The 56,268-nt window shown below is 47.6% G+C and overlaps 2 protein-coding genes and 1 long non-coding RNA gene across 5 annotated transcripts; 2 read left to right on the forward strand and 1 right to left on the reverse strand.

Annotated features, from left to right (window-relative positions):
• The first annotated feature begins 594 nt into the window (after positions 1 to 594).
• Positions 595 to 19,404, forward strand: LOC104003034 (uncharacterized). Of its 3 annotated transcripts, XR_008540227.2 has the most exons (5): positions 595 to 804; positions 11,184 to 11,331; positions 14,113 to 14,343; positions 17,541 to 17,699; positions 18,002 to 19,404. XR_008540227.2 is itself a non-coding variant. In XM_024353800.3 (4 exons), exons 1-4 carry the CDS (start codon positions 11,136 to 11,138, stop codon positions 18,287 to 18,289), a joined length of 870 nt encoding a protein of 289 aa, XP_024209568.2. In that variant the 5' UTR covers positions 11,009 to 11,135; the 3' UTR covers positions 18,290 to 19,404. The 3 variants fall into 3 exon arrangements, 2 of the variants coding, with proteins under 2 accessions (XP_024209568.2, XP_024209576.2); XM_024353800.3 differs by lacking the exon at positions 595 to 804 and having other exon boundaries at positions 11,009 to 11,331; positions 17,545 to 17,699; XM_024353808.3 differs by lacking the exons at positions 595 to 804; positions 17,541 to 17,699 and having other exon boundaries at positions 11,009 to 11,331; positions 18,002 to 18,170.
• Positions 19,405 to 28,572: 9,168 nt separating this feature from the next.
• LOC112208018 (eukaryotic initiation factor 4A-III) lies at positions 28,573 to 40,587 on the reverse strand. The gene is made up of 13 exons (XM_063799413.1): positions 40,529 to 40,587; positions 40,203 to 40,402; positions 37,583 to 37,655; positions 35,190 to 35,256; positions 34,641 to 34,703; positions 33,327 to 33,459; positions 32,989 to 33,069; positions 32,337 to 32,478; positions 31,451 to 31,589; positions 30,704 to 30,819; positions 29,546 to 29,653; positions 29,322 to 29,449; positions 28,573 to 28,824 (listed from the first exon to the last, which is right to left on the reverse strand). The coding sequence occupies exons 2-13, from the start codon at positions 40,369 to 40,371 to the stop codon at positions 28,808 to 28,810; spliced, it is 1,236 nt and encodes a 411-aa protein (XP_063655483.1). The 5' UTR covers positions 40,372 to 40,402; positions 40,529 to 40,587; the 3' UTR covers positions 28,573 to 28,807.
• Positions 40,588 to 40,818: 231 nt separating this feature from the next.
• LOC134808910 (uncharacterized) lies at positions 40,819 to 43,267 on the forward strand. Its single transcript, XR_010153124.1, has 2 exons — positions 40,819 to 41,244; positions 41,726 to 43,267. It is a non-coding gene; the product is annotated as an uncharacterized LOC134808910 (long non-coding RNA).
• Positions 43,268 to 56,268: the final 13,001 nt, after the last annotated feature.

Genomic DNA, 56,268 nt, shown 5'->3' on the forward strand with positions numbered 1-56,268 from the left:
AACCTGGCAGGTGGAGGCTGCAGTGAGCTGAGGTCAAGCCACTGCACTCCAGCCTGGGTGACAGAGTGAGACTTGTCTCAAAAAAAAAAAAAAAGTGCCCAGAGGAGCTCTTCAGCTGGCCCAAGTCTGGCACATGTCCGTTTCTTCACTGATCACTGCCACAGGGCACAGAGCCCCTGGGTGGTGCCGTCCTGGTGCCTGCTGGCCCCTGTCCCCCAGGTCCCCCTTCTGAGTTTTTCCAGGGATACCCTAACCTAACCTGGCCGGATTACTAGAGGTGCTCCTTTATTGGCTCTGGACATGTGTATGCAGCTGCAATTCTGTGTGATACAGATGACCTGCCAGTGGGGCCCTCCTGAAGATGCCATAGTGATTAAGATATGTTTTGTTTTGTTTTGCTTGAGACAGGGTCTCCTTCTATTGCCCAGGCTGGAGTGCAGTGGTGCAACCACGGCTCACTGCAGCGTCTACCTCCTGGGCTGAAGTGATCCTCCCACCTCAGCCTCTGGAGTAGCTGGGACCACAGGCATGTTGCACCACACCCGGCTTTTTTTTTAAATTATTTTTTGTAGAGACAGGGTCTTCCTGTGTAGCCCAGGCTGGTCTCGAACTCTTGGCCTCAAGCAATCCTCCCTCCTCAGCCTCTCAATGCACTGGGGTTACAGGCGTGAGCCACTGCACCTAGCCTAAGATATGGTTTTTGACCTCAGAAAACACAGGGTCCTTCAGGGTTGTGGCTTCCTTGACTGTTTCTTTTTATTTTATTTTATTTTAGGTTCCGGGATACATGTGCAGAATGTGCAGGTTTGTTACATAAGTAGACATGTGCCATGGTGGTTTGCTACACCTGTCAACCCATCTCCTAGGTTTTAAGCCCCACGTGCATTAGCTATTTGTCCTGATGCTCCGCCTCCACTCCCCCTACCATAGGCCCCAGTGTGTGTTGTTCCCCTCCCTGTGTCCATGTGTTCTCACTGTTCAGCTCCCACTTATGAGTGAGAACATGCAGTGTTTGGGTTTCCGTTCCCATGTGAGTTTGCTGAGAATGATGGCTTCCAGCTTCATCCATGTCTCTGCAAAGGCCCTTCATTCCTTTCTATGGCTGCACCTTGACTATTTCTATGGCTATTTCTGTTCTTAGGGAGGCTCCTCCCATCTCCAGTGCATTCTTCTGCTCCCCTCTTTTACTGGGAATGGTGGCATTTCTTTGCGTTTTCTGTAACTAGAATTCTCTGTGTGGCTGGCACAGTGTGATGAGCTGGCAAGCTTTCCCACTGTGGGGGAGGGCTTATCATGAGGTCTGCTGGAGGAAACTATGAGAGCTGAGCCTTAGGGGCTTAAATGAACTGCCCGAGGGGAAGCTGACACCCAGTGGGGCTGTAACCCTGGTTGGAGAGTTCATGTCTGCACCTGGCCTCGGCCTGTGTTCTCACTTGCTCTGCCCAACTGGCTGTGCCTTCAGCCGGCTCATCACCAGGAGATTTGGGTTGGAGCTACTGCTCAGCCACCACGAGCTACATGACCTTGAAGGCCGATCTTTGACTGTCCGCAGGATAATCCTGAAGGTTCTCAGGCCATGGAGCTGTGAATTTCCCTTCTTTCAGTGTCTGCATCATTGGGAACCAAGCCCCTAACCAATGTTTATTCATTCACTCAACCAATATTTGTGGAATATCACAGCCCTAGGGGTGGGGACACAGCAGGGAACAAGAAAGACAAGAATTATTGTCCTCAGTAGGTTACTGTGGAGTGGGGAGGCTGGCAGGAAGCCACGTAACTAGAATACACATTAGGTCAAGGCAGTATTCCCACAGAGAAGATGGAACAGGGAAGGGGAGTGAAGGCCAGGATGGGAGGTCTACGGACTTAAGTAGGATGATCTGGGAAGTAGCATTTGAGTAGAGTCTGGAAGGAGGGATGGGAAAGAGTGTTCCAGGCAGTGGGAACAGCAGGTGCAAAGGCCCTGGGGCAGAAGTGTGCCTGGACTGTCAAGACTGTCGGGCTGTGTGTCTGGAGCAGGTAAAAGAGAGATAAGGTCAGCAAGGACCTGATAAGCAGAGCCTCATGGTCACGCTGAGGACTCCAGGAGCTGTACACCGAAGGGAATGACAGGAGCTGACTCATGCTCTAGCAGGACTTCTCTGCCTGCTGTGTTGAGCGCTGGTGATGGGGGCGTGGGAAGAAGTTAGGAGCCATTGCAGAGGTCCCGGTGGGCCATGATCAGGGCACCACAGTGCAGGTGGTGAGAATGGATCGGATTCTAGACATATCTCAACGTGGAGGACCAAGACTTTCATCTAAATCTAAACAATAGTTATGAAATGTTAACTTGAGATGGATCTATTGGAATTATTCAGATACTTCCAATAATGGATCGTGAGAACCAAGAAAGGCCCTAGAATTTATCCTGATCTTCGTAGGATTTTCCCAAGGGTAGAAATGATGATGAACTGGGTGACCGTTCACAAAGGAGAGAGGATTCCCAGCCCCCAACCCTGAAGCCTTCCCCTCAATCACCCTCAATCACCATCTTCTATGGGTCGACCAGATGCACGGACTGTTCTCCGCCATCCCTGTGGTTCTTACGGCAATGTCCAGCTGTGGGACTGTACTGGTGCTTCGATGGCTCATAGAAGCCCCATATAAGGCACTGCTCCTGTGGGATGTGCCTGTCAAACCTGCTTGTCCACTGCCGTTCAGTTCAGCCAGAGATTGGGCCACATTCAGTCCTCGCTTCCCTGGGAGGGGGAAGGTAAGTGCGCGCAGTCCATCCGGCGAAGAGCAGGTCAGCCTACGGAGGGCTCAGCCTACGGAGGGGCTCAGCCGACACAGGTCTGATGGGGCCCGAGAGTGGTCCCAGGGGAGTGGGAGGGGCCGGCATCTTCCTCATCAGGAGTGGAGGAGCTGCCTTGTATGTGGACTAGAGAGCAGAAAACGGCTTGTCTGTGTTGCTGGGTCAATCACTGGAACATTCTCTGAATGCTGAGTTCTGCCTTCAAACAGCACGGGTCATGCTAGATGAAAGGGATCTCTGTTTTATACTCTCATCTCTTCGCTATTGCCGCGGGATGAAAGACAGCAGAAGGAAGGTGTCTAAGTTCAGAACAAAGTGAGCAAGACCAGCTGCCTGCTGTTGGTAGCAGGGGCACAGCCAGCCTGTCATGGCACTGGGGGGCCGGGGTGAGCTGTGCCCCCTCCTCCTGGGCTTGTGACCCTCTGCCCCCCCATGGGGTATGTACGTGTGTGTGTGTGCGTGTGCGTGTGTGTATGTGTACATGCCTTCTACCCTACTTCACTGGCAAGGGAAGAGACTGACACTTGGGTTAGGAGAAGGATGTTGACCTGGGAGGGGTCAAATAAGGAGAACCCACATCTTAGATGCTCAGGATTTTATGATCTTAGGCTCTTCTAGAATTGCTGTACAGTTAGATTCAGAGTTTGGAATTAGGGATCTCTGGGCCCTCACCTCCCCTCCCCTCCCCTCCCCTCCTCTCCCCTCCTCTCCCCTCCTCTCCCCTCTCCTCCTCTCTCCTCCTCTCCACTCCCCTCCTCTCCCCTCTCCTCCCCTCCCCTCTTCTCTCCTTTTTCAGAAGTCTCCCTCTGTCGCCCAGGCTAGAGTTGCAGTGGCACAATCTCGGCTCACTGCAACTTCTGCCTCCTGGGTTCAGGTGATTCTCCTGCCTCAGTCTCCCAAGTAGCTGGGACTATAGGTGCACGCCACCACACCTGGTTAATTTTTTTATTTTTAGTAGAGACAGGGTTTTGTCACGTTGGCTAGGCTGGTCTCAAACTCCTGACTTCAGGTAATCCGCCCATCTTGGTCTCCCAAAGTGCTGGGATTACGGGCGTGAGCCACGGCTCCTGGCACCTTCCCATTCACCTTCCCCTTCCCCTCCCCTCCCTCCCTCCCTCCCTCCCTTCCTTCCTTCCTTCTCTCTCTCCTTCCCTTCCTTCCTCTCTCTTTCTTTCTTTTCTTCTTTTCCTTCTTTCTCTCTCTCTCTCTCTCTTTCTTTCTTTTTCTTTCTTTTCCTTTTTTTGAGCCAGGGTCTTGCTCTGTCACCCAGGCTGGAGGGCAGTGGCACAATCATAGCTCACTGTAGCCTTGAACTCTTGAGCTCATGCAATCCTCCTGCCTTGGCCTCCAAAGTGCTGGGATTACAGGCCTGAGCCACTGTGCCCAGCCCTAAGATGTTTTGTTTTGTTTTGTTTTGCTTTGTTTTACTGTTAGGACTAACCCTTATTTACACTGGGACAAGTTACAGAGAAACTCCTGCAATTGTTAACTGCCATTGGAGTCTACTGTAAGTTGCTTCATGGCAACTGCAGAAGGGACTAGTGACTTCTATTTAGCTCCACCCGCTGATGCTTGAAGTTCAGTGAGGCTCTGGGGGCTCCAGAAGCCTGAGGGGCAGCTGGCTGGGGCAGTTGGCTGGGGTCTGGAGAGTTCTGCAGAGCCCCTGTCTTCAGCTGCTGGTGAGGCAGCTTTGGCTTGAGCTGCCCTGGCTTTCTGAGTTCAGTCTGATGGGAGGGCACAGTCAGCACCCTCAGACCCTCCTCAGGAGTCCTGTGAGGCTCGGGCAAGTCAGGGGCAGAGGGACAATCCAACTAGAGGACCCTCCCAGACCCGGTCGTTGCCACCTGGACCCAGCCCCGGGAAGGCACCCGAGAAACCTGTAGTCCTGGGCTGACCACCAGTCCTGGTCCTCAGGGTATCCGCAGAGACCTGGCTGTCCAGAACTCCCACGGTTTCAGCTGCAAGCTGGAGATGTGGCCCCTTGGCAACTCGATGTAGTAAAATACTGGAGAGCGTGCCAGAGTGTCATTTGCCAGAAACAAACATTATACTGTGGTAAGCCCTAGTTTTTCAGTCATTGGCTCTTTGGCACCAACTTAATCACAGGGCCATTGGCCCCAAAGAAAGGCCTTGTAGGCGACTGTTTAGGGACACCTGTATTTTCCATCTGCCTTGGAACCTCTAGGCTCAGGCCCAATGCCTATTGAAGTAGATGTTTCGTAAGAGATTTGGGGGCAAATACCGGGATTTTAGAAAGATGCTGCACTCTCCTTCACTAAGTAGAAAGCTGAGAAATCCTGCCCTGAGGGGAAGAAACAGTTGTCTTCCTGACTGATGCATCCTAGACCAGCCAAGACTTCCTCCCGCTTTCCTTCTTCTAGAACTTTCCCCACTTCAGCCAGTATGTCATCCCCTGGGCTCCCACCCTCTCCATGTGCCGCGTTCATGGGGGCTGAGGGGAGCAGGAGAGGAGACGTTTCTGCTGGTGTCCCCGCGTAGCTGGAGGAGCTCGACTCGGCGTACCTTCACCTCCCCTTCCCATGATGCCCCCTAAACCCAGTCTGTATTGAGAGAGAAAGGTGGCACCGTTGATCATTACTCCAGGACAAGAGTCATAAAAGGACTGTGCCAGACAACCTAGGACCCCAGTGTTCCGTGGTGAACACTTCTAGGATGAGGCCCATCTCCTTCTCTGTTTCATCAATTGGATTAATTTTATTGTTTTCTAAAATAATGACTTTATGGTTTTTATTGAACCCATACTTGCTTATTCTAAACAGATTTCTTTTTTTTTTTTTTTTTTTTTTTTTTGAGGTAGAGTTTCACTCTGGCTCCTAGGCTGGAAAGCAGTGGCACCATCTCAGCTCTCTGCAACCTCCACTTCCCAGGTTCAAGCGATTCTCCTGCCTCAGCCTCCCGAGTAGCTGGGACTACAGGCGAGCACCACCACAGCCGGCTAATTTTTCTATTTCTAGTAGAAATGGGGTTTCACCATGTTGGCAGGCTGGTCTCGAACTCTGACCTCAAGTGATCTGCCTGCCTCAGCCTCTGAAAGTGCTGGATTGCAGGCGTGAGCCACCGCACCAGGCCTAAACAGATTTCTTTACAATCTACCACCATGAACAGCAAGCATTAGCATTGGTGAGGAGTGTTCCAGAATCCCTCTGCTCTCTGCCTCTCCATTTCTCTCCCCCTCTCTTTCTCTCTCATGCACACACACTCACACACACACACACACACACACACACACGGAATGACAGGACAGACTGATCGGCAGATTGGATGAATGGATGGATGGGCACATAGATTGAGGGACTCCCAGAGATAAACTAACACCATTTTATAAAAATGGGATCGTATTCTACGTGATTGAAATGTAAACTTTTAATTTTACTTAAATTTTAGTTCAGCTCAGATGTTGCTGGCAAAAGTTTTTTTTTATTATTTTTATTTTTTATGTACTGCTCCTTGAGGAACTGGGCTAACTCATAGGCAGTGCATCCAGATTCGGCATTTTTTTTTTTTTTAGACACAGTCTCGCACTGTCACCCTGGCTGGAGTGCAATGGCACAATCTCGGCTCACTGCAACCTCTGCCTCCCAGGTTCAAGTGATTCTCCTGCCTCAGCTTCCCAAGTAGCTGGGATTACAGGCACACACCACCACACCTGGCTAATTTTTTGTATTTTAGTACAGATGGGGTTTCACTATGTTGGCCAGACTGGTCTCGAACTCCTGACCTTGTGATCTGCCCACCTCGGCCTCCCAAAGTGCTGGGATTACAGGCGTGAGCCATCGCGCCCAGCCAAAAAATATTTTTTAATTGTTAAAAATAATAATGGAATGCCAAATGTAGTAGAACAGTTTCACAATGACAAGAACTATTAGTTCTTAAAAAATCCCCAAGATTCAGATAAGAGATTACAAAAACCTTGATAAATTAGTGACATTGTGTAAAATCAACAGTGCTGGGTTTGCTGGCTCAGACCTGTAATCATTGCATTTAGGGAGGCAGAGGCGGGAGGAGTGCTTGAGCCCAGGAGTTTGAGAGCCTGGCCAACATAGCAAGACCCCATTCTCTACAAAACGGAAAATAAAATAAAATAAAATCAGCATTTTGTTTTATTTTATTTATTTATTTGAGATGGAGTCTCGGTCTGTCTCCCTGGCTGGAGTGCAGTGGCGTGATCTCAGCTCACTGCAGCCTCTGCCTCCCGGGTTCAATCAATTCTCCTGCCTCAGCCTCCCAAGTAGTTGGGATTACAGGTATGTACCACCACACCCAGCTAATATTTGCATTTTTAGTAGAGACAGGGTTTTGCCATGTTGGCCAGACTGGTCTCGAACTCCCGACCTCAGGCGACCTGCCCATCTCTGCCTCCCAAAGTGCTGGGATTACAGGCATGAGCCACGTCGCCTGGACTTCCTTTATTTTAGATAGCACAGGGTCATGGAAGATAAAGTGATGCCTTCCTTCCCCTACCCCCTACCCCGATTTCTACTGCTTGCATTATTTCTTAGGGTAAAGAATCTTCTTAGGTGGCTGGAAGACTCTATTCCCACCGTAGTTTAGTCCTGGATGTGTGATTAAAGAAATCCAGTGGTTGCCCTGCGCTGAGAAGGACAGCCGGGCCTGGGTTCTCTCCTGGCTCAGTATAGCCCCCTCCCCACTCCTGCTGAGGACTCCCAGGGAAGCTGGAGGCAGCTCTGGGGCGTTTTCTCTGTCTTCCCTAGACTTTTCTTCAGCTGCCCAAACAGTAGAGGGATGCTGAAGCCCTCTCTTCCCGCAGTCTGTCCCTAAGGGTTGCGCTGGCACCTGCGCCCCCAGTGCCCCTTGGCAGCACTCCTTTGGTTTCAGGGCTTGTCTGCCATTTTTCTTTTTTTTTCTTTCTTTTTTTTTTTAAGACAGGGTCTCAGTCTGTCATCCAGGCTGGAGTGCAGTGATGCAATCTCATTTCACTGCAACCTCTGCCTCCCGGGCTTAAGTGATCCTGCCACCTCAGCCTCCCAAGTAGCTTGGGAACCACAGGCTCACGCTACCATGCCCGGCTAATTTTTGTATTTTTTGTAGAGACAGGGTTTCGCCATGTCACCCAGGCTGGTCTCAAACTCCTGGGCTCAAGCGATCTGCCTGCCTCAGCCTCCCAAAGTTCTGGGACTGCAGGTGTGAGCCACCATGCCCGGCCTGCTATTTTTCAGTTTGTGGCAGAAAAGTTGTTTTCCTTTCCTCATTTTGTGGTTGCTGCTTTATTCACTTATTTATTTTTTTAACTTTTGAAAAAGCAACATTTGGTTCATTTCACCAGGAGCTGGGGAGGGAGGTACAGGAGGCTGCCCTGATCCTTTGTTGGGTTTGACCTGGAGACTTCGGGCTTGACGTGACAGAGCGACTGCGCCCACTGGTTGTCCTCTAAGAAGGCATGAGGGGAACCCCAGACGCCTCTGCAGGAGCCAGAGACATTCCTAGGGGGTCACAGGGTCAGCTGAGGTGAACAGGGATTCTGGAATGAGGAAGCCAAGGGGATGGAAGGGAGGAGGCTGGCAGGGAAACGCCCAGAGCACGTGCTCCTGCCCGACACCTCCTGGCAGAGAACAGGAGCTGGCAAGAGAGGAAGCCCGCTTGTGGTGGGGGCACTGAAAGGCAGGGCCTGGCTGGGATGGGGGCCCAGCCTAGGCTGAAAACGAAGAGAAAGGAAAGAGGGTGCCGGTGTCCCACGCACTGTGGACCCCGAGCACTGGCCCTGGGGTGGCAGGGGCAGAACTGGGCACTGCAGGGACCTCCTCAGCCCACCCTCCTCCTGCTTCCTGGCAGGGATGAGAGAGGGAAGCAGGAGGCAGGGTGGGATTGCCAGCTGCTCTCGGATCGTTTTTTTTTGTTTTTTTTTTTTTAGAGACGGGATCGTGCTATGTTGCTAGGCTAGTCTTGAACTCCTGGGCTCAAGTGATCCTCCTGCCTCTGCCTTCCAAATTACAGGCATGAGCCACTGCACCAAGCCTGGATCTTTTTTTTTTGTTAAACAAATTTGTTGAGATATAACTCACAGCCAGACACAGTGGCTCACACGTATAATCCTAGCACTTTCGGAGGCTGAGGTGGGAGGATCACTTGAGCCTAGGAGTTTGAGACCAGCCCAGGCAACATAGTGAGACCCCCATCTCTACAAAAAACAACAACAACAACAACAATGAGCCTGGCATGGCGGCACATATCTGTATTCCCAGATACTCCGGAGGCTAAGGTAGAGGATCACTTAAGCCCAGAAGACGGATGCTGCCGTGAGCTGAGATTGCACCATTGCACTCCAGCCTGAGCAACAGAGCAAGACCTTGTCTCAAAAAAAAAAAAAAAAGGAAGAGCTATAACCCATACGGCACACAATTCACCCGTTTAAGATGCTTCTAGTGTATTCACAGATGTGTGCAATCGCCGCCACAGTTAACTTTAGGACATTCCATCATCTGTAAAGGAAACATCCCCTACCTTTAGCTACCACCCTGATAGACAGGGGGCCTGAAGACCCCTCAGTGATGCAGGGCAGGGCTGGAGTGGGGGCCCTGGGCTGACTTTATTGCTCTGCTATTGCTGCCTTGAAATTCTGAATACGTTTTTAAAACAAACGCACCATCCTTTCATTTTGCCCTGAGCTCCACAGACGATATAGCTGGTCCTGAAGTGGGGCAGAGGATCATTCTGACTTGGAGTCAGACGCTAGCGATGCAGGCTTCTACTGGGTGGAGGCCCAGGAGCTCAGGAGCCTTCGGTGGGAGTGTGCCCATTGGCAGCGCATCCCTGGAGATGGACGGACAATTTCCACATCACCTTTGCCCCTGTGCACGCTCCCTCTGGCTGCCGTCATAAATGACCACAAACTGGGTGGCTTAAAACAACAGAAATGTATTTGCTCATGGTTCTGGAGGCCAGAAGTCCACACTCCAGGGGTCAGCAGGGCCGCACCCTCATGAAGGCTCCAGGGAGGGTCTGCTTCATGCCTTCTCTTGAGTTTCTAGTGTTGCCACCGACCCTTGGCGTGTCACTCCAGTCTCGGCCTCTGCCAACATGGGGTGATCATGGGGTGTCTAGGTCTAGGGCCCTTCTCCTCTTCTTCTTCTTCTTCTTTCTTGTTTTTTTAAGACAGGGTCTTGCTCTGTCATCCAGGCTGGAGTGGAGTGGCACTATCTCAGCTCTGCAACCTACACCTCCCAGGCTCAAGCGATCCTCCCACCTCAGCCTCCTGAGTAGCTGCGACTACAGGTGTGCACCACAACACCTGGCTAATTAAAAAAAAATTTTTTTGGGCCAGGTGCAGTTGTTCACGCCTGTAATCCCAGTGATTTGGGAGGCCGAGGCAGGCGAACCACTTGAGGTCAGGAGATCGAGACCAGCCTGGCCAACATGGTGAAACCTTGTCTCTACTAAAAATAAAGAATTAGCTGGGCATTGTGGCATGCACCTGTGATCCCAGATACTCAGAAGGCTGAGGCAGGAGAATTGCTTGAACCCGGGAGACAAAGGTTGCAGTGAGCCAAGATTGTGCCATTGCACTGCAGCCTGGGAGACAAGAGCAAGACTCTGTCTCAAAAAAAAAAATTTTTTTTTAGCAGATTTTAGCAGAGACAAGGTCTCACTGTGTTGCCCAGGCTGGTCTCAAACTCCTGAGCTCAAGCAATCTGCCCGCCTTGGCCTTTCAAAGTGTGGGATTACAGGCCTGAGCCACTGCACCCAGCCCTTCTCCTCTTGTTATAAGGGCACCCATCCCTGGACTAGGGCCCACCCTAATGACCTCAACTTGATTACGCTGGCAGAGACTTATTCCCAAATGAGGTCCTATTTACAGGTACTGGGGGTCAAGGCTTCAGCATTCTTTAGCGGGGGGCCACAATCAGTGACACCCTGACTCGCAAGCCTCAATCACCTGTTCCAGTGAGAAACAGGACTGAGATCAGAAGGAATGAGGCAGAGCTCCCCTCGGCTGGTTCTCCTCTCCTCCTCACCTGCCCACCCGGGCCTCTGCGCCCGTCACTGTCCTCTCCAGCTGTTCTTCCTTCGGGGCAAGGAGACTCAGCAGAAGGGTACGAGTGGCCTGGCCCTGTGGGGAGCCGCAGACAGGCCTGTGGGTGCTTTGGATAACTACTGCGCCTGTCAACTCTCCTTGGTAGTCTAGGGTTCAAAGCCCAGGTCCATTCTAGAAGTCTGCTTCCAAGCGCTAAGGAAGCTTCAATAGTTACTGGGAAAACCACAGGGGTCAAAGGTCCGTCGAGTTATTTCCCGGATCCGAGTCTGACGTCTTTTCCCCGCCGCTTGCGGTGGTTGTGACCGAACTTTGAGTTTTGGAACAGGTCACATGGCTTTGAAATCACGGTCCATTCACCTGGTGCTGCTTTGGCTTCAGGCTCTTCCTTCTGCCCAGCTCCATCCTACCCAGCAGCCCGCAGAGAAAGGAGGCAGCTGGCACCACACTGGGCTTTGGAGACACTGCGGGGACTGTGGACCCCACCCTGCTGCACGGAGCTCCTGCAAAAGCAAACCTGAGAACCTTGGTGAGTACTTCCGGAGACCCGGCTCCTGGGACGGCTTGTGGCGCTGCTCCTGCACACACGACTCTCCAACGATCATTTTCCATGTTTTATTTTTATCTTTTAGTTTTTGAGATGGAGTCTCACTCTGTCACCCAGGCTGGAGTGCAATGATGCAATCTCAGCTTACTGCAACCTCCGCCTCCCAGGTTCAAGCAATTGTCCTGCCTCAGCTTCTCAAGTAGTTGGGACTACAGGCACCCGTCACCATGCCTGGTTAATTTTTGTATTTTTAGTAGAGACGGGGTTCCGCCATGTTGGTCAGGCTAGTCTCAAACTCCTGACCTCAGATGATCTGCCCGCCTTGGCCTCCCAAAGTGCTGGGATTACAGGCATGAGCCACTGCGCCCAGCCCATTTTCCATTTTTCAGATGACAGGTGTTGATTTGCTCTGATTTTCAAGTATTTTTAGCATACAGATCCCTGCAAGAGGCATCTGTCTCCAGTGGTCCAGTCTCTCATTCCAAATGAAAAGAATCAAGTCACAGGAATTCATGGGTCTGTGAGGAATCGCTCCCACCTGTGCCCAGGAGATTAACAAAGGCGGTGGCTGCAGCTCTGTGAGCAGTGGAGAAAAATTAGGCACAACCTGATATCCTCCCACAGGAGCGTAAGTCCACTGTGGTTATTCATATCATTGAATCCAGTGCACAGTTTAAAGGACCGTGCATGTATCAAGCTGCATGTATCAGTATGAGAAACCTCAGAAGCCGTACAGCCTTGCACAGAACGATAGTTTCTGTGAAGTTCCAGCTAACACCGAAGGCACTGTTGATGTAAAGCTGCTGTCTGCATGAAGTATCATGCAAAGATGCTATGTACTGTTTATACACACTTCCACTTGTAGGAAATGATTTTTAAAATATCATTTTTAGGCTGGAGTGTAATCCCAGCACTTTCAGAGGCTGAGGTAGACAGATCACCTGAGCCCAGAAGTTCGAGACCAGCCTGAGCAACATACAGAGATTCCATCTCTACAAAAATTAAAAAATAAGCCAGGCATGGTGGCGCATGCCTGCGGTCTCAGCTACTTGAGAGGCTGAGGTGGGAGGATTGCTTGGGTCTGGGAGCTCAAGGCTGCAGTGAGCCATGATCACGCTACTGCGTTCCAGCCTGGGCAACACAGTGAGACCCTACCTCAAAAAAAAAATCATTTTTAAATGATTTTAGAATGTCTGGCCAGAGAGGGAGGGAAGAGGGACTGAAGAGAACAAAAAGGTGCCATCTGCCTCGCGTTTCCTTAAAAAGAAACCTGAAGTGCAGAATGTCAAGATGGTTGAATCTGCACGGTAGATATGTGGATATTTGTTATTTACATGGTATTTGTTATTTGCAGGATTTTTTAATATGCTGTAAAGAGTGCACAGTTTTAAAACATTTTAAAATTATTTAGATGGATTAATGGGCTAATGGCCTTATGTTGATGCCAGAGAGGGGCTCAGGCAGGGGCACAGTGGGGGACACAGCTCATCTCTCACTGGGATGGGAGGCTGGGCAGGTGACGGCTGAGGACCTCCAACAGCTCTTAGAGTCTGCACTAGCCAGCATGTCCCCTGAAGAGCAGGTGTTCCAGGCTGTAACGGCGAACTGCTTTGTGTATTCTGTCCAGACAGACCTGGGCTTGGGACATCAGCCCTGGTGGCGGCCCCAGATCAGCTGCAGCTCAGCCCTTTCGGGGACCTGTCCACCCTCTGTCTGCCTCGCCATCTTTGGAAGCCCACACCCCCCGCAGCTGAGCAGTGCTGGCCGTTACTACCCTGAAGTGTCTTCTGCGAGGCACTTGTGCCCAGTGTCACTCCCCAGCACATTTCCCTCAAGTGGAGTCCTCTGCGCAGTCCTCTGTCTGCGCACTGTCCTGGGCCGCTGCAAACAAGGGACCACCTGCTGCGTAGTTGAAAACAATGGAAACTTTTTCTTTGTTTTTTTAGACAGAGTCTTGCTCTGTCGCCCAGGCTGGAGTGCAGTGGCACGATCTCGGCTCTAGAGAAGCCGACAGTCTTGCTTCTAATGAAAATTACCTTTCATAAAGAACATATAAAGCAGCATTTCCAAAGTGCAGCACCCCTACTGTTATTTGTTTGTTTGTTTGTTTGTGTGTTTGTTTACCGGGACAGGGTCTCCCTCTGTCACCCAGGCTGGAGTGCAATGGCACAATCTCAGCTCACCACAACCTCTGTATCCCAGGCTCAAGTGATCCTCCTGCCTCAGCCTCCTAAGTAGCTGGGATTGCAGGTGCATACCACCATGCCTGACTAATTTTTGTATTTTTAGTAGAGACAGGGTTTCACCATATTTGCCAGGCTGGTCTCGAACTCCTAGGCTTGAGCAATCCTTCCCCCTTCGCCTCTCAAAGTGCTGGGATTATAGGCGTGAGCCAATACGCCTAGCCTACTACCATTATTTTAGATGAATTTCTAAAAAAAAAAAAAAGTATTTCTTTACTTTAATTTTTTAGAAAAAGCTGTAACTGACACAACAAAGTGTGATTTAGTGACTTTATTGCTTAGGATTGGGGTAGAGCAGGTGGGGCCGTGGCACTCAATCTTACACAGAGGGAGAAACCAGAATGGCAAATGGCCACTGGAATGCTTCCTCTGCCGTAAACATCTCAGGACTGTGGGTTCTGACTGGCAAAGAGTGCGCCTTGCTAATTTTACGATGGAGTTGATTTTAAAACGGTGTCACCCTGGCTATCCTGGGGTCATGCTTCCCTGACAACTCCACCCCCATGGCCACCCCTCCTAGGGTCCTCCCAGCGCCCAGCCATGGGGGAACTGTGCCGCAGGGACTCCGCACTCACGGCACTGGACGAGGAGACAGTGTGGGAGATGATGGAGAGCCACCGCCACAGGATCGTACGCTGCATCTGCCCCAGCCGCCTCACCCCCCACCTGCGCCAGGCCAAGGTGCTGTGCCAGCTGGACGAGGAGGAGGTGCTGCACAGCCCCCGGCTCACCAACAGCGCCATGCGGGCCGGTGAGTGCGGCTCCCTCTTCCCCACCTCTTCCAGCTTCCCGCGGCCCACATGGCTCCACTGTCTGCCTCTGTCTTCGGGGGGTCTCTTCTCGTCCTGTCTCTTATAAAAACACTTGCTGTTGCATTTAGGGCCCACCTGGATAACCAGGATGATCTGATCTTGAAATCATTAACTTATATCTGCAAAGGCCCTTTTCCCAAAAAAGGTCATCTGGACGGGTTCCAGGTGGATGTGTCTTTGAAGGGGAACCACCATTCACACCACTACAGCTGTCTCTGGAGTCTGTTCTGATGGTCCGACTAGTGTTTATTCATTAAAAAATGGGGATGGTAATGGCTTTACTGTATACGGTTGTTAGGAGAAGCAAATGAGTTACTGTTTATAAAACAGTCACTGCAAAGCTGGGGCCATAGAAAACAGGCAGTAGGTGGTAGCTGTCAACATGATAATGTTCATACATGTTGGCGTACGAACCCCAAACACAGGAGAGATTGATGCACGCTGGTCATTCTGGCTGAGAGAGATCGGCTCTGGGCCCTGCACTCCAGCCTGGGCGACAGAGTGAGACTCCATCTCAAAAAAAAAAAAAAAAGGCCAGGCGCGGTGGCTCATGCCTGCAATTCCAGCACTTTGGTAGGCCAAGGCAGGCGGATCACGAGGCCGGGAGTCCGAGACCAGCCTGACCAACGTGGCAAAACCCCATCTCTACTAAAAATACAAAAATTAGCTGGGCGTGGTGGCACGCGCCTGTAATCCTAGCTACTCAGGAAGCTGAGGAAGGAGAATTGCTTGAATCTGGGAGGCGGAGGCTGCAGTGAGCTGAGATCACGCCACTGCAGTCCAGCCTGGGTGACAGAGTGAGACTCCATCTCAAAAAAAAAACAAAAGAAGTGGCCAACGCCAAAGTCCTCTGCAGAGCGATGGATTACTTTTGCCACCTTCCTGAAAACCAGGAGCAGAAAGTACAGTGACTTCCCCGTGGAGCAGCATGACATCCCTGGGGGGCAGTGTGTCTACCTGGGTGACCAGCACTATTGTCTTCTGGGTCAGCTTTTATAGAAGCGGACACTGCTCTTCTGCCACGTCACAGGCCAGGGCCTGAACCCCGTGTGCGACTTTTACCATCCAGATTGACATCACTAAGTCATCTCGCGCCCTAAAGTTCCTCTGTAAGGTGGACGTAGTAGTGACAATAACATATGTGACTTCCTCCCCTCATCCTAGTCCCATGTGGGGTTAAGAAGCAGGAACGTTTGTCTTGAGGCCAGCAGCGTGCCTGGTCTCGGTGCCGAGGGTGACCTGCACTAACGCTCTGCCAGGCTCACCAGGTCTGCAGTTGACACCCAAGACGGTCAGGGAGGGTTGATGGAGCGTGGTAGCCTCGGCCAGCCTGGACCGACCATCAGCGTCCTCACCTTCTGTGCCACCGCCCAGCCTGGCAGGGCCAATGTAGCCTTAGCCCCTTGTAGGATCTGACCCTTCCTTGGCTGCTGTAACAAAATACCCAAGACTGGGTAATTTATAAACAACAGAAATGGATTTCTCACAGGGCTGGAGGCTGGGAAGTCCAAGATCGAGGCAGGTTCTGTGTCTGGTGAGGGCTGCTGTCTGTATCATAAATGGCGCACTCTCCATCATCGTGGTAGAAGGCGAAGACAAGCTCCCTTGAGCGCTAAATGCCACTGATGAGGATGGAGGGCCCTCAGGACTCATCACCTCCCAACAGCCCCACCACTTTTTTTTTTTTTTTTTTTGAGACCGAGTTTCACTCTTGTCACCCAGGCTGTAGTGCAATGGTGCAATCTTGGCTTATTGCAACCTCTGCCTCCCAGGTTCAAGTGATTCTCCTGCCTCAGCCTCCCGAGTAGCTAGGATTACAGGAATCCGCCACCATGCCTGGATAATTGGATTTTTAGTGGTATTTGTATTTTAGTTTATTTATATTTTTAATTGAGATGGGATTTCACCATGTTGGCCAGGCTGGTCTTGAACTCCTGACCTCAGGTTATCTGCCTGCCTCAGCCTCTCAAAGTGCTGGGATTACAAGCATGAGGCACTATGTCCGGCCAGCCCCACCTCTTAAAACCATGTCATTGGGGATTAGGTTTCAACATAGGAATTTGGGGGAGGGGCAAACCTTCAGACCATAGGACAGAGCTATCAGGAGTCCTGAGTGAGGAGGTTGGCATGGGGTGGGACAGTGCTCCCTGTGTGGGAAGGGACAGGGTTGGAGGAGGGGAGAGGAGTTGTTTCCATCCTCTGAGAGGCCAGGGGTCTCCTCAGGGTGGTCCACACGGTACAGCCCATTACATGGGACGCTGGCCTGTGGGCACCTCAAGGCAGCTTCATCTGTTTCTCACCAGTGCCTGATACAGGCCCTGCCTCAGTGGGACCCTATTGAACTTAGGTGAATTTTAAAGCAATAGGCCAGGTGTGGTGGCTCACGCCTGTAATCCCAGTACTTTGGGAGGCCTAGGTGGGCGGATCACCTGAGGTTGGGAGTTTGAGACCAGCCTGACCAACATGGAGAAACCCTGTCTCTACTAAAAATACAAAATGAGCCAGGTGTGGTGGTGCATGCCTGTAATCCCAGCTACTCAGGAGGCTGAGACAGGAGAATCATTTGAACCCGGGAGGCGGAGGTTGTGGTGAGCCGAGATCACGCCACTGCACTCCAGCCTAGGCAAGAAGAGCGAAAGTCCATCTCAAATAAAAATAAAGCAATGTGGACCCCAGGCAGCCTTGTAGTGGAGACGTCTTAGTGCCGGGGAGCGTTCAAGCTGGCACCCTCCGCCCTGGGAGAAGGCATCCCGGGGGTCTCGTGGCTCAGCCCCCTCATATCTCTCCCAGCTCATCCTATAAAACAAGGCCTGCTGTTGGTGACAAAACGCTCTTGGCTGATGTTCTGGGCAATAAGTCACTGCGTGTGGCTGCGCCAGCTTCACAGGTGTGACCCATGCAGGCCCACAGGCCCCGAACTCAGCAGGCTGCAGCTGGGTTTAATGCTCCACGGTCACCATCTTGAAATTGTGAATAACTTTTGAACAAGGGGCCCCACAGCCTTTCATTTTGTGATGGGCCCTTGGCAAATTCTGTGGCTGGTCCTGCAAGGGGTGGTGCGTTCTTTCCCATTTACATTGGTATAGATTAATATAAACGCTTCCTTTCTTTCCTTGCCTGGTGGGGAATGGATCAGAAAGCCAGGGCTGATGATAGAAAGCAGCAGAGAATCTCCAAGTGTAAGACATTAGTCAAAGGCCCGGCGTGGAGCCCACAGGTCCTTAGCGTTTGGAAGACGATTGCCTTCCCAGCCCACTCCAAGGAAGAATCAGTGCTGCCTGGCAGCAGCCTCCAGGTGTGTCTCCACAAAGGCCCAGCTTTCCTTTTTGCAAATCGATGACATCAATAATCCGTTACATGGCCTGCAGAGAAGCCCTCTGGCGGCCACTGTGGGGCCCTGTGGGCCTTATGCCTGCTCTTCCTGATCTGGTGGAGGCTCCGAGAGGAGCTAGGACAAGGGATGGTGCCCCTATACCACCCCACCCCCACATACTTGCCTGCAGAAGGCCACATGACCAGGATTATGGTGGGTGAGGGCCAGAGGGAAGGCCCAGGTGAGAGGGTGGAATGTGAACAGGCTGGTTATTTGCATGCCAGGGACAAGAGAGAAAAAAGCTCAGCATTAGCAGAGAAGACGGACTTCTGCAGTGGCACCTACAGCTGTTCCCTTGGCCTCCCAAACAACCCAGGTGTGACGTCGGGAACCGGGAATGCAGGCAACAGAGTGATTCCAGCTGCCTCACAAGGAAGAGGGTGTGGGGGAAGAGCAGAGCATCCGGGCTGGAAGCACAGTCAGAACCCTGCGTGCAGCCGGACACTCACTGTTCTTCCCCACGTGTGCTGGGCACCCGCCCTGCGTCAGGCTCTGTTCCAGGAGTTGGGTGAAACGGTGACTGAAATAGACAGAACTCCTGTCGGTGATGCCCACGTGAGAGAATATAATCAATGGACAATGCACCGCACATATTTAAAACGTGCAAATTGATCCGTTTTGACATGTGAATGTCTGTGAACCAGCTCTACAGTTAAGATGGTGACCATCTCCATCACCCTCAAAGTTTCCTTCTCCTCTTTGGAATCCCCTCACTCCAGTCTCCAGCCACCCACTGAATGGAAACCACTGGTATGTTTTTTGTCAAAATATATTTCTTTGTATTTTATAGAATTTTGTATAAAGGGGAATTTTTTGGTCACACACTACTCAACATAATTTCTTTGAGATTTATCCATCAATAACTCATCCTTTTTAGTGGCTAAATGGTTTTCCGTTGTATGCAAATGCCACCATTTCTTTATCTGTCCTTTATGGATATCAGAATTGTTTTTGATTTTTTTGTTTGTTTGTTTAAAGACAGGGTCTTGGCTGCGCGTGGTGGCTCATGCCTGTAATCCCAGCACTTTGGGAGGCTGAGGCGGGCAGATCACCTGAGGTCAGGAGTTCACGGCTAGCCTGGCCAACATGGGGAAACCCCATCTCTACTAAAAATACAAAAATTAGCCGGGCGTGGTGGTGGGCGCCTGTAATCCCAGCTACTTGGGAGTCTGAGGCAGGAGAATTGCTTGAATCCAGGAGGCGGAGTTTGCTGTGAGCCGAGATCGTGCCATTGCACTCCAGCGTGGGCAACAGAGCGAGACTCCATCTCAAAAAACAAAACCAAACTAAAACAGGGTCTTGCTCTGTCACCCAAGCAGGAGTGCAGTGGCACCATCATAGCTCACCATAGCCTCAACCTCATGGGTTTAAGTGATCCTCCCACCTCACCCTCCTGAGCAGCTGGGACTACAGGCATGCACCAACACATGGGGCTAATTTTTTAAATATTTTGTAGAGATGGTGTCTCACTGTGTTTCCCAGGCTGGTCTGGAACTCCTGGCCTCAAGTCATCCTCCTGCCTTGGCCTCTGAAAGTGCTGGGATTACAAACGTGGGCCATCACCCTCAGCCCCTCTCTGCAATTTTTGGCTATTATGAATAAAGCTGCTATGAGCAGTCATGGACAAGTCTTTGACATTATTTTGTTTCTCTTGGGCAAATAGCAAGGATGATGTGGTCAGTTCATATGGGGGGTAAACTATTCATTGTTTAAGAGGCTGCCAAACTGTTTCCAAATCGCTGCACCATTCTGCATTCCTCCCGACTGTGCAGGGGAGTTGGCAGGGGCTGCGTATCCGGGCCAGCATTGGCGTGGTCTGTTTCCTTTTAGCCATTCTAGTGACTGTGTATCTCACTGTGGCTCTTACACTCCCCTAATGACTATTGATGTTGAACATCTTTTCCCCCACTTATCTGTCATCCATCAATCTTCTTTGGTAAAGTGTCTGTTCGCCTCTTTTGCCCATGGTTAAACTGGGTCGTTCCTTATTATAGAGTTATAACATACGTCAATTTTCTAGTGCTGCCGTAACACATGACCACAGTTTGAGGGAATTAAAATAACACAGATGTATTTCATCACAGTTCCATAGGTCAGAAATTTGATACAAGGGCTCTCCTGGCTGAAATCAGGGTGTCAGCAGGGCTGCCTTCCTTTCCAGAAGCTCCAGGGGAGAATCCGTCTCCTTGCCCACATGGGCTACTGGCAGAATTGTTTCATGCAGTTGTAGCACTGAGGTCTCTGTTTCCCTTCTGTCAGCCAGAGGTCCTTCTCAGCCTACAGAGGCTTCCCCCATATCTTGGCTCATGCCTTTTTCAACCCCAGAAATGAGGGACTTGAGTCCCTGTCATGCCTGTCCTTCCTTCCATCACATCATTCTCTGACCAACCATAGCCAAAGAATAGTCTTGACTTTTAAGGGCTCATGAGATTAGATTGTGTCCACCTAGATAATCCAGGATCCCCCATCCAAGATCCTGCACTTACTTCTGCGAAGTCCCTATTGTCATGTAATGTGACATATTCACAAGGTCCAGAGATTTGGACCTGACAATCTTTGAGGACAATTATTCTACCTACCACACAAAGCTTCCTTATTGGGCCAGTGTGGTGGCTCCTGCCTGTAATCCCAACACTGGGAGACCGGGACAGGAGTTCTTGAGCAGGAGTTAGAGACCAGCCTGGGCAACACAGCAAGACCCCATCTCTACAAAAAGCAAAAAATTAGGCCGGGCACAGTGACTCACGCCTGTAATCCCAGCACTTTGGGAGGCCGAGGCAGGTGGATCACGAGGTCAGGAGATCGAGACCATCCTGGCTAACATGGTGAAACCCCGTCTCTACTAAAAATACAAATTAGCAGGGCGTGGTGGCGGCTGCCTGTAGTCCCAGCTACTCGGGAGGCTGGGGCAGGAGGATGGTGTGAACCCGGGAGGTGGAGCTTGCAGTGAGCGGAGATCATGCCACTGCACTCCAGCCTGGGCGACAGAGCGAGACTCTGTCTCAAAATAAATAAATTTTAAAACTAAAAATAAAAAAATAAAAAATTGGATGCATGCAGCAGCACATGCCTGTGGTTCCAGTTACTAAGGAGGCTCAGGTGGGAGGATTCCTTGATCTCAGGAGGTCGAGGCTGCTGTAAGCTATAATTGTGGCCACTGCACTCCAGTGTGGGTGACAGAGCTGGACTATCTCAAAACACACACACACACACACACACACACACACAACCAAAAATCATTATGCTTTCCCCATAAAACTGCTTAAGTGCCTTTGTTGGAAATCCATTGACCATAAATGTGTAGTCTTTCTGAACTTTCTACTGTTTTCCCTGGATCTACAACAGGTCTATATTTATGACTATACCACACTGCCTTTGCTACTGTCGCTTTATAATATTTCTTGGTATCAGGAGTAGCTTGGTGCACTTTTCCAAAGTTGTTTTGGCTATGCTAGATCTTTGTATTTTCATATAACTTCTAGAACTAGCTTGTCAATGTTTAGCCCTATCCCCACTCTCCCAAAAAAGGCTCCCTGATATTTTGGTTGGAATTGTGTTGAGTCTGTACATCAACCTGGGGAGAACTGATGTCTTAACAATATCGACTCTTCCAATCTGCTCAGTGTATCTCTCATTTATTTACATCTTTAATTCTCACAGCAACGTTTTGTAGCTTTCAATTACAGAGCTTGCTCATCTTTTGTCAAATATACCCCCAAGTATTTCATGTATTTGATGGTACCGTATATGGTGGTGTTTTCCAAATTTCCCATTCCAAGTGTTCATTCCTGGCATATAGGAATACAACTGACTCTTCTATATTGACTTTGTAGAATGCTACCTTCCCAAAACTCAATTATTAGTTCCAGTAGCTTTGTGGTAGACTCCTTAGGATTTTCTACATAGAGAAACATATAATCTGTGAAGAAAGCCTTCTTCTTTTCCACCCTGGAGGCCTATTCTTTCTCTTGCCTTGTTGCACTGGCCAGAATCCACAGTGTAATATATTGAACAGAAGGGAGAGGACACCTGTGCCTTGTTCCTGAGAGGGTTACTGAAAGCCCCAATTGCCACTGTGGATTTGTCTATTTCCCCTTGCAGTTTTATCCATTTTTCCTTCCTATATTTCCTGTATTTTGAAGCTCTGTTATTAGGTGCATAGGTATTTAGTATTGTTATATCCTTTTAATGAATTACCCCTTTATCATTATCAAATGACTCTCTTTGTCCCTTGCAATATTCTTTGCTCTGAGATCTCCTTTGTCTAATATTAACAGAGCTGCTTCAGGTTTATTTTGATGTGTGCATTACCATGGTGTATTTTTCTCCATCTTTTCACTTTTGTCTTTATATTTCTCATAAGCAACAGTATATAGGTGTGTATGGCTTTATAGTCCAGCCTAACAATATCTGTCTTTTAATTTTGCAGTAGGCAATTTGCTTGTTTTCCCTTGCTCGTGCTTTTGGTTTGTAAGTGTAATTTTAGAGGGGGATGCATGAGATTCCTCATGATATTTGTGCTGAGATGTAATTCACACACCATAACATTTACCATTTTAAAGTATGCAATTCAGTTTTTAGTACACTTGTACAACCATCACGATTATCTAATTCCAGAACATTATTATCACCTTCAAAAGAAACCCTATACTCATTTTCAGCCACTCCTCGTTTCACCCATCCCCCTCCTCCCCCCTCAAGCTCCTGAAACCACTGTGAATGGTTTCCTGCTAATCTCTCTATGGATCTACCTGTTCAGGACGTTTCATGTAAATGGAATCACACCACGTGTGGCCTTTTGTGTCTGCCTTCTTCCACCTAGCATATTGCCGAGGTTCATCCAGCTTGTAGTGTGTCAGCACTTCATGCCTTTTTATTGCCAAGTAATATTGTGTGGATTCACCAGTTTTGCTTACAGCTGATGAACATCTGGCTTGTGTCCACTTTTTGGCTCTTATGAACAATGCTATGAACACATTAGCTTTATGTGTGCAGATTTTTTGTTTTAATTCTCTTGAGTATAGACCTAGGAGGAGAATTGCTAGGTCAACTCCTATGTTCAACATTTTGAGGAACTGCCAGGCTGTTTTCCATAAAGGCTGTGCCTGTTTACAATCCCACTAGCAATGTATGGGGGTTCCAGTTTCTCCACATTCTCCTAAACACTGCAGAGCAGTATATTAGTCCATTTTCATATTGCTATAAAGAACTGCCTGAGCCCGGGTGCTTTAAAAAGGAAAGAAGTTTAATTGACTCACAGTTCAGTGTGGCTGGGGAGACCTCAGGAAACTTACAATCATGGTGGAAGGCGAAGACGAAGCAGGAACCTTTTTCCCAAGGTGGCAAGAAGTGCCAAGTGAAGTGGGAAGAGCCCCTTATAAAACCATCAGACCTTGTGAGAACTCACTATCACAAGAATAGCATGGGGGGAACTGCTCCCATGATTCAATTACCTCCACCTTGTCTGTCCCTTGACATGTGGGGATTAGGGGGATTACAATTCAAGATGAGATCTGGGTGGAGACACAAAGCCTAACTAACTCTATCAGTCAGTTTGGGAAAGTTATCTTCCAATCCATGAACCTGGGACATTTATATATTTAGGTTTGCAATGCCTTTCAACAAGCTATTTGTAGTTTTCGGTGAACAAGTATAGCCCTTCTTTTGTTAAATTTATTCCTACATATTTCACTCATTTTGATGCAATTGTAAATGGAATTATTTTCTTAATTTCATTTTCAGGTTGTTCAGACTGCTAGTGTACAGAAACACTGGCTTTCCTATGTTGAACATATATTCTGCAACCTTGCTGACCTCATTTATAAGTTCTGATAGGTGATTTTTTAAATGTGTCAATTCCTTAAGATTTTCTAGGTATAAATCATGTCATCTGGGACTAGAGAGTTTTGATGCTTCCTTTCCGATCTGGATGCCTTATTTCTTTTCTTGCTTAATTGTCCTGGCTCGTAACTTCCAGTACAATGTTGGAATAGACGTGGCAAGAGCATTCTTGTTTTGTTCCCAACCTTAGCGGGTAATGCTGTGGTTTTTCATCGATGCTGTTTATCAGGTTGAAGCAGCCCCCTTCCATTCTTATTTTCTATCTTGAAAAGGTGCTGGATTTTGTCCAGTGCTTTTTCTGCATCTGTAAATCATCATGTGGACTTTGTCCTTTATTCTATTGATAGGGTGTATTACATTGACAGATTTTTGGATATTAAACCAACTTTCCATTCCTGCGATAAATCCCACTTTGTCAGTGTACAATCCTTTTTATATGTTGCTGGATTTGTTTTGCCAGTTTTTTGAGGATTTTTACATCTACATTCATATGATATTGATCTAGTTTTTTCTTGTGGTAGCTTTGTTTTGGTGTCAGGTAATGCTGGCCTCAGGGTGAGTTGGGAAATGTTCTGCCTTATATTTTTTGAAAGATTTCGTGATCCAGCACTTTGGGAATCTGACGGGGGCAGATCACAAGATCAGGAGTTTGAGATCAGCCCGGCCAACCCAGTAAAACGCCGTCTCTACTAAAAATACAAAAAATTAACCGGATGTGGTGGCAGGCACCTGTAATCCTAGCTACTGGGAGGCTGAGGCAAGGGAATCACTTGAACCCAGGAGGCGGAGGTTGCAGCAAGCCAAGATTGTGCCACTGCACACCAGCCCAGGCAACAGTGTGAGACTCTGCGTCAAAAAAAAAAAAAAAAAAAAAAAAAAAAAAAAAAATTGTGATGGTGATAATTCTGTAAAAGTTTAGCAGGATTCACAAGCCTTGGCTTTCCTTTGTTGAAAGTTTGATTACTGATTTAATCTGTTTGTCCTAGGAATTTCTCCATTTTATCAAGGTTCATCTGTTGGCAAACAATCCATGGCACTGATACTTTGTATTCTGTACAGTCAGCTGTGCCATCACCTCTTTCATTCTTGATTTTAGTTATTTGAACATATTTTTCCTTAGACTTGCTAAAGATGTGTCAATTTTGTCGATCTTTTCAAAGAATGAACCGTTGGTTTTATTGATTTTCTCTATTATTTTTCTATTCATTTATTTCTACTCTCATCTTTATTATTTCCTTTCTTCTGCTTCCTTTGGGTTTAGCTTGCTTTTCTTTTAGTTTGAGGTGAGACAGACAATCTGCAATAAATGTAATTATTGACATGGTTATTTTCAACCTACTACCGTTTTGTATTTGTCCATCTCATAAGTTCTCTGTTCCCTTTTCCTTCCTTTTCAGGATTCTTAGATTAAGTATTCCTTAGAACTCTTATTTTGTCTCCTACGTTGGCTGTTTATTTCTGTTTCACATTTTTGTATTGCTTTAAAGGTTCATACCTAAAAATTGCTTAACACTTTTATATATGTTTCGCATCTTTAATTCATCACAATCTGCCTTCAAGTAATAGTGTAAGAATCTTGACAGTAGACTTCCATGACTCCTTTCTTCGGTGCTGTGCTATTTTTGTCATACATTTTATGTCTATGTATTATTTTAAACAATCTTACTACAAAGAAACATGCCAACAGCATCAACATTACCATTCTATTTCTATACTTTAGACATACCTCAAAGGGTCAGGACACTCTAGCTCTTGGTTAGAACCCTTTTTATGTGGTTTTTCTTTTAGGAAAATTGCCTGGCTTTAAGACAAGGCATCCTATATGTATTTGTTGAATAAATTTCAACCACCCAAAAAAAAAAAAAAAAAAAAAAACCAGAAAATATACCATTAGGAGTATAAATGGGTGGAAAATCTTTCTGCAACGTTAATTTGAAACATGTACCTTGATCAAGAAAATCACTTCTAAAGATTATTCTGGGTGGGCACAGTGGCTCATGCCTAATCCCAGTACTTTGGGAGACCAAGGCAGGAGGATCACGTGAGGTCAGGAGTTTGAGACCAGCCTGGCCAACATGGTGAAACCCCAACTCTATTAGAAATATGAAAAATTAGCCAGGTGTGGTGGTGGGCGCCTGTAATCCCAGCTACTCAGGAGGCTGAGGCAGGAGAATCGCTTGAACCCAGGAGGTGGAGGTTGCAGTGAGCCGAGATCACACCATTGTACTCCAGCCTGGGCAACAAGAGCGAAACTCCATCTCAAAAAAATAAACAAATAAAAGATTATTCTAATGAATCTTCAACTGCTTCCAAAGGAGGCATGGTATAGAGGCTGGAAAAGTAGCTTTTTTTTTTTTTTTTAACATAGTGAAATATGTATGATACATTACTAAGCAAAAACCTGAGTTAATAATGGCAAAGTGGGTTACAATTTTGGCTTAAAAAGGTCTTTATGTACAGGTAGATGTACAAGATAAATTAAAATACTGGATGGACAGTCATCAAATTGTGAGTTATATCTGGGTAGGAGGATTAAGGATGACTTCTTCAAATTATGCATTTCTATGTTTTTTTTCAGTGAGATTATACTTTTGTAATGAAGTACATAACCCAGGGGTTTTTCATCTGGATTTGGTTGCTGGGGACCTTGGGAAGCCCCTCAGGATCTAGAGCCAGTTTTTCCACCTGACCAGAGGCCCAGTGATACCTCCCTAGCAAGGCTCAGCAGACCCCCTGCCTGAACTTGACTCCATCTGGACTCTGGGAGGATCCTGGCCCCAAACCACCCTCCCAAGAACCTCCATGAGTTCTCTACCTCGTGTATCCTTCTCTTCCCAGCATCACTGCAAATGTTCCACCCTGTCCCGCACCATGCCCCCATCCATGAGCACTTAGCATCCTTCCCTGGTATAGGCAGGAGCAACGCTCAACTTCCTGGAGAAGTCCACATTCCAGACAGCTGTCTACAGCAGAACCACACACCACCAAAGGGAAATAGCATTTTCATCACTGACTGCCCAAGGGCCAGGCTGCTCTCCAGAAAGTCTGGAGACTTTCCTTGTCAACCTTTAGGACTGGTGGTTTTTAAATCTTGGAGAATCACATACCATTTCTGATTTGTCAGTACAGTTTGACATTTTTATGAACACTTGTTCTGTATTTTTCCTTTTTGGATGACCTTTCCTAGACAGTGTGTGGGGTAGCTTAAGCCCCACCCCTTCTCCTGCCATCTCCTCCCCAAGGCACCAATGCTGCCTCCTCCACTGTAACATCACGTGCTTATTCATCTAGAATCATTCTTACTGGTAATGGAGGCCTTCCGTCCTCCGGAGTGACTGTGTGGAAACCTGAGCCACTCCTCACCTCTAACACAAGCCTGGCAGCAGCTCCTGATGAGACCAGGTGAGCCTCAGTGAGCTCAGGCGCCTGCAGATACGGACATTGAGGCTGGCACTAGCCAGAGCTGTGGTGGGCGTCACTCCCCACTGCTGCTGAGCAAATGCCCTGAACACACCTGTATCTGGTTCCTCCTTGCCAGGAACTCATTAAGCTGCCTGGGCCTGTAGTCTCGTGCTCCTCCCGCTCGGCCAGCAGTGCCACCTGGGAGTCTTGTTACCTGCAGGTTCTCACTCAGCAAGCCAGGACAGGGCCGGAGCACTTGCATTTCTAACCAACTCCTGATGATGCAGCTGGTCTACCAGCCACCAGCTGGCTAGCAAGGGTCCAGTCACAGTTTCAGTGAAAGGAAGTTCCATTCATAAACTATAGAATTTCAGATGCCTTCAAGTAGAATCACCTGATGAAATTTAAAAATATTTCCAAGCTCACCCTAACCCTGAAATAAGATTATCATCCCAACTAATTTCAGGAAGGGAGGGGCCAGTTTTAACATTTCCATTTCAAATATTAGAGCCCGGTGTGTAATCCCAGCACTTTGAGAGGCTGAGGCGGGAGGACTGCTTGAAGTCAGGAGTTTAAGACCAGCCTGGTCAACAGAGGGAGACCCTGTCTTTAAAAAATTAAAAATTGGGCAGCTGTGGTGCTGTGTGCCTATAAAGCTACAGGTAATTACTTTAACTATTTCAACAGATAACTTAAATACTTTAATAATTTAAATATTTAAACAGATAATTATCTGTTGTAGCTTGTCAACATTGTGGTAAGTCATGATCCTGCCACTATACTCCTGCCTGGGCGACAGGGAGATCCTGGGCTCTCAAAAAAACAAACAAAAAAATTAGAAAAATGAAGCCAGGCATGGTGGCTCACACCTGTTATCCCAGCACTTTGTAAGGCCAAGATGGGAGAATCACTTAAACCCATGAGTGACAGACCAGCCTAGGCCACAAAGTGAGACCCGGTCTCTACAAAAAATTTAAATATTAGCCAGATGTGCTGGCATGTACCTGTAGTCCCAGCTAACTCAGAAGGCTGAGGTGAGAGGATCGCTTGAGCCCAGGAGGTTGTGGCTGCAATGAGTTGTGATGGTGCCACTGCTCTTCAGCCTGGGCAGCAGAGCAAAACTCATCAACGATGAAACTCTTTCCAAAAAAAAAGATTAGATAAGTGAGTGAAATGGGCCAGGTGCAGTGGCTCACGCCTGTAATCCCAGCACTTTGGGAGGCCGAGGTGGGTGGATCACGAGGTCAGGAGATGGAGACCATCTTGGCTAACACGGTGATACCCCGTCTCTACTGAAAATACAAAAAAATTAGCCTGGCATGGTGGCGGCCGCCTGTACTCCCAGCTACGTGGGAGGCTGAGGTAGGAGAATGGCATGAACCCAGGAAGTGGAGCTTGCGGTGAGAGGAGATCGCGCCACTGCGCTCCAGCCTGGGCAACAGAGGGAGACTGTGTCTCAAAAAAAAAAAAAAAAGAAAGAAAAGTGAGTGAAATGACCCAAGACTACACAGTAAGTTACTAGAGAAGCTGCTGGCACCTTAGAAGTAGAGAGTTTATGGGAAAAGTTTTAAATGTTTAATGAAAAAGACTTAGAACAATGTATTATTTACATGTAAATAAGAAAAGGGAGCAGAATCCCCATATCCTCTTCAAAGGAAGGGAGACGGGAGGCCATTTATGAGAAGAAAGTCCATATAAACCCCATCAAGTAGAATCTGGATCCAAATACTTCCAAACAGGAGTACACAGCAGGTGAACAGTCTCCCTCATCCAACTGATCTGCTGCTTCAGATAAGATCAGCAACTGAAAGTGAAGAAACAAACAGATTAAGGAACAACACAAACAAAATGAAAATTTGTTAACGTAAATTTAACTAAAACCTCACAACAGACTTCTCAAAACAAAAAACAGGCCAGACATAGTGGCTCACGCCTGTAATCCCAGCACTTTGGGAGGCTGAGGTGGGCGGATCATTTGAGGCCAGGAGCTCGAGACCAGCCTGGCCAACATGGTGAAACCCCGTCTCTACTAAAAATACAAAACTTAGCTGGCTATGGTGCACGCGTCTGTAATTCCAGCTACTCAGGAGGCTGAGGCAGGAGAATTGCTTGAACCCAGGAGGCAGAGGTTGCAGTGAGCCGAAATCGCGCCACTGCACTCCAGCCTGGGTGACAGAGCGAAACTTCGTCTCAAAAACAAAACAAAACAAACCACAACAACAACAAAACAAACTCAAGTGCCCCAAACTAAGAATAGGGAAGTTCCCTCTACAATTACAGTAGAGCTGGACGATTTCCTACCGTTCATCGGCATCTCATCAATCTGAGTGGAATAGTACTGCTCGATATCTCTGAGGATGCGGATGTCGTCATTCTTTACAAAGTTAATGGCCACACCCTTCCGGCCATATCGACCTGATCTCCCAATTCTTCAGGAATAAAACAATATTACAGTTAGTATATATAACAATCAAGATTTAGTAAATGTGTCACAGAAGTGAAGCCAATGAGAGCTTGTACCCTACCTGTGTATGGACAATTCTCTGTTATTGGGGAGATCGTAGTTAATGATGAGGGACACCTGAGGGACATCCAACCCCCTGGCCCAGACGTCTGTAGAAATAAGCACTCGGCTGCAAAAAGAAAGAGTGTTTGAGGTGATTAAATTACTCATACAAGTGTAAGACTGGACTTGCTTCCATTGCTAATTTTAAGGAATCCTGGCTGCAGGTCCAAAATATACGAGATTCTCCTCTCTCAACAGTCTGTCTGCAAACGTGAAGCCTCAGGGACAGCACCAGAAACCCCTGTGCAGAGGGGCTGTTGGTGGATTTAGTTACTTCGGTCATGTGCTCCATCAGATTAAAAAAATAGACATCTTTTACTAGACTATCTTTAACTTGTTTAATCGGTCCTAAACCAATAATTGGGAAAAATACTTCACTTTTGCCTAGCAAAAAATTAAAAACGGTAACTTCAGCCGGCCATGGCGGCGGCTTATGCCTGTAATCCCAGCACTGCCAGAGGCTGAGGCAGATGGATCACCTGAGGTCAGGAGTTCGAGACCAGCCTGGCCAACATGGTGAAACCCCATCTCTACTAAAAATGAAAAAAAAAAAAAAAAATTAGCCATTCCAGCTACTCGGGAGGCTGAGACACAGGAGTCACTTGAAATCAGGAGGCAGAGGTTGCAGTGAGCCAAGATTGTACCACTGCACTCCGGCCTGGGTAACGAAGTGAGACTGTCTCAAAAACAAATAAACAAAAAAAAGACACACACAGCACATTTGTTAAGCTGACCACAAGGTGAGCAAAGAAGGAAGTCTGAATCAAGTTCAAATGAATGAAACCACCCAATCCACGCTTTCTGACCACTGTGGAATTAAACTAATCGAAACGATGAACAGAAAACCCCCCTACTTACTGGAAAAGAAGACACACACTTGTAACCAAGGTGACCAACCTGGCTAGTTAAGGCTAGTTATCACCTCAACCTAAGTATTACAGGAGCACAGCGGACCCCTCATTAACTGGCAGGTTTTCTGCTCACCCAGGGCCTCAGCTTTCAGAGCAGAAGCTTGTCATCCCCCCGGGTGTGGGGCCTGCACTTAGGCAGTGCATATGAAGTGCTTAGCACAGTCTAGCAAACCCTGACCTGCAGAGCCACAGCATAGCGGACCCACCTGGCGCCCGACCGGAACTCCTTCATGATGGACTCCCGCTCTTTCTGGGGCATGTCTCCATGCATTGAGGATACGGTGAAGTTGGCTTCCCTCATTTTCTCCGTCAGCCAGTCCACCTACAAATCCAATCAACAGATGCTACTGCAAGCTAGTATACCAAAGCAGAGACGTGCATTCGGGACTTTACCGCATCATTTGCAGAACCAGTATCAATATTCATAAGGTAACTGCTCTTAAAACTCAGAATCATCCTAACTGGATGTACAAACTTTTTCCCAGAAAATGTTGGGGTGCACTCACAAAACCCTCTTACTTCATTTTCTCCATATAATGACTCTATGGGGGGAGGGGGCCAGGTGTGCTCATTCTCATTTGAAATCCAATCTTGTTAGAATGTAGCCCAACTCCTCTCCTTTCTCAGGAAAGTGGCCGACAGTTCTCAGGTCTGCCTCCACATTACCATCACCTGGGGATCTAAAACTACTCAGGCCTGGGGTCCACCTTCAACCAACGAAATCTGAATCTTTAGGGGTGGCTGATATCGCTGTTCTGTAAATGAAGTTTTAATGGTCACAGCCACGTGACCGTTTGCATATTGTCTACAGCTGCTTTTACAAGAGAACACATACCCTGAAAGCTTAACATATGGACAAACTGGCCCTTTACTGAAAAATCTTGATTGACGTCATTCAGAGACTCAATCTGCAGTTTCCCTTCAGCACATGGAGGCTGTGCAGTGCCTCTCACCTTTCTTTTGGTGTTGCAGAAGATGACCGCCTGAGTGATGGTCAGTGTGTCGTAGAGGTCACACAGAGTGTCAAATTTCCACTCTTCCCTCTCCACTGCCACGAAAAATTGCTTGATGCCTTCCAGAGTCAATTCATCACTGAAGGACAAAGACAAATCCTGTTACATACTCATCCTTCCTTCTAGGACTTGAGGGTGGGCCAAGCCAGGATCCAGGGAGACCCTGGTGGAGAAGGTCACACCGTGATATCTGGTGCAGACCCAGCAGCCCCAGCCCTGTCCTCCATCCTATCACCACTTCCGTCACACAGGCCTCCATTCTGTATCCTACTTAACATTTCACAATGTGCAGCACATGGAATACGATTCTAAATGAAACACTGATAAATAAATACAGTCACCTAATTTTTAAATTTAGAATTATTGGTTCAAACCACAATGAGGATTGTAAAAGATGGGTTGTTTTGTTTTGTTTTGTTTGAGACAGGGTCTTGCTCTGTTGCCCTGGCTGAAGTGCAGTGGCACAATCAAAGCTCACTGCAGCCTCAGCCTCCTGACCTCAAGCGATCCTCCCACCACAGCCTCCTGAGTAGCTGGGACTAGAGGCATGTGCCACCCTACCTGGCTAATTTTTTATTATTGGTAGAGATAGGGTCTCTATATGTTGCCCAGCCTATTTGGTTTTTTAAAACAGGAATTTTAAAAGAATTTGCATGCTTTCAATTCCTTTACACTCAGGCAAGAGGATAGCCTGAGGTCCGGGTTTTGACACCAGCTTCAGCAACACAGCCAGACTCTGGCTATAAAAAGTTTTTGAAATTACGACATAAAATCCTTTATAAATGCGGCCCAGTGTTCTAGTAAACTTGACAAGAGGGGCTCCTACCGTTTCACCAAGATGCGGATTGGGTCGGTCATGAACTTGTTGGTCATCTCCAGAATCTCGTGTGGCAGCGTGGCACTGATGAGAACCACCTGTGTGGCTGGAGGCAGGTACCTGTATACATCGTAAATCTGCTCTTTGAAACCTGGGATAGGGAGCAAGACAGGTGAGGGATGTTTAGGGCGGCACACCCAGAAATGGAAGGTGCACGCCCAGTGTTCCCACTGGGTTAGAGGCAGAGTGGTGATAAGGTACGTTTGACAGGAAATCTCATTTTTACAGCACCAGGCCACATCCACGCGTTCTCTCCGTCCCTACTCCCCGCCCCCCGGAGTGTTATCTGGTTGAGGGAATCTGGTTTCCCTTTGGTGCTTCTTCAATCTGAAGCGATCTAGGGATCAAGAAACCCACCCCGAGAGTCCTAGATACCAAATAAAAAGCCATAGAGGCTGGCCTGAGTCACCCACGATGAATAAACAAATAAAATCAAGGTAGGAATTTTTTGTTCATAATTGCCACCAAGGCACAATTGTTTTTCCACGATGAAAACGCTATTCACATTCAGAACAGTCACTGGCTGTTTCAATTTTACACTGTGAAAATTTAAGAACTAAGAATTATGTCAGTAGAAAAGTAATTCTTTTGTTACTCATACCTTTATTCAACATTTCATCAGCTTCATCCAAAACCAACATTTTGATAGCACGTGTCCTTAGCCTTCTGCGACGAATCATATCTATAACATGAGATTTTGAAATACTTATGACAAATCACATCTATGAGATTTTGAAATAATCACACCTGAGGCTCCCAAGAAAGAGCTCATCATTCCACTGGTCTCAGGGTTCCAGAGACCTTCCCTCCACCTCCTGCAAGTGACCCAGGTGCAAAAGTCTACCGTGCGGCCTACCAAATCGAAAGCTGTCCTGTACCATTTAAGCACTTCTTACAAATACTACCGGCAGCACCATTTTTAGCGACAAAAGTGCTTACCAAAAACACGCCCTGGAGTGCCCGCGACAACATGCTGTCCATAATCCAGCTTCCTGATGTCCTCGCCAACATTGGTGCCTCCAATGCAGGCATGGCACTGGACATTCATGTAGTCACCGAGAGCAAGCAGCCTCTGAAACAAAGCACAGGTTCACGTCCAGGGTGGGAGAGAGAAACATCCACATTTTCCAAAAAGAAAGACTGTTTCTCCTCCGAGATGATCACCGATTATTATTTATGCCATTCTTATCTCCAAACCACAAAATTCTCCTGCTCTTTTCTCTGACAAAAACAAGTTAATTTTGCTTTTTTTTTTTTTTTTTTTTTGAGACGGAGTCTCACTCTGTGGCCCATGCTGGGGGGCAGCAACGCAATCTTAGCTCACTGCAAGCTCCGCCTCCCGGGTTCAGGCCATTCTCCCGCCTCAGCTTCCTGAGTAGCTGGGACTACAGGCACCCGCCACCACACCAGGCTAATTTTGTTTTTGTATGTTTAGTAGAGATGGGGTTTCACCGTGTTAGCACACTGTGCTGTGTGCATCCTATATGTGTATTCAGGGAGTCGTTATCTCCTGACCTCCTAATTGGCCTGCCTCGGCCTCTCAAAGTGCTGGGATTAGAGGCGTGAGCCACCACACCCGGCCTGCTGGTTTCTTATTACAAAAGCTATATCATTAACAGAAAAGAATATGTAAAATTCATAATCCCATCCACTGAAGAAACCAACATTAACATCTTAATATACATCTTTTTAAACATACGTCTTTATACTACGTTAAGTATAAAATGGGTACAATTTATTTTTTTTTGAGACAGAGTTTCACTCTTCTTGCCCAGACTAGAGGACAATGGCACAATCTCAGCTCACTGCAACCTCTGCCTCCCGGGTTCAAGTGATTCTCCTGCTCAGCCACCCAAGTAGCTGGGATTACAGGCGCCTGCCACCACGCCCAGCTAATTTTTTTGTATTTTTAGTAGAGACAGGGTTTCACTATGTTGACCAGGCTGGTCTCAAACTCCTGACCTCAGGTGATCCACCCACCTCGGCCTAATTTATTTTTATTAAAATTGACTTTTCGCAAAAAATCTACATTTCTAAGGCTGTAAAAAACTACCGAGAGCACACAAGCCACACCAAAAATGACTTAATACAAACCAGCAATTTATATAATGATTCATGGCAAAATGTTAATCAGGAAGAAAATTTTGAGGTATCAGAAAACAGGATTGGATTAAATAAATAAGTCGGTGTTTCACAACTAAATCACAAAAGCAGTACTTGTTAATCGGACACCGCTATCTTTAGCCATCTCACCTTCTGGATCTGCACAGCCAACTCTCTTGTGGGAGCCAAGATCAAAGCTTGAGTTTCACGAAGCTGGTGAAATAATTTATCAGAAATTAGAGAATCCGCAGTATTATCAAAGTGGATTCCAAGGTCAAAGCTCGAGTTTCACGAACCTGGTGAAAGAATTTATCAGAAATTAGAGAATCCACAGTATTATCAAAGTGGATTGTAGTCATTCACACTCAGATCAATATGAGAAATAGTATCTCATATTAATCATACTTCTCATCTCTTACAGGTTAGCAAATATTAATGTCATTTAAATTGCAAATCCAACAATAACTTAATGTGTCAGGATCCTCGTCTGCAGACAAGAGCTTCCTCTAGTTAAATAGCAAATCGTGACACAATATTAGTGCAAATATTAGTGTACAACTAAGACTCTGTGTAAAAATTTGCTGAGTCAATACATACTAGAAAATTTTAAATTATACTTTTTGAACACTGTAGTTACAGAAGAAAAAGCAAGTATTTCCTAGAATTACATAACAGTTTGTTTTAAGAATGGCAAATTACCTGAATATCCAAACACTGGAGGACTGAGATACTCAAGGTGGCTGTTTTTCCTGTGCCGGACTGAGACCTATTCAAGGAAACAAAAGCAGTGGGATTAGAGGGAGGACAGGCCACGCCACAGCTGCACTCCAAGGCCTGGGCTCCAGAGGCACTTAGGTACCTTCTTAGAGCAAGCCCCCGTACCTAATACCATCTTAACTGCGAGGAGGCAGGACTCGGGCCCAGTGTCACAGCTTGTTAAGTGTCCATGAAGAGAGTAGACATGGCTTCTGCACGGGGGCAATGGAGTCACAGACTCTCTAACTTCAAGAGGCGTTTCATAGGTGTCAGAAAAAGGAGGACTCCCCTTTATCGAAATACAACTCTTTTCCTTCTAGGATTTTGGACTAACTCTCTCCTCCAAAGAAATTTTTGTGTAAATGAGTCTTTTTTGAAATTAGGCAAATGAGGGATAAAGCTATGAAAAGAGGATTTGTGGTGCTAGGAGATACGGCTATATACAGGTTTTCATCCAGAGTTCCTGGCTCACAGCTCCCATAGCCCTTATTACAGTCTTATTAAATTGATGGGTTTGTTAGGCCTCAGGAAACAATCTCTCTGACCTTCTGCTCTCCTTTCACCTGCTCCACAGCAGGGCTCTAATCTTCCCTGCCTTTCAGATTGTGAGTCATAAAGACCCTCATGTCACGGCGTGGTGGCTCAGGCCTGTATTCCCAACACTCTGGGACGCAGAGGCAGGATTGGATGAAGCCAGGAATTCGAGACCAGCCTGGGCAATACAGCAAGAGACCCCATTTCTAAACAAAACAAAAAACTAACCAGGAACGGCGGCATATTCTGGCAGTCCCAGCTACTTGGGAGGTTGAGGCGGGACGATTCCTTAATCCTTGAAGTTAGAGGTTGCAGTGAGCTATGACTGCACCACTGCATTCCCGCCTGGGTGACGAAGTGAGGCCCCATATCTTAACAAAAAAAATGTTGAGGCCGGGCACAGTGGCTCACGCCTGTAATCCCAAGGCTTTGGGAAGCCAAGGCAGACAGATTGCCAGGAGTTTGAGAGCAGCCTGGGCAACACAACAAAACCCTGTCTCTACAGAAAATATAACAAGTAATTGGGCATGGTGATGTGTGCCTGTAGTCCCAGCTACTTGGGAGGGTGAGGTGGGAGGATCGCTTGAGGCTGCTATGAGCTGTAATCACATGACTGCACTCCAGTCTGGGAGACAGAGTAAGACCCTGTCTCGAAAAATGTAAACAATTTAAATTTCAAATTTTTTTTTTAAAAAAGCATTATGGTATTATCCCAGAAAAGCTCCTGCCCTATTCCCTTATGGGGGAAAGAATGCTGACCTCATGGAATTTTCCATAAAAACCCAAGAGGACTGGGTTCCAAGAGCTTCTAGATGGCTGAACACAGACAGTGGAACACAAGGAGGTTCCGGGAGGTGACCACCCGCCCCTTGGAGGCTGCACCCCTCCCCCCATATCTGTATCCTCTGCAGTACCCTTTATCATAAACCACTAAATATGTTTCCCTGAGTTCTCTGAGCTGCTGTTCCAGCAAATTAATCCAACCTAAAGAGGAGATCCTGGGAACCCAACTTGAAGCTGCTTGGCCAAAAGTTCTAGAGATCCGAACTTAGAACTGGTGTCTGAAAAGAGGGTAGTCATGGGGACTGAGCCCTCAACCTGCAGGATATGGCCTATCTCCAGGCAGGTGGTGTGAGAGTTGAACTGGAGGACACCCAGCTGGAAAACCCCCACACCTCTGCTCACAGAAGTCTTCTTCTGTGCTGATGATTGTCGTGGTGGTGTGAGAGCAGAGGAAAAGCACAGTCTGTTTTTCCGAAATTGTGTTATATACAATTCCACATGCCAGCAAACCACTAAGCAAAGCTGGCTAAGAAAACGAAAGCCTTGGCCGGGTGCGGTAACTCATGCCTGAAATCCCAGCGCTTTAGGAGGCCAAGGAGGGTGGATCACCTGAGGTCAGGAGTTTGAGACCAGCCTGACCAACATGGTGAAACCCCGTCTCTACTAAAAATATGAAAATTAGTCGGGCATGGTGGTGCATGCCTGTAATCCCAGCTACTTGGGAGGGTGAGGCAGGAGAATAGCTTGAAACTGAGAGGCAAAGGTTGCAGTGAGCCGAGATGGCACCACTGCACTCCAGCCTGGGCAACAGAGCGAGACTCCATCTCAAAAAGAAAATGAAAGCTTTCTACAGTAGAGAACACAAATTAAAAAAATTATTAAACCCTGTGGCTAAAGTCAGGGAAAGTGTTGGAACTGAGCGTGTACAAGCTGAGGGAAACAGTCATCCCGGAGCATCTAACTGCACTGCGCTGCCCAAATTCACATCCAGCCCTGCGCCGCACCCCAGGACAACTTACTGTGCGATGACATCTCTCCCTTTGATGATCTGCTTGATTGCTCGTTGCTGGATTGCTGATGGTTTTTCAAAACCTGCAAATAAAAACAAAAAATTAGCTCTCACCACAATGACGGCATAGAAACCCTGTACTGTAAGCTCCTCAGGGGCAGACATGGTTTGTTTTTTGAACCTGTCCTCCAGCCTAACCCAGTGTTCAACATAGCAAGCTCTCAAAACCCAGGGGCTCAATGAATTCGGCTGAGTGGATTTCTACACTAACGTGGGATATTATTTGTAAAGACCAATCTCTATTTTTTAAAAAAACCACCAAATTGTAGAATATAGACACCAGTTTTCTTTAAAAAAAAATCTGGGCGTGCAGCATCTGGAAGTATAAGTGCCAAAATGTTCCTGGCAGTTACTGCAGTAGAGGGGTGGAAAGAAACTTACTTTTTACTCTAATTACTCCCTTAGGTTTGACTGGATTACAAACAACCTATACTACTTTTTAAATTAAAAAAAAAACAAACAAAAAAACAGGAAAGGCACTCTAGCCATTGTTCTCTCCTACTAGCTAGCATTAAGTCTGTGTGTTGCTGACAGGTCTACAACTCCGTTTAACCTGCGTGGGTCACGCTGCAGGGTGTCCTGTGTTGTTCTGTCTGGATGCAGCTCACTAACTACAACACCATCTCTCTTGCAAAGCAACTACTACACCAAAGGGTGAGGCTATTTTCAAGAAGAACCACGTGTTTTTCAAGTAAATAAAATTTTATGTACAAAAACTCTATTTCAATTATTTTTTGGTAGTCTCTTAAATGTAGCTCTGCTCAGTTCTGGGGCATAGCGAAAAATAAGAAACAAAAGAAAATGTAGCACAATTTCCCATCTTAACACAAACGCAAATATAGCAGATGATTTAAACTCTTCATGAAGAGCAAGCACATAGATGGGAAACGAACAACAGTGTCTTAGGGCAGGGACCGCCTGAGTGCCAGGAAACCAGGTGGGGCTGTCAGCCTCACTGCGAGGCTGCCTGAGATGCTTTTTCACCACCCATCCTCAGCAACTTCGCTTCACTTTGTCCAAACAGTTGTGGCATCAAGAACTACAGGATACGGCCAGGTGGGGTGGCCCACACCTGTAATGCCATCACTTTGGGAGGCAGAGGCTGGTGGATCACTGAGGTCAGGAGTTCAAGACCAGCCTGGGCAACATGGCAAAATCCCCTCCCTACTAAAAATACAAAACTTAGTAGGACGTGGTGGCCCACACCTATAATCCCAGCTACTCGGGAGGCTGAGGCAAAGGAATCGCTTGAGCCCCAGAAGTGGAACTTGCAATAAGCTGAGATCATGCCACTACACTCCAGCCTTGGTGACAGAGCAGGACTGTCAGAAGGAAAAGGAAGAAAGAAAAGGAAGAGAACTACACGATAAAAAATGTCCCTGTCCCAAGCATTAAACACAGGCCATTTATCCCAGATGCTGGTCATTCCCATCTATGTGCCCAACCCAACCTCTTCTCCAGGCTCTCCCTCAACTTCCTCACATCTTTCAAACATACCAAGAGACAGCTCCTGATTCTGACTCTCTGGAGTGCTGCCTACCTAGCCAAATGTCTGCAGCATCAACCACCGCTTACTCAAAACACTCCAACTCTCCTTCTTCTGTCGCTCACGTTCAATCCATCAGCCAATGCTGTCAGCTCCCTGGTACTCCATCTCCAAGGCAGCACAATCCTCTCTTCCCTGAACTGGAGCAAAAGCTCCCAACTCTCTTGTTTCCTCTCCTGCCTTGCCTCGCCTCACCTCAAATCTACAGACACCCAGAAGAATCTTTAAAACTGTAAATGTGATCGTGTCACATAGCTACTTAAAACCTTCCAGTGGCTTCCCACTAGATTTCTAAATGAAATTCAAATTATTCGTCACCCTACACGTCTTTGCTAGATCTGCCCCGACTAGCTCTCCAAAATCCCACCACAGGGGACTTCTTTCAGTTCCTGGAATGCAGCTGGCTAAGGGCTGCAAGGCCCTGGCACCAGCTGTTCCTTCTGCCCCAACTGCTCTTCCCTCTTCTCATTAACAGTCTCCTTCATCCAGAACTCTGCTCAAATGGCACCCCCTCCTGCGAAGCCCCTTACCTCTCTGCTTTACTAATTCTCTCCTCCTTCCCGGTCCCACTCTATTCAATTACCCCGCTGCAGGTTCTTCACAGCAACCACCACTGCCCGGGCAGCCTGACAGTATGCTTTCCCCCCAAACGAAATTCAAAACCCGTAAAGGCGCAAACCCATCCGCTTTACCGCCAAAACCCCAGTACCCAGAAAAGCTAATAGGGAGAAAACAGTTATCTGCTGAATGAACGACGCTGAGGCGCCTCGAAGCGGCTGCAGCCCCCGACAGACCCAGCGCCGAGCTCTGCACGGGGGACACGCACCGAAAGCGCCGACACAGCCAGGCGTGAGGGCGAGGACGGGGGTGGGGGTGGGGGTCGGACGTCACTGGCCCCCGAGCCTCGACCCTGACCACGACCTCCGGAGCGCAGGGCCGGCCCGGGAGTCACCAGTCGGGCCCTCAGCCCCCGGCTCGCCCCCGACTCGCCCCCGGCTGGCCCCCGCGGCCCGCGCCCGCTCACCGTAAGCGTAGATGCCCCGCAGCAGGTCCTCCCGCAGGCCCATGGTGTCGAACGTGGGGGTCACATCCACCTCCTCGCTGGTCTCGAATTCCACTTTAGTCATGTCTTCCTCTTTGAGCAGCCGCTTTCGCGCCGAGCCCGAGGTCGCCATCGTGGCCGTGGTCGCCATGATTCAGAGTCCGCGGAAGAGCACAGCGGACCTCGCTGCCGCTGCCGACCTCGCTGCCGCTGCCGACCTCGCTGCCGCTGCCGACCTCGCTGCCGCTGCCGACCTCGCTGCCGCTGCCGACCTCGCTGCCGCTGCCGACCTCGCTGCCGCTGCCGACCTCGCTGCCGCTGCCGACCTCGCTGCCGCTGCCGCTGCCGACCTTAAGAGAACTGCCAAGCGGGGCGAGAACTGAGGCCTTAAGTATGCCAAAGCGAGAGACGTGCGTGCGTACGTGCTTACGTGCTTACGTGCGTACGTGCTTACGTGCGAGGCGGCCACGCCTCTGGGGGACGGGGCACTCTTCGTCACGTGAAAGGGAACTGGGCGTTTGCCGCAGGGAAAAGTAAGGTGTTTCTGCTCTCGCGCCATATGCAGTTCCCGCGGGATCTCGTTGAGGGCGGGGTACCCAGTTCCTTACAAAAGGGATGGAGGGTGTGGGACCTCTGAAGTTGGCGGTGTTTCGTAGCGGCTGCGGGATTTCGCGGACTGGGGCGCTGAGGTTCTTTGAGCGGCGTGTGGCCCTGAATTCCCTGGAAACAGGCTGGGGCCGCGAGGGGCCTCCGCTCCGGGCGGGGTCCCCAGATAGCCCCGCCTCGAATAAAAATGACGAGCACGGGTCCTCTCTCGGGCCCGCAGTGGGTGGACTGCGTCGCGGACCCGTAGTGGAGGCGCCCAGCTCGCCGGGGAGATTCGGGTGGAAACCCTCACGGCCGCCGGTGGTGGGCCCCGGCGCGGCGCTGGGCCCCGGCGGGTCTGCGCTGGGGAGGGCCAGGGCCCCTGACGCCGGCGTCCCTCTTAGGGGACGCGCCTGGGTGTGTCTTCACCGTTTGCCTGGTGAGTTGGAGACAGGGTCTGGCTCCGTCGCCCAGGCTGGAGTGCAGTGGTAGGATCAGGGTTCACTGTAGCCTCCGCCTCAGCCTCTGGAGTAGCTGGGACCTCAGGCGCGCGCCACCACGCCCGGCTAATTTTTAAATTTTTTTTGTAGAGACGGGGTTGGGGGAGGTGGGGGTTAGGGTTGTCCTGGCTGGTCCTGAACTGCGGGGCCTCAGGTGATCCGCCTGCCTTGGCCTCCCAAAGTGCTGGGATTACAGGCATGAGCCACTGTGCCCGGCAAGCAGCTGTTCTAAAGTAAAATACACGCTGAGCCTGCCATTTGCTCTTAATGAAGGCCACTTGTCAGTAGACGGTGCTGCTAATGCATGTCCTGCAGCAAAGATAACCCAGACGGGATCATTTTTTAATTGCCCAGCAGAGCTTTGACCAGTTGCGCATCTTAACCTGCTTTTGGTTTGTTCGTTTGTTTGTTTTGAGACAGTCTGGCCCTGTCGCCCAGGCTGGAGTGCCATGGCGCGATCTCGGTTCACTGCAGCCTCCACCTCCCGAGCACAGGCGATCCTCCCGCCTCAGCCTCCAGAGCACCTGGGACCACAGGTGTCGCTACTACGCACAGCCACTAACCGCTTTCTTATCTGACACTTTAAGTGCTTCTTCGTACCCGGCTCCTCTAACGCCTTTTGAAGCAGCTCCATCATCTTTGAAGGGCAGTTCATGCTGTTGAGAATCATGTTTGTAACTTTGGGAAAATTGTATTTCCACGAGCGCCAGCTCTGTCCTTTTTTTTTTGTTTGACGGAGTATTGCTGGGTTGGCCCAGGCTGGAGTGCAGTGTCGCAATCTCAGCTCACTGCAAGTTCTGTCGCCCAGGTTCACGCCATTCTCCTGCCTCAGCCTCCCAAATAGCTGGGACTACAGACACGCGCCACCACGCCCAGCTAATTTTCTGTATTTTTAGTATAGACCGGGTTTCACCATGTTGGCCAGGATGGTCTTGATCTCTTGACCTCATGATCCGCCCGCCTCGGCTTCCCAAAGTGCTAGGATTACAGGCGTGAGCCACCGCGCCCCGCTATTTTGTGTGTGTGTGTGTGTCTGTGTGTGTGTGTGTGTGTGTTTGTGTGTGACAGAGTCTCGCTCTGTTCCCCAGGCTGGAGTGCAGTGGCGCAATCTTGGCTCACTGCAACCTCTGCCTCCCGGTTCAAGCGACTCCCCTTCCTCACCCTCCTGAGTAGCTAGGATTACAGGCATGCACCACCACGCCCGGCTAATTTTTGTATTTTTAGTAGAGATGGGGTTTCCCCGTGTTGGTCAGGCTGGTCTTGAAGTCCTGACCTCATGATCTGCCCGCCTCAGCCTCCTAAAATGCTGGGATTACAGGCATGAGCCCGGTGCTGTCCTTTCTTATGGTCACAAATCTGGCTTGCATCACTGGGCACATCTTTAATCCACAGCTTCTTTCTAGGAGTGCTTGAAAAGCTCTCCTTTTATGAAGGTTAATTTTAGTTAAAACCAGAGCATCCTGGCCAGGCCTGGTGGCTCACGCCTGTAATCCCAGCACTTTGGGAGGCCGAGGCAGACGGATCATGAGTGTAGGAGTTCGAGAACAGCCTGGCCAAAATGGTGAAACCCCATCTCTAGTTAAAAAAAAAAAAAAATACAAAAATTAGCTGGCCGTGGTGACGGGTGTCTGTAGTCCCAGTTACTCTGGAGGCTGAGGCAGGAGAATCTCCTGAACCCCAGAGGTGGAGGTTGCAGTGAGCTGAGATTGCGCCACTGCACTCCAGCCTGGGCGACAGAGACTCCATCTCAAAAATAAACAGAAAACCAGAGCATCCTTTTATCAAGAAGTCGGTGGATTGCAGTATTTCAAGGGTGAACAAGTAAATACAGCCTTCTCCAAGAGTGAATCTCATTCTGGCCCCAGAATTTATCCATGACAGATAATTGACCTTCTGATAAACATTCCTTGTAAGGATGCTGGTGTTACCCAAAATATTAAATATTTATAAAGCTGAATAAAATGTAAGTTCTGATACCTTCCTCACTCTACAAAGGATCATTTAGTGCCTCACACTGTTTCCCAGGCCGTGCTGTAGCGCTTTGTCGTAAAATACACACAGATTTCAATGACTTAATGTAGGAGAAGAATGTAAAATACCTTGTTGACTAAAGAAAAACAGTTAAGCTTTTAAAGAATTAAAGTTAGTTTTATTCAGAAGCCTTACTGAGGACCCTACACCCTGGCCCCAGCCCAGGAGCTCAAGCGATCCTCCTACCTCGGCCTCTCAAAGTGCTGGAATCACAGGTGTGAGCTACCAGGCCTCACCTTGTTCAAAGTTTTAAAATCTAATCCACAAACTGCTTAGATTTGTTTTCCTTCATATTTTTATGACTAGATGATCTAACATTTTACACCATTTTCCTGGAAATGTTGTTTATGCCAGGTGTCTGAACACACATCTTAAAGGGCTCTAACTTTTCTGGGGAGCAGTAGCTTTTTAGCCCAGAGTCTATGACAATGTGACAATGATGAGAGCTGCTGAGGTTTGCTGCAGTCTCTGGGTGAACGATGCTTTCTAGGGAAACAATGGGGCATAAAAGAGACATGGGCTCTCCTGCCTTGAGATTAATCGCGTGAGATGGACCCCTCCCCAACACACAAACACTGTGGGACATGAGGTGCTGGAGACGGGGCTGCTCACCCAGAGCTTAATGGGTCTGTCCACCTTTGTGACCAAGAGGCCTCTTTTCCTAGAGGCTGAGGGGCCCTGGGATGATGAGGGTAAATCCACTTTTTAGAGTAGGAATCTCCAAACCCCAGGCCACGGACCAGTATCAGCACCTGTGTGTGGCCTGTTAGGAACCAGGCGGTGCAGCAGGAGGCAAGCAAGGGAGCTCAACTGAGCTCTGCCTGCTGTCAGCAGCAGCACTGGACTCAGAGGAGTGTGAACCCTGTTGTGAACTGCACATGCGAGGGCTCTAGGTTGTGCACTCCTCATGAGAATCTAATGCCTGATGATGGGAGGTGGAATAGTTTCATCCCGAAACCACTACCCCATCGATCTCTGGAAGAATTTTATTCCACCACCTGTGGAAAAGTTGTTGACGTGGCTAGACTTTATGTCTTCACCCACATCTCATCTTGAATTGTAATCCCATAATCCCTATAATCCCCACGTGTCGAGGGAGAAGCCAGGTGGAGTAATTGAATCACGGGGATGAGTCCCCCATGCTGTTGTCTCCATAGTTGTCTCGAGATCTGATGGTTTTATAAGGGGCTCTTCCCCTTTTGCTCGGCACTTTTCCCCTCCTGCCATCTTGTGAAGAAGGTGCCTTGCTTCCCCTTCACCTCCTGCCATGATTGTAAGTTTCCTGAGGCCTCCGCAGCCATGCTGAACTGTCAATTAAACCTCTTTCCTTTATAAATAACCCAGGCTCGGATAGTTCTTTATAGCAGTATGAAAATGGAATGGGTTTTGTCTTCCACAAAACCCGTCCCTGTTGCCAAAAAGGCTTTAGAAAACGCAGTGCGGGAAGGTGGTGAATAGATGGGAGGAGACTCATGTTTTTGTCATGTAGGAGAGCAGCAAGAGCTCCTCTCAGGAGAAGAGGTTTTTGCTGTGAAATATGGTGCGTGCTTTTCCATGGCCTATGTAGTGCTCAGCAGATGCCCTAGCGTCAATAGGATCCCAAACCCCTTGTTCTGTTTATTACTGGTAGGCAGTTAGGATCGCGTCAGCCGTGTCTTGAGAACATGCCTTGTGAGTCATGCACCAGATTTGTTAAAGTGTCGGCTCTGAGTAGCTCTGTTGTGCTATGCATAACATCTACTTAAAAAATGAGAGCTGACAGCCTCGCTTAGCTTTCTATCCACAAGTTCCCTGCTTAAAGTTCTGGATAAATGTTTCCGTTCCTATGGGAAACCTCCATTATCTCCATAAGTACAGAATGCAGATAGGTATCTTTTTTCTTTTACTGATGGAGACACTAAGGCCCAGTGTGATAAGTTCAAGCGCCCTACAGGGAAAGGCACAAGCAGGCCAGGCTCTGAGTTCCCTAAACAGTAGCTATAGTGCCTGCCCTTTGTCCCTGGCCCCCATGGCGTCTAGGAAAAGAGGCTCCCGGTCACTGAGGTAGACAGACCCCTATGCCTGGTCTCAGCATCTTCGCTGTCACTGGCATCTCACTTCCCACATGGTTTCCACGTTGGGGAGGGAGACTACTCACCCCATTAAATGTGGCTGCTAGGGTCATGTCTGTTTCGCCCCCACTGTTTCCCTAATGCTCAGTAGGTGTTCAATAAATAGTTGTTGGCTTACTCAATGTGTGGACCTCTGGGGCAAGAGAGAGGGAGGGACACAACGCAGTCCCAGCTGGCCAGGAGCGCTGTGAGCTCAGGAGGTTGCTGTAGGGGAGATGGTGAGGTAGGAATTTGGCAGGACTTGTTTCACAAGATAGAGGTCACAAAGACCCGCTGATAAAACAGGGTGTGGTAAAGAAGCCTCCGAACTCCACCAAAAGCAGGATGGTGATGAAAGCAGCCTCCGCCTGTCCTCACTGCTCCTTATATGCTAATTATAACGCCCAAAAGACACTCCCACCAGCCATGACAGTCTCCAAGTGCTATGGCCACCCCTGCAAGTTACCCTATGTGGTCTGAAACAGGGAGGAACCCTCAGTTCCGGGAATTGCCCACCCCTTTCCCGGAAAACTCATGAACAGTCCACCCCTTTTTAGCATACGATTAAGAAATTACCATAAAAGCCAACTGGCACCCCTCAGGGCTGCTCTGCCTATGACGTAGTCACGCTTTTATTCCTTTACTTCCTTCATAAACCTGTTTTCACTTCATTCCGTTGGCTCACTTTTGAGTTCCTTCCCGTGGGAAGCCAGGAACCCACGTGGTCTCACAGGCTGAGTCCTACTTTGGGGGTTTGCCCTGTGACAATGGGAACAGCCCGGTGGTCTGCCACCCTCCAGAGCCGACCTGTCCCTTTTCCTTTACCTTCATTGGCTCCCAGGAATCAGGTAGAAAAGGGTGAGGTGGCTCTTCTTGCCCAGGAGGCTCAGGGGCAGTGCTGCTGGGCTGCACTGGGTTCCTGTAACTCATCACTGCAGGAGTTGATGTCCTAGATAGAAGTGACCTCGATCTGATCCAAGGGGCCATCCCCTAAAAGTGACTTCCTGCCAGAAGCCTCCACCCATCCGTAGGTATTAAAGGGTGAACACTGTTCATTTCTAGGCACAGCCCTGCCTAAACCCAACTGGCTGGGGCAAGGCACCTTGCTGAGCGCTGCCTGAACTCACCTCACTGCTGTCTTGACTCTCAGACCCTGCACTGGCTGGTCAGAGTCTAGCACATGTGCAGTGTTAACAGAAAAACCAAACCCTGTAAAAATGTTTTCAAGAGGGTTATTCTGAACCAGTAGAAGTGACTGTGGCCTGGAAAAAACACAAACCCAAAAAGCCTTAAGTGGTCACAAGGTACCCAGGTAACAGTTTCTGTCAGGCCTCTGAGCCCAAGCTAAGCCACCATATCCCCAGGGACCTGCACATATACATCCAGATGGCCTGAAGCAACTGAAGATACACAAAGGAAGTGAAAATAGCCTTAACTGATGACATTCCACCATTGTGATTTGTTTCTGCCCCACACTAACTGATCAATGTACTTTGTAATCTCCCCTACCCTGAAGAAGTTTCTTTATAATCTCCCCCACCCTTAAGAAGGTTCTTTGTAATTCTCCCCACCCTTGAGAATGTACTTTGTGAGATCCTCCCCCTGCCCTCCAAAACATTGCTCTTAACTCCACCGCCTATCCCAAAACCTATAAGAACTAATGATAATCCCACCACCTTTGCTGACTCTCTTTTTGGACTCAGCCTGCCTGCACCCAGGTGAAATAAGCAGTCGTGTTGCTCACACAAAGTCTGTTTGGTGGTCTCTTCACAAGGATACGTGAGACAGTTTCCTTTTTTTTTTTTTTTTTTTGAGATGGAGTTTCACTCTTGTTGCCCAGGCTGGAGTGCAGTGGCACAATCTCAGCTCACCACAACCTCTGCTTCCCAGGTTCAAGCGATTCTCCTGCCTCAGGCTCCCAAGTAGCTGGGATTACAGGCATGCAGTACCAGGCCTGGCTAATTTTTTGTATTTAGTAGAGATGGGGTTTCACCATGTCGGTCACACTGGTGGCAAACTCCTGACCTCAGATGATCTACCCGCCTTGGCCTCCCAAAGTGCTGGGATTACAGGCAGTAGCCACTGTGCCTGGCTGGTAACAGTTTACTTTTATACATTTTAGGTAAACAGGAGTTACAGGCAAAGATGTAAGTCAGTGCATGGAAGGTATACGTTTGGTTCAGCCTGAACGGCAGGATATCCCAGAGCAGGGGCTTACAAGTCATACGTGGGTTTTACAGATTCTTTACTTGCCATTTGAGAGAGTTAAGCTATTATTTATATTACGTTTTGGGGGAGTCAAAAAGAGTTAAGCTACTGTCTAAGGACCTGAAGTAAGTAGAAAAGAATGCTTGAGTTAAGGCAGTTGTGGGGGTGAAGCCCCTTGTTATGTTAATGAAAGCCTCATAGGTTTCTAGCAGCCCTCTGAGAAAATGGATGGCAAATGTCTCTTTTCAGACTTTAAAGGTGTCAAGCTGTCAGCAAATCTCTCCTAGATCCAGGCAAGGCCTGGATATGTTAATGGACATTCTCTACAGATGCAAATTAATTTCCCCCACAAAAGATAGCTATTTTTTTTTTTTTAGATGGAGTCTCGCTCTGTTGCCCAGGCTAGACTGCAGTGGCACAATCTTGGCTCACTGCAAGCTCCGCCTCCCAGGTTCATGCCATTCTCCTGCCTCAGCCTCCCGAGTAGCTGGGACTACAGGCGCCTGCCACCACGCCCAGCTACTTGTTTGTATTTTTTAGTAGAGACGGGGTTTCACCGTGTTAGCCAGGATGGTCTCAATCTCATGACCTTATGATCCACCTGCCTCAGCCTCCCAAAGTGCTGGGATTACAGGCGTGAGTTCACCGCGCCCAGCCGAAAGACAGCTTTGCAGTGACATTCCAAAATATGTCAAAGAAATATATTTCACAGAAAAATATTTTGATTTCCATTCTGTCATGTGTGCTCATCCAGAACCAGTTTGGAAAGGAAACCACCTTGTACCAGGTTAATTAAAAAAAAAAAAGTTTGACAAGGGTTTATGGTTAGTAGGGTGTGAATCAGCCTTTGCCTGCCATGGCCTTAGGTCTTGTTTATAATTTGGTATCTTATTGCCACAAAGAGTCTGTTTGATCAATCTTATCTCTATTTTAACCTAAAAGAAAAACTTCAGCCTGTTGCAGGAAGCCAGGGACCCCGAATGGAGGGACCAGCTGAAGCCACAGCAGAAGAACATAAATTGTGAAGATTTCATGGACATTTATTAATTCCCCAAATTAATACTTTTATAATTTCTTACGCCTATCTTTACTGCAGTCTCTGAACATAAATTGTGAAGATTTCATGGACATCACTTCCCCAATCAATACTGTTATAATTTCCTATACCTGTCTTTACTTTAATCCCTTAATCCCATCATCTTCATAAGCTGAGGATGTATGTCCCCTCAGGACCCTGTGATGATTGCGTTAACTGCACAAATTGTTTGTAAAACGTGTGCTTGAACAATACGAAATCTGGGCATCCTCAAAAAGAACAGGATAACAGTGACTTTCAGGGAACAAGGAAGATAACCATAAGGTCTGACTGCCTGCGGGGCCGGGCAGAACAGAGTCATATTTTTCTTCTTGCAGAGAGCAAATAGGAGAAATATTGCTGAATTCTTTTCCCAGCAAGGAATAACCCTGGAAAAGGAATGCATTCCCAGGGGGTGGCCTCTAAAATGGCCACTCTGGGAGTGTCTGTTTTATGTGGTTGAAGATAAGGGATGAAATACACCTTGGTCTCCTGTAGTGCCCTCAGACTTGCTAGGATTAGGAAATTCCAGCCTGGCAAATTGTAGTCTGACCGGTTGTGTGCTCTCAAACCCTGTTTCCTGTTAAGATGTTTGTCAAGACAATGCATGCCCAGTGGGACATGGAACCTCATCAGTAATTCTGATTTCACCCTGGCCTTGTGATCTTGCTCTGCCCTTCTGCCCTTGTGATCTTTTATTGCCCTTTGAAGCATGTGATCTTTGTGACTTACTCCTTGTTCGTACCCCCTCCCCTTTTGAAATCCCTAATAAAAACTTTCTGGTTTTGTGGCTCAAGGAGCATCATGGAATCTACCAATAGGTGATGTCACCCCCCAGAGGCCCAGCTGTAAAATTTCTGTCTTTTGTACTCTTTCTCTTTATTTCTCAGACCAGCCAATACTTAGGGAAAATAGAAAAGAACCTACGTTGAAATATTTATTGGAGGCTGGTTCCCCTGATAGTATGAGCTTCAGCTTGCAAGGCCTCAGCGAAAATGTGGTAGCAATTTCATTCGGTCCACATCAGAAAGATGGAAGAAGATTTTGAAAATGTTAGTTTGGAGATTTGTAGCCAGATAAGAATGGAGGATTCATCACAAATTGTAGAAAATAATAAAAACTGAAAAAACAATGGACAAGGCTGGAAACTAACAACAAGTGTACTATAGTATTCTTTCTTTCTTTCTTAAAAAAAATTATTGTAGGGAAGAAGTCTTGCTATGTCACCCAAGCTGGTATTGAACTTCTGGCCCCAAGCAATCCTCCCACCCAGCCTGTAGTTTTCTTTTGAAACCTAATTTTTCTGTCTCCAGTTTCCCGTTGTTATCAAGAAGAAATCATAGTAAGACCAATATATTGGTAAAATAAGTTTTAGTCTTATTACACTTGGCCCGATTATTTGCATAAAGTATAGTAAAAATAGTAATTGGCCATATAGACTCTTTTCAGCTGCTTTTGCTGGAACTTTTTATAAGGTTAGACTATTTATTTAATCTCTCTGTCTCTCTCTCTTTTAGACAGAGTTTTACTCTGTCACCCAGGCTGGAGTGCAGTGGCATGATCTTAGCTCACTGCCACCTCTGCCTCCCAGGCTCAAGTGATCCTCCCACCTCCACCTCCCAAGTAGCTGGGACTACAGGCGCATGCCACCACACCTGAGTATTTTTTGTATTTTTGGTACAGATAGGGTTTTGCCATGTTGCTCAGACTGGTCTCAAACTCCTGACCTCAGGAGATCTGCCCACCTCAGCCTCCCAAAGTGCTGGTATTACGGGCATGAGCCGCTGCACCTGGCCTTATTTATTTTGGATGCAGGGTCTCACTCTGTTGCCCAGGCTGGAGTGTTGTGGTGTGATCATAGCTCACAATGACCTTGAACGCCTATGCTCAAGTGGTCCTCCAACCTCAGTCTCCCAAGTAGCTTGGATGAGAGAAACATATCATTACACTGGGCTTTGTTGTTGTTGTTGTTGTTTTGAGAGATGGAGTCTTACTATGTTGCACAGTCTGGTTTTGAACTCCTGGCCTCAAGCAATCCTCCTGCCTTGATCTCCCAAAGTATTGGGATTACAGGCTTGAGCTACCATGACTGGCCAAGGTTAGACTTTGTAAAAGCCTCTTGAGCCAAGCCAAGGATTTATCTGTGCCTGCAGATACCTGTATGAGTTGGGAGACAAGCCAAGGATTTATCTGTGTCTACAGATACCTGTATGAGTTGGGAGCCAAGCCAAGGATTTATCTGTGCCTACACATACCTGTATAAGTTGGATGACTTATTCTAGAGGTCTCAAAATATATTTTGAGATTCCTGGGCCTAATCAGAAAATGACATTCTTTACTTAACACAGGTCAGGAAGCTTGCAGGGGAACCACTGAGTCAAGGTACCAGGCCAGTCTTTTCAACTGTCTTTTTTTCAGCTCTATAAGTTAACCTCAATTCCTCAAAACAGTCCAGTCATATCTAAAATATGCCATTCTAGTCAATGCCTTGGTAAAATAATCAGTGTCTCCAACTGTGTCCTGTTATGAAAGACAACAGATTCTTACTGACCTTATGCAAATAACTATATTGCCATAAATTAGGAATACTCACAAATAGTTTTCAAACTTGGAGACATCAGATGAAGAGAAAGAAATATGCTTCAAATTTTGCTCACAAGAATATACTTCACTCAATTGTTAAAAGCTATAAATAGCTCAAAAGAAAATAGTTTGTCAAATATCAAAGGTTTAAAACACTTCATATCACAAAATAGGATCACAGGTCCCTGTAAAATGGTCATTGAGCCACAATGATAATTGAAATACTTCAAAAAGCAAAAATTATATACTCTTTAATAGAGTCAGTTTCCCAAACAATCATAAACCTAATAAATTCAGGTTGGGCACGGTGGCTCATGCCTGTAATACCGGCACTTTGGGAGGCTGAGGCCAGTGGATCACCTGAGGTCAGGAGTTCGAGACCAGCCTGGGCAACAGGGCGAAACCCCATCTCTACTGAAATTACAAAAATTGGCCAAGCGTGGTGGTGCATGCCTGTAATCCCAGCTACTCAGGAGGCTGAGGCAGGAGAATCACTTGCACCTGGGAGGTGGAGGTTGCAGTGAGCCAAGATTATGCCACAGTACTCCAGCCCGGGTGACAGAGCAAGACTCCATCTCAAAAATTTCAAAAGCCAAAAAACTAATAAATACAGCATGAGGCCACTGAATCTGTCTGCCTCCCTCACCTATTTTGTTTTGTTTTTTGAAGTTTACTCAAAAGGTAGACAGGCATCTTGTACTCTTATTACACAAAAATTTTGTTCCAAAAAGGAAACCAAATTTTACATTTGCATTAGTGTTTTATTAATAATAAAGCTAATTTTAATAAAATTTTATAAACAAATCCATCCATTCTTAACCAGTTTGACCACAAGATTTTTATAAACCTTTTATAAGCTTTGACAATTTTCCATTTTCTTTTTCAACTTTCTATATACATTTAGTTTTATCTATCATTTTTAAATTCCCTCAGTGTAAAACTTAACTAGGTAAAATTAATATCCCTTTAACAAAAACTACAATGGTATGGCTGCTTATAACCTTTACTAAAAACACGTTTTACTTTCCTCATATATTTTGCACATAGAAATGTTTTTCTTCTATCTAGTAGTTTTATTTATTTATTTATTTTTGAGATGGAGTCTCACTGTGTAGCCCAGGCTGGAGTTTTAATTACATATATTAATTATGATGTGCACTCTTAGTAACACTTATTTTTAGAGAAAAACCTGGAAGGTCAGCAATTTTAATAATGTGCTGGATGCAGAGCCCAGGACAAAGGACAGTGCCTGCAGCTATGCCTCCACATGGCTGAGGTGGGACGATTGCTTGAGCCCAGGAAACAAAGATTGCAGTGAGCCAAGATCTCACCACTGAACTCTCACCTGGGTGACAGAAAAAGACTCTGTTTCAAAATATGAAAAGAATAAGCAACAGTTTTATGACTTTAAAACATTTAGGTGACAGAATCTGACCAAACAAACAGACCATTAAACTTAGACAAAAATGTCTAAGTTAAATTCTGAAGACATTTTACTATCCTGTTTTACCAATAGTTTAGAACCCTATTTACCAAAGATTGCTAGAGTCACCTGAACTAGAACTCATTTGAGTTAACATTTCTGTTTTTCTGATAAAATATTTGATTTAAGTGCTTACCTTTTCCTTAAGCCAATTAATTAGAGCTCTTTCATGTATTTTGGTAGTGAAACATGACATACACATGACATACGTAAACACATAGACACACAAACACACAAACAGAAGCAGATCTTATCGACTCGTAAGATTCTTCATTTGCCATTTTTCAAATAGTTTCTCTCCCTCACTTCAGACTATTAATCTCTTAACTGTTTCATGCCCTAAACAATTGTGAGGGAACTGTAAATTTTCATCTCCAAAAACATGACTCGGCAGGTTGAGGCAGGAGAATCAGGCAGGGAGGTTGCAGTGAGCAGAGATGGCGGCAGTACAGTCCAGCTTCGGCTCGGCATCAGAGGGAGACTGTGGAAAGAGAAGGAGAGGGAGACCGTGAGGAGAGGGAGACGGAGAGGGAGACGGAGAGGGAGACGGAGAGGGAGACGGAGAGCGAGAGGGAGAGGGAGAGGGACAGGGAGAGGGACAGGGAGAGGGAGACGGAGACGGAGAGGGCCTGTTTCTTAATTAGATGACTAGATAAATTAGATTACCCTGAAGAGTAGAGCCCTTTAATGAAAAGGGGAAAGAAAGCATGGTGTTTTTAGGGCCTAATCTTTAAATACGCATAAAGCAGGCACAGCTGGAAGGCAGAGCACAGATCCTCCAAAATCAAAGATCCCATTTTTACACCAAATCCTGGGTCCCAGAAAGAAGAGAGCAGTGTGGGACTGGCCGGTGCAATGCTCCCACGGTACATTTCATCTCCTCACAGGACTGAACGGTGTGATCCTCCCACGGTGCATTTCATCTCGGCACGGGACTTGACGGCGTGATGCTCCCACGGTACATTTCATCTCCTCACAGGACTGAACGGTGTGATCCTCCCACGGTGCATTTCATCTCGGCACGGGACTGGACGGCATGATGCTCCCACGGTACATTTCATCTCAGCACGGGACTGGACGGCGTGATGCTCCTACAGTGCATTTCATTTTGTCATGGGACTGGACAGTGCAGTGCCTCCACAGTGCATTTGATTTCAGCACAGGACTGGACCGGGCAATACCCCCACAGTGCATTTCATTTCGTCATGGGACGGGATGGTGTGATGCTCCCCACAGTGCATTTCATTGTAAGGACATTCCCTGGAGGCTGGTGGGCAACCCAGAGCTCTAACTCAACAGTAGAGTAGGTTAGTTGCTGGCCACTTGCAGAGTCCAATTATTTAGAATGAGGTCTGGCACAAATAAGGTTATTTATTCCAAAGCTAGCTTGGGGAAGTGGCACAGGCATCTGTCTTGCATTTAGCTGTCCCACTTTGCTTTTGGAACAGAAAGTGGGCACTTCTAAAAGACAGGGGAGGAAGTGAGCAGGGGCAGGAGTGGGTTCATGCTAGCTCCAGTGCCTTATCTATCAGGTGGTCGAGCTTGTGACTGCTGGCACTTTTGTGGGCAGACCATTATCTCTCCAGGCCACCCCCTGATGGGGGAGTTCCATAGCAGGCATGCTTTGGTCTGTAAATCAACTGTTAACTCTCCAGGAGTTAGATGCACTTGCCAGGGGATCTCGAGGGACTGTCTGGTGAAGGAGGGGAGAAAAGGCTAGATTTGCATACCTAAAGGGCTAAGTAGGAAGTCAGGAACTGGGAAAAGGAGAAAAAAAGAGAGAAAAAAATAATTAAATATCTTTTAGAAAAATGGGGGTACTCGGAAACAAAGCCAGTTATCCCAATCTGTGGCCAGCCTATCGCCCGTGGAGTCGTATCCCTTGGTGGGCTGTGTTTTCATAGCCTCTAGGTAACACAGGCACACCTCAAAATTGGGGCTTAGCCTGAGAGAGTTCTTGGCTTTGCTCAGGAAATAATTTAAGAGCAGGGCTAACCCACAGGGAGAGGCCAGAGTAGCAGTAAACAGCAGCAGGAGGAGGAGCAGCAGCAGCAGCAGGGGCAGCCACAGCTGCAACAAGGGAGCACTGGCTAGCCACAATGACACCCGGTCTTAATTATATGCTAATCAAGGGGTGGGCTATTCTGAATTTTCTAGAAAAGAAGTAGGGGAGTTCTGGAACCATATAGGGTATTGCCATGGCATTTATAGGCTGTCATAGTGCCGTAAGGAAGGTCTTCATGCTGATGAGCAGTGAGGGCAACTGGAGGTCACTTTTCTTTCCATCTGCTGGTTTCAGCTGTTTTTTTTTCTTTTTATTTAAGCGTGTTTTTTTTTTTTTTTTGAGATAGGTTCTCGCTCCATTGCCCAGGCTGGATCACAGTGGTACAATCATGCCCTACTGCAGCCTTGACCTCCTGGGCTCAAGCAATCCTCCTGCCTTAGTCTCCCAAGTACCTGGGCCCACAAGCACATGCCACCATGCTTGGCTAATTTTTTAATTTTTTGTAGAGACGGGGGTCTCACTATGTTGCCCAGGGTGGTCTCAAACTCCTGGCTTCAAGTGATCCTCCTTTTGCAGCCTCCCAAAATTCTGGGGTTATAGGCAAGAGCCACTGCACCCAGTTTGCATCCTGCTTTGACCAGCAGGGTCATTACTGGTGCTCAGAAAACAAATCCGGCTGATTTCCCACCTCATTGGTGCCCCAAACCATGCTTTTTGTCACCCCCTGTAGTAATAACCATTTTCTGTAAGCAACTGCCATCAGCCACCTCTAAAACTGTATCTCTTGCCTAGCTATTACGCAAACCATGGTCAAGTTTTCTCACAATACAGGGCCATTTTTGGTATCTCCGAAAAGCCAAAGAAATCGGGTAATACTGTGCAAAAGAGAGCAGAGCGTTAGAACTCAGGAGACTCTCCATGTGGCGCTTGAAACTCCACAAGGAAAGCAGAAGCCCTCCAACCAACGGTGAGTGGCATCTTTTTTTTCTGAGTTCCTTAAGGGGTTTGGGTCATTAGAAATCTCTAGATCTCTTTACATGGTACTGAATATGGCAGCGGAAGCAGGAGTGGGGCGGAGTAAAACTATACGGGAGAACAATTTTTTTTAAATGAAGTGAACAGAGGTGTCAGAGGCGTTCGAACCAGAGTGACTCCATCTTGAACAGGGTCCGGGTAAAATAAGGCTGAGGCCCACTGGGCTGCATTCCCAGGAGGTTAGGCATTCTTAGTCAGAGGATGAGATAGGAGGTTGGCACAAAATATAGGTCACAAAGACCTTGCTGATAAAACAGGATGCGATGAAGAAGCCAGCCAGAACCCACCAAAACCAGGATGGCGATGGAAGTGACCTCTGCCTGTCCTCGCTGCTCATTATATGCTAATTATAATGTGTTAGCATGCAAAATGACACTCCTACCAGCGCCATGATGGTTTACAAATGCCATGGCAATGTCAGGAAGTTACCCCGTGTGGTCTAAAAAGAGAGGG

This window comes from Pan troglodytes, chromosome 19 (assembly GCF_028858775.2).
Source record: "Pan troglodytes isolate AG18354 chromosome 19, NHGRI_mPanTro3-v2.0_pri, whole genome shotgun sequence".
In the NCBI taxonomy this organism is placed as follows: Eukaryota; Metazoa; Chordata; class Mammalia; order Primates; family Hominidae; genus Pan; species Pan troglodytes.

Excerpts from the sequence above, each read along its gene's own strand:
- LOC112208018 (XM_063799413.1), bottom strand. The coding sequence starts at position 40,371 with ATGGCGACCACGGCCACGATGGCGACCTCGGGCTCGGCGCGAAAGCGG. Across the intron at positions 31,590-32,336 it reads ATCCGCATCTTGGTGAAACG|TGATGAATTGACTCTGGAAG; the intron begins GTAGGAGCCCCT and ends TTTGTCCTTCAG. Across the intron at positions 30,820-31,450 it reads TCTGCAACACCAAAAGAAAG|GTGGACTGGCTGACGGAGAA; the intron begins GTGAGAGGCACT and ends TTGGATTTGTAG.
- LOC104003034 (XM_024353800.3), top strand. The coding sequence starts at position 11,136 with ATGGCTTTGAAATCACGGTCCATTCACCTGGTGCTGCTTTGGCTTCAG. Across the intron at positions 11,332-14,112 it reads AAGCAAACCTGAGAACCTTG|GGTCCTCCCAGCGCCCAGCC; the intron begins GTGAGTACTTCC and ends CACCCCTCCTAG. Across the intron at positions 14,344-17,544 it reads CAACAGCGCCATGCGGGCCG|CCAGGGCTGATGATAGAAAG; the intron begins GTGAGTGCGGCT and ends TGGATCAGAAAG.